General features: G+C 39.7%; 3 protein-coding genes across 6 annotated transcripts; all 3 read left to right on the top strand.

Annotated features, from left to right (window-relative positions):
* The first annotated feature begins 11,587 nt into the window (after positions 1-11,587).
* LOC132826474 (homeobox protein HMX3-A-like) lies at positions 11,588-13,558 on the top strand. Its single transcript, XM_060842432.1, has 2 exons — positions 11,588-12,217; positions 12,312-13,558. Exons 1-2 carry the CDS (start codon positions 11,923-11,925, stop codon positions 12,914-12,916), a joined length of 900 nt encoding a protein of 299 aa, XP_060698415.1. The 5' UTR covers positions 11,588-11,922; the 3' UTR covers positions 12,917-13,558.
* A 3,029-nt stretch (positions 13,559-16,587) lies between these two features.
* Positions 16,588-24,708, top strand: hmx2 (H6 family homeobox 2). Of its 4 annotated transcripts, none has more exons than XM_060842431.1 (4): positions 16,588-16,771; positions 17,812-17,975; positions 22,687-22,952; positions 24,000-24,708. In XM_060842431.1, exons 3-4 carry the CDS (start codon positions 22,688-22,690, stop codon positions 24,539-24,541), a joined length of 807 nt encoding a protein of 268 aa, XP_060698414.1. In that variant the 5' UTR covers positions 16,588-16,771; positions 17,812-17,975; position 22,687; the 3' UTR covers positions 24,542-24,708. The 4 variants fall into 4 exon arrangements, with proteins under 4 accessions (XP_060698414.1, XP_060698411.1, XP_060698413.1 ...); XM_060842428.1 differs by having other exon boundaries at positions 22,488-22,952; XM_060842430.1 differs by lacking the exon at positions 17,812-17,975.
* Positions 24,709-27,504: 2,796 nt separating this feature from the next.
* bub3 (BUB3 mitotic checkpoint protein) lies at positions 27,505-70,362 on the top strand. Its single transcript, XM_060842427.1, has 7 exons — positions 27,505-27,629; positions 40,319-40,513; positions 42,075-42,144; positions 44,840-44,991; positions 59,125-59,283; positions 62,226-62,403; positions 69,450-70,362. Exons 2-7 carry the CDS (start codon positions 40,319-40,321, stop codon positions 69,668-69,670), a joined length of 975 nt encoding a protein of 324 aa, XP_060698410.1. The 5' UTR covers positions 27,505-27,629; the 3' UTR covers positions 69,671-70,362.
* The last annotated feature ends 1,727 nt before the right edge of the window (positions 70,363-72,089 follow it).

Below are 72,089 nucleotides of genomic sequence, written 5' to 3'. Positions count from 1 at the left end.
GCTGGTTTAACTAACTAGTGATCACTTAGAAGCATCAAAATGTGGGAATAAACCTGAAGAAGAGAGGCAGATTAGGCCACACGGAACATGTTCCCCAGTTCTCATACAACCTCACTATCCCGACAATTCCAAAGAGTGGTAGGTTCCTTGACTGTACCATCTGAGAATCCTGCAGTTGCTGTGCAGACACTATTATGAGTTGGACAAGCCTAAAAATAAATAAAGTTCTCAACATTAAGGGCATCATCCATCTCTAATCCTGAGCGTGTCCAGCCTGGCAATGGAGACCCCGGATGAGAGAAACATCTTTCCTCTCTCAACCCTGTAGAGCCTAGTGACATTTCGCTATCACTTACATGGATATTCTATGTGGCTTCCATCATGTCATGGTCCTAGTGTTCTGGCTGACAGGCAAGATCACTGTCCCTGAAATCAGTCTTGTGATCCTTGACTGCAATCCTCAAATGATAGCTCAACTTCTAGCTGAACTTTGAGAACAACTTGAAGCATACACATTGCTGATGATGTTAGACAATGAAAGTTATCTTAATGGAATGTCAGCATCATCTTCAGATTGACATAAGTACTCCCCTCCTCTCAGTTCAGCCAATCATGTCAGCACCGAGTGGTGAAATGAGACTACAATGGTGCAAGTTTATATATATATTTAGAGAAGAGTAGACCACATGCATGTAATGTATATCTGTACCTCCTCAAATCATTATTGATACCAATCAGTATGCCAAGGTGCTGCCTGACATCCCCAATGAGGTGGAGGCAGCCTGCCCATTTCTATGCCGAGGAGTCTGTGATGTGTTTGACAGTCATTCTTTGGCTGCTCAAAGCCCTGAGGGCCTGGCCTGCTCAGAGTCTCCTTCTGGGTGCAGATGACCACTCCTCAGCCTAATCTGCTGTAGGTAATTGGGTCATTGGCAAAGGTATATAGTGACTCAGGGTACCTATAGAGTGTTTGGCTGACAACCTTCCACATTATGAATGCCTATTGGCACCACTCTGTCTCCATAAGATAAAGGAGCACCTGATATTAGGTAATGGTGCCTCATTTTCTTCTTGCCTAACCTTTGACACTGTGTACCCATGGTTACCGTGATAGAGTGTTAAGTACAAGTACATGGATGGTAGCCACTGTCTGTCCTACTAGATTTAGGTCTCAAAGGCAGCTGCCACCCTCTCCATTGAAGCAGCAAAATGCTCACTTGTTCAACCCCTTATCAATATGGACTCCTCCATCTTTTGCTCTAGTCCACTGGGGTCTCTGATTTCACTGCCTGATGTTCCTCTGTCTGTCTGTGTGTTCAGCAAAACACTAATGGTTGAGTACAGAAGCACAGGGCTCAGCAGGCAGAAATCAGTTCTGAGGCTGTGCCAACATGCATTTACGCACTACTCCTCCAGGTTGAGAATTTGTTCCAGGCCATTCATTTCTGTTACTGACATTATTCTGCAATTCCTTTTTTTTAAGTTCATCTTTTCCAAATACTTTCTAATTGTCAGTATTTTAAAGGAAATAGGTTTACATTCTTTCAAATTAGTTCACAGATGTGGTCTACTCTCACACATATAACTCAGACTCAGCTTCAACAGTCCTTAGGCAATTGTTATAATGAAAGTTGGTTTAAAAAACTACAGTTCATTAGAAGAGTATTCTGCTGTCCTTACCCAATTACAATAATGTCTCTTTTAAAACATAGCAATGAATTTCATTTCAAAATTAAATATTAATTCATACCAGTGCATCTGCAAGTAAATCTTGGTATGTTTTTAAAATCCTTCTTATTTCTATGATGGTCTGTTCATACGGTACAAAGATCATGCCTTTCTATTAAAAAAAATTAGACTTTTGCAAACATTAAAAATTACAGTACATCTGTATTAATAATGAAAGAAACTGCAATGCAATAGGTGGTGACTCAAATGTTTCCTACATTTTCCATTGATACCAATTTGCCATTTTTCCTTCACTTGTTTTGGATGCTCACAGATACCACAGCGTCTCCCAGACAGATTTTTTTTCAGTATTCCTTGAGTCTAGATCTACTGAGGTGACTCCACTGGGAGATAGACATTCACTTTCCACACTTGGCCTGAGCACCATGAACCATTTTCTTTGGACATGTAACCTTTCCTGATTTCCACCTTATCGCAGTGCTCCCCTTGTGTTCTTGTTCCCCACCCTCACTCTTCCTCTTGATTAAGACTCTAACTTTTCCAACTTCTGATGAAAGGTCACGGACCTGAAATGTGTTTCTTTCTCCCCAGATGCAGCCAAACCTGCTGAGCTCTTCCTGTGTTACTGTTGAAATGCCTTTCCCGGACCCCTCCATGGAAGAATAGCCACTAGCTCTTTGGGCGAGGAGCTAAAAGACCGGTGACCTCATAACATACCCATCATCATTGCCTTTGGGAAGAGAAATAAGAGGCGAAAACTAAATTGCAGGATAAAGTTGTCAAAAATTTACACCAGTTTTTTTGTGTTCATTTCATTTTTCTTTTGGTTAAACAATGGTCGCTGATGGATTCACTTGGCAAACATCTGGAAGGAGTCACTGAGTGGACAGCGTGAACGAATTGATTTAGTGTCAATGGATAATCATGAACCCAGCAGGGTCTCAGCGTCCACTGTTCGTATTCACTTATCTTACTCACCTTTTTAAGACTGGGACCCATCCGTCAGCCAGTTCCTCGCCACCAACGTTCAGCAAAACAAAAGCACCATTAAAGGCAACAATAAACGAACAGATAATGACAATTCTGGACGACAGCTCGATCGAGGAGGCAATAACCGTGACACCTCATAAGGCAGGTTTGAAGCGTAAAACATAGGAGCAGGAGTAGGACGTTCGGCCCTTCATTATACTGTGTACCTTCCAGAGAAATCTGGCATATTAAACTAGTGCGGATGACAGTACTGGCTCTTGAAGTTCTCCAAAATAATTTCATGCGTGAGATAAAATCATGTAAATTAGATGCAACCCGAAGCAGAGAATTGTAGCGCCATCAACCGGTGCCGGTGCATCGTGTGTATCTTTTCCGAAGTAGTAAGGAATTCCGGGCTTTTCTCCCCTTTTCAGTGCAAATTCTGAAAACAGAAATCACTTTTCTTCTTTGTCTATCGGTCGAGTGATTTGTGGAATTCAGGTTCACAGAGACTGATGAAGTTTCCAATGGATCGTGGGCATTTGCTGCGGGCGGTGAACTAATTGATTGGAATGTAGGCAAATGTAATTGAAGGAAACACGTTGACCGATTGTTGCACGGTTGTATCCTTTCTTGACGCCCTGTCCCTTGAAGAATTCGAGGCAAAATATATTGCAAGAATATCAGTTTTCACAACCGTCAGACTGGTGTTGACACAGGCTTTTTTTCCCAGCAGTAGGAAATGTGCTTATCATTTCGATAATAATCGATAATTATTTACTTTTGCAATGAAGATTTTTGAGGAAGCAGTAAGATCAGGGGCTACACGTAAAATGTTTTACTGTCATTTCACGGCTTAATAAACAGATGCAGGATTAAAGAGGAAACATCAGCGATGCATTTTACACCAAACCGGTTACAGCCTATTCTCCCCCAACACTTAACATGAGACAACGAACAAATACTTATTATTGATTTTAATATTGAACAGGCAAATTTCTGAAATTAATAACACGCTGTGTGTGCTTAGCATTTAAATGGGAATAGCTGGAGAGAGACTGTAGTTCTATAATTAAATTGAGTAAATGTTCTATTTAACTTTAGTTAAATATTTTATACTTTTTAAATGATGTGCTTTATGCAATAAATCATATATAACCGTGTTGTATGAAATCACCTAGACCACCTAATTTAAATGGGAAATATCTGGACTAAAGCAATGTTGAGGATTCCTTGCCCAGAATTATGTGTAACTGGAATCTCCCTTCGTAATATTGAATGGCAATCAGCAGTTTCTAGTGATTGGCCTAATTCTGTCAACAGTACGCGTTATAGTAGACGGTTTTGCATTGCTCCTTACCACAATAATGAGTCACACTTCAGAGTCACACACAGACTCAGCCAGCTCTACACTGCACCTTTTTGGACAGCTGAATTTATTCTGTAAAGTCAGGTTTGTACACCTCCAGTTTCAATAGAATCAGAAATTCACTGCTTTCCAAATGGTATTTTCCCCTCTAAATCCTTTTAAAGATTAATCAATCAGGGTCTTTGGCATCAGGTCATTGGGTACAGGACTAACCTTTCGATTTGCAGAATTGAGGCCTGGCGGGGTCTGGTTGATTTCTCCTTAAGAGAAAGCTGGCAAGTAAGATATTAATGGCTTGTATTAAGTGTATGGTGAATGTCTATGTAACTGTTCCCTTCATTTTTGGTCAATATATTGGATAGATCGAGCAATGAATGCACATGCTGCGGTAGAGAGAAACACTGCATTACTCTATTTTAGACAACATCTTTTCTTGAATGTTTTCGTCACTTGCCTTTCCTCGTCTTGTCAATCCGGAATATACACTTCAGGCAACTTTAAAACAACGAACGTCAAACGAGCCAAACTGTTGTGTACAAATGTAACCGAAGAGGAGCAAAAAAAACAGTCCCAACATGAAATGTTGGCTCGCTTTCCAGATTTCAGATTAGATTCCCTTCAGTGTGGAAACAGGCCCTTCGGCCCAACCAGTCCCCACACCGACCCTCTGAAGGGTAACCCACCCCAGACCCATTTCCCTCTGACTAATGCACCTAATACTATCGGCAGTTTGGCTTTTGAGTTGTTTCTACAGCAAATCAAGCCAGAAATCAAACGCACTGAGTTGGCTGGCGCAAAAAAAAATGGTAATCATTATCATAAAATCTGCTTCCTCTGCACAAATGCTGCCAGACCTGTTGAATTTCTCCAGCAATTTCGGTTTTTGTCACAGCGTCTGCGTCCCTTTACGGTTGTTGGGCGGAGCGATCTGTTGGGGTATCAACGCCAAATGAACAAATCTCATGTTATCACTCTGACAAAATCTGAATTGTTTGCCTGTGGTCTTAATAATGAACGGCGACTCCAATATTAGATGCTACTGAGCTGCCGAACTTTGGTTTGGATAAATTATTTAGAATCGTGGCGAGGTTAGCATTTTCTCTGTTACTCATTCCCCCATTGTGTCATGATTCAAAGCTTTCACTTGGAGCATTCATCATGACCGAGCGCGATAATGCAATAATATTTAATAATTCACACAACCTCAAAATTGTTTTGGTCGCATATTGCCTTTTGCCAATAAAGGTACTATGACATTGATATTGACAGCATTCCTGAAGTGTTCCTAATTATGGTAATACATATTGCATAAAGTTGGAGTCATTCACATTTAACTGTGCAAGTGCCGACACGTTATTGTTGACTATCCATGTCATTCCAATTTTGCCTTTTCTTTCAAGACCTTGGTGCGCAAGTTGTGTGCGTGTTTTTTTAAATGTTTAAATTGCCAGGCAATCCAGGAGAGATCAATATTTGTGTTCCTGATGTTTTCATGCAACACTATGCAACGGATTTAATAACATTACAGCCTTTAAAATGTTAAATAGTCTTGGCAAAGTCCTAAAACGCCACTGTCACAATTATAGAGAAACAAGGACTGGCTTGGAAAGACATTGTTGAGTTCCTGGTTCCTGGTATGCCTGATCTGCAAAGAAAATATTCAATTTGGTAATGTTCAGACCTTGAACCTAAATCATAATAACTTCTGCATTTTAATGCAATGTGTAAGACAGCAAATCATATGGTGTGCATAATTTAAAACCAACTACTAATGTGCCTAGTGGTTGAGTAAATACAGGATGGAACCAGATTGTATCAAAATCAGAACCAACTGTAAAATGTCCGCGGCCAGATTGGATTGCTGTGTGTTTCTAACTGTCTCTGTTTCTCTGCTCAGATCCGCAGTGTTTTCTCCTCATTTCTGACACCAGCTGGAGTTTGATTTCTAACAACCTGTTCAAGCAGTCAGTAAAAGCACAAGTAAACTGAAGATTTTCCTCCTCTGTCTCTCCAGTGGGTTTTTAATCCGGACATGTGTAAACAAATAATTCTGCATTTATCAGGTTTGCAAATATGTTTGTTTAGAAAAATGGGACGTTAAGTTTTAAAAGCCTTCTGAACAGATTCGGGCTTGATTGACCCCCTCCCCCCTCCACAACCCCCACCTCCACCCCCAAATCAAACCATTTCATTTGCACTGTATCTGAAAAGACACTTCTTTCGCAGGTTGATAAATGATACATTCACGTTTTGGGATTTGTCTAGAGTCCTATCTACCTTTCATAACCATTATGTTAAAAACAGGTTATAGGGTTCTGAACTTAAAATCTGAAGAGCCTTCTCTTTTTTTGTAAGTAATTTCCTGACACCTGCTTTAAAACAATCTGGAGTAGCTAACATTTCATTAGAGGAATTATAAAGAAGGGTTTCTAATTTCACTCCCTCTTTTCATCCTGAGCGTTTGTAACGATTCACAAGTTTAGCAATACGGGTATCTCCTTTTCGTTCATTGTTAGTGCTGAGCTGAAAACAGGACTTCAATTTCCATCGAGATCGCTTTGAATCGATATCGTCAATTCGCATACACGTTGTTAAGAATCCATTAGAATTATGTGCTCCATGCAAATCAGTCCCAAATTCACACTGCTCCGGCTCGTCTAGAGTCTTGGAATTAACCCTGACTAGATTAAGAACTAGATTTATATAAAGAAAACAAGTCCAACACAGTGATCCCTCGGAAATGGCAAATCCAGTATAATAAATTCAGCTTTTGCAGATTTACACAAAGTTTTCTGTCGGTTACTGCCAGGCGTGTTTTTTATTATTTTAGTTCCCGAAAATGAAAGAATTTACACCAGGTTTTGCTGTTCCAAATAGAATAGCAAAATGCATGCCGTTGACCTGTAAAGTGCTTGCAGTATAGTGATACAGATCATATTTATCAACAGGGGGTGCTGTACAGGCAGCGATCAGCGCAGAACCCTGTGTTAATTGTGAATCGTTTATACACTCCCATCTGCCGTATTTCTTCGTCAAAAGTGACGGCACTTGTTCCTGAACACAACCCTTGTGAATGGCTTCATCAACCAGATGAGGAAAGTTAAGGGTTTAACATTCATAACATAACTTTAAACTCCGAGAACCAATGGTATACTTCCCTGCCAGGCTGGTCTGTTTCCAGCCACAGTAAGTAAGTTATCCCCAGTCATGAAAGAACGATTATGCCAAACGGGCAGAGTTTCGCCGAGATAACCCTGCTCACACGACACCGAAGAAAAATAGGATTGTGAGGTGTGGTTTCCAACTCTCACTGCTCTTACTGCAGCAGACAAAAGGTTAATTGCCCTTGGCTTACTTCTGTTTCTATCTACTGACATGATTGTCATCTCTTTAAAAAGAAACTGAAAAGTAAGAGGGAAAAAAGAATCATTCTCTAAAACGATATAAGTCTTCCACATTCAGGGCCAACACCTAAAGTATCAAGCAGCTCGTTTATCTCTTGTTTCAAGACTTCATATTACAAAGGAGCTCCCTGATGATAAGTATCTGCTGTCAGAGAGATTGACTGCCCTGATGGACATGTTCGCGGTTTCTGATGTCTCCTCCTTAGGGGTTGTTTTAAGACCTCGAAAGGTGTACCTCTCTGATCTATCTTCCCATAACCTGAAGGGAAATGATTAGCAACAACAAAAAAAATCAGTCTGTAACACAATAGAGGGACGAAGGTGATCTCCAAGCAGCATCAGAGAGAACAATGCATTCCTTTAGTGAAAGTCATGTAATTAATAAGCTGGGACGTGTAAAAAGAAACACATTGTCCAATTTAGATGTCTAATAGTTTGTTCTAACCGCTAATTGCCGCACTCAAAAAGAAGTCGAATCAAAGTTTGTTAGTGGTGCTTTTAAGCATTGTTGTCTAATTTAGGGATTGAGTACTGTTGTAATATGTGCATAACATTTAATAATAAATATTCCGTTCATTTAGTTTGATACTGTTCACGATGTTATACCTAACCCTCAAACGTTCGTCCAAGTTCTTGGAGAAGTCCCTGTATGATTTGTTTAACTTTTTGGTTGCAGTACACGTGTGATTGCAGAATTTTGGTCTACATGCGAACTTATTGTGGCTTCGTCAGCAACACTTACAAACCATTATTTTCAAATAGAAGACTTTAGTGTGATTTTGGGAACTTTGTGTTATCCTTATATTAAATACTACTTCAGTAAATGAGGAAGGGAATGAATTCCGAAAAACAATATATAGCGGAAGAAAAGTACAGAGAGTTCCTACATTGAACGTTAAAATAAATCCAGGAGTGTGGGTGATTCTAGGTATCATACATAAACATTTACCTATCCCTTGAGAGCAACCTTTTCTCTCAAACATCAATCTATAATAATATATACATGCATCTTCAAAGGTACTGTTTACATCGCTGTTAATCTGTTTATCAATGCCAAACTGACAAAGAGAGACTTTCTGTTGTAATTATTATGTTTGAAAGTGTAAAATAGTTATTGTATACTCGACTTGTACCATCTGATATCGCAGCACTGTTCCAAATAACTGGTAAAACAATTCACTAATAAGAGATTTAAAGTAATAAAAGACATGATGAACAATGGGGACATGAAATCTAAGAAAGCGAGGCCTAGATGATGTGGGTGAATATGATAAGAATAGGATTTTAAAACGATCTTGAGCATTTCAAATGTATTAAAGTTGCTGGACCCACTTAAAGCCTTAAACTACACTCGCCTGTTGGTTTGCAAAATCTGGTAATTGTTAAAGAAATTATAGCATTCGTTACACATAAGGGCATTCCGATTTTAGTTTCATTATTACTGGTTATTCCACATAATTGTATCAATTACCCTAACCCTGCCGCGCATTGTTGTTAATGTAATTAATGGTGTTGCATCCTATCCAGTTCCTATCAACATGAATATTAATTCAACTATAATATAAAGAGACGATGAAAAAGTTCCCAAAGGATAACAAAGGCTAAATCTGTCACACGGCGGATTCGAAAGAATATCTGCGCACGTTGTCCGCATGTGCCTACACAAACTGAGATTCATGTTTTGATGTCAAACCTTTCTGGGAGTGGTGTCACTGGCCGGGGTTTGAATGAGGAACTGCGGTGTTGGCATCAATCAGAAGAAACCCCAAACATATTCACGTTTCATTTGAAAGAAGTCACAATCCCATTTCGAACATTATTTGGTTCATTGTTCTCCAACTTCATCTATTGCATGTCCCGTTTGATGGCCCATTTTAGATTTGTTTGAAACAGTTAGAAAACATGTCTTGTTTTCCATTTGAGTGTCTATGGATATTACAGTGTGTATGATCATTCAGTAGGTGCTTTTAACTAACTAACTGGTTTGCCACCCCTCATCTCCACCTTCCCCTCCCCTCACCCCGCCACACCGCCTTGCAAATAATCTTCCAAACAATCGTGCTCAGTCTCCTTGACTATATTTCAGTTCGCAGGCAAATATGTAACATTGTAGAACAAAGGAGCTTTATAGCGTTGGCGTAATGAGGTTCGAACTTTAGAAGTAAGTCCAGTCCCTTTTATAATGAGTATAAACACGACAATCCTTCTGTGCGTGCAGGTGATTCTCTTTTTGAAAGACAAATTAATTGCAAATGCAAATCATGAATTACTCTGCAGCCCGTGGGGAAATGTATTGTAGTTGTAATTATCTTTGCAACAGCTACCTTTACTGCCCTGCATAATCGTTAACATGTATTTTTATATATAAAGTGATGCACCCATGATTCATTTTCCCCATAGATTTGACTAAATGTTTTCTGGGTGTCAAGGCGCGTAGAATTGCTTAATTTGCGTCTATCAGAATGGACAATAATGTAATTGTAATAGGTGCTGAAAGATAAAACGTTGTCGAGTTGTAGATGCCAGTAATTAAACATAAGAGTCAACGGCAAATACCTGGTATACTAGCCTGGTCGTTTATAGTACGATGCAGCCTAGTAACCAGTGGAATGGCACTAAGGTGTGCACATTATCATTCAGCCGAATGAAACGAAATGTATCATTGGGTAAACAGCTAAGGCCGCAGGTTGCAAATTATATACAGGGAATGATGATGGGTATTTCAATTTCAACGCACACCCATCCAAATGTGTTGGCATGTTTCTCAGTGCTATAACTTATCTGAATTATAGATAAGAGCTGGGCTGTAGTAATCATTGTCTATTATGCGCTGTCGGGCCAAACTGCAAATTGACGACATATATCCGCTTACAGTTCTGGAACATTATGTAAATACCTAAGTCATACAAACACTGTGCTGTATTCACGGTTAATGTAAAGGAAACGCATTTGTAATATGAAAATATAGATAAACTAAAATAAAACCTTAATTAAAGCTTTCAAAGCAAATACAACCGAATTCCCATGCAACACCCAGTTATGTCGTTAACCAAACTGAGCTGGCGCGCTGTGTAGAATAAAAGATCTGTCGTGAGATTTGCAGCGGTATAAATTAGAATAATAATAATCAAAACAGGCAGTCCTCGGTTGACATTTACCCAAACCAAGTGCTATATCTAAGTGGTAGCTTAATATAAAATTGTTCTCGTTTACTGACAAAATATGTCACCTTCTTCAGCTCTCCTGATAAATTAGCGCTGTAACATTTTTGTATGTGTTTCCATTGGGTTATAAGCTTTGCCAAAAAATAATACATGAAAAATATTAGAGTCCTTTCTGCGTGTATTTTAGGAAGCATATGTGCACAAGCAGTTCGAGACTTTGGTGTGTGTGTGTGTGTGTGTGTGTGGTGGGGGGTGGGGGGTGGAACTGGGGGTTAAAGTCAGGCAAACAGTGAAAATGGTTTGTCTCTATTAAATGAACTCATGAGAAATACAGTGTAACATTAAAGTGACATATGCGAAATCCTGCTTAAATCTGAGGTCATAGCATATCGGTTCTACTTATAAATCTTCATATACAAATTGGGCTTGCTTCCATAATAAAATTATTGCTATTTCTTGCAGTGCTACACTTCATAAAATCGCGTTTTAATGTGCCATATATCCCTGGCATATAACACTTTATCACGAAAACCTCACAAACTGAACGTCTCTGTTCAAAGCCGCATGGAATACTGCCTACATCTCTTTTCGAATCTGGCTGCTTCAAAGGCGGAGTAGCTTTATTTGCTGTTATTACACCATCCAGCCAAGATAGAACCTGGACTTTAAATAAAGACAAAGCCTGGAAAGTAACCGATTCATAGAAACCAGGCTGTTTTGCTTTCCCGTTGTAAAATGCACTGCCACAATGGGCACAAACCAAGGCTTGAGGCGCTCAAAGTGACAGAGGAGGAAAAGCCTGGGCACTTTAAACAAATTTCCCCTCCAGATGGAAATGAAGCAGCGTTTTGTGCCAATGGACAGGAGTAAGTCATTTGCCTACTGCTCGTCTAGTGGTGGTTTACAGGACGAGTTTCTTTTGTGGTATTAGTCTCGTCCTCATTTGCTGCCTAATTGGACTATATAAAGCCAATAACAGGCGAGCTCTTATAGCCTTAAGCGAAGCGCAAAGTATAGGGAGGTGGACTCATTACATGCCATTCTTTTTTTTTCCTTCGGTAATCCTATTTGCCATTGTGCGTGCCCAATCGCCGTATACTTTCTGCATTTAACTTGTATGACATTTTTATTTCATCATTATCATCTGGCGCCAGATTGAGGCTGAATGCCTCCGACTCTGTTGCAAATTGCTGTGGAGTTCCACTGTCCCCACATGCAAAAGTTTGGTGCGTTTTGCTGAACTCACGGGATTCTGAACAACGCGGTTCGCTTTCTTGCCCGAGCCTCCGCACGGTGCCTGCAAGTGTCTGCCCGGAGTCAGGCGGCCATGCCTGAGACAGCAGCGCAGGAGAGTCCCATCGCGCCTAAAGAGTCCTCCTTCTCCATCAAAAACCTGCTGAACTGTGATCGAAAGCCGTCAAAGCCTAAGACTTTGCTGTCGACCGTGAAAGGGGTGGTCGAGGGCGCGACTTTCTCCTTACCTCACTGCAGGGAGCCCGGCTTCCCCAGGTTTGAACTCCCAGCTCAGAGGTTTGCGCTGCCGGCGCACTATCTCGAGAGGTCCCCCGCCTGGTGGTATCCCTGTACACTCACATCAGGGGTGCATCTCCCACGGACTGAAGGTAAGTGATCTTTAAGCACCTTTCTGATGCCCCAGCTTCCTAATCGCCTTTGGTCTGCAGCGTGTCTAACCCCAGTGCTTTTCTATCCTGCTAGTTGTCGAGAAGAGCAGCGGATGTGCCCGAGACTCCTCCCCGGACAGGGACTCTCCCGAGCCGGTCCTCAAAATCGAGCCGGACCGTAAAGAAAAGGAAGACGCCAAAAGCCTGGAAGAGATCGTATTGGAGGAATCGAGCGACGCTGAGGAACAAAAGAAGGAAGATAACAACAGTGAGGACTGGAAAAAGAGGGCGGAAAGTCCCGAGAGAAAGCCCTGTAGGAAGAAGAAAACTCGCACGGTGTTCTCCAGGAGTCAGGTTTTCCAACTGGAGTCGACCTTCGACATGAAGCGTTACCTGAGCAGCTCAGAAAGAGCAGGGCTCGCCGCCTCTCTCCACCTGACTGAGACCCAGGTGAAGATCTGGTTCCAGAACCGCCGCAATAAATGGAAAAGGCAGCTGGCTGCCGAACTCGAAGCAGCCAACATGAGCCACGCGGCTCAAAGGATAGTCCGGGTGCCTATCTTATACCATGAGAACTCGGCTTCGGAGTCTGGGAGCCCTGGTAACGCACCAGTCACCCAGCCATTACTAACATTCCCACATCCAGCCTACTACTCACATCCTGTAGTCACATCTGTACCCCTCCTGCGGCCAGTCTGATTTTATTTTAATATTTATCTTGTTATTACCTTTTTTGTAAGATTAGACCTAATAGTTTTGAAGCAACGAACCACAAGAAGACCAGCTGTAAATGTCTACATTGCTCACATCCTCCAGCTTCAGCTGTACCCCTTTAAAGGCTACTCTGGGTTTATCAATTTATCCTCGTTTTATTTGACCAATTCCGTTTTGTAAGATTAAGCCATGTAGTTTTGAGACGATCTGCTGTAAATGTCTTTTTTTGTAAGTACTTAAAAGGAGTGGTGAAAATGTTGTTCCTTATTATGGTTTCACGTATCTGTGCAATATTGTACAATAGAAGTTAAAGCACTGTTTTAGAGTTTAAAGAAAATCATTGCAAGTTGAAACCCAATATACATTGGTCTAAACTGGAAGAACGTGTGACGAGTAGCGACTCTGGACGCTATCAAGTTTCTAATGTCAAGGCGCTTTAACTGAAGGACAATCAAAAAAATATTTAAGGTTCTTTTTATTTATTTAATGAATGTATCGTGACAACGTATATTAATTTGCTTGGATTGTAAATTTATTGACAGAGGTCAAAAGATAAAAATTTCTAAATTTTTTCAAATAATACTGTTCTGTTTATTATTTCTGATTATTTCACCAGATGTAAGATACTGCGAGAATAATTGGTGTTCTGTATGTTTTAGACAAAAAAAGAAATAAAATACTTGCGTTTTTGATATTGTAATGGCGAATTTTGTTGAACAGACTTGTTGTGAACAAAAATAAAATGTAAGCAGTCTTTGTTACTCAAATGTGTAGTTTCATACAACCATTAACTCAAGAAACAGGGAAACTACTGTTTTGCTAATAAAGTATGAATAACAACACTTGCGGCCAAAAACGACACGATATTTGCAAATACCAAAACATCATCAGTTGAAAAGTGTAAAATCTCATGACGTCCATACTTGCGGGCACAATTACTTAGCGGGAAATCGAGCTGGATTGATATTTTGGATGATGTGTACCTAATCTGGGGATACGTTATTCTACCCGGCAAAAAGAAACCCTACCTCAGCTTTTATACAATTATTGAAGCATTCTTAGTCAACTATTATGTGATATAAGGTGTATTTCATTTCGTGTTCAATGTATTGAGGTTCTTGTTTATTTGGTGAGCCACATTTAGCAATACGATCTCGGCTGAAGTCTCCTTCAACGGCGATATAGCATTGAAACCTCAGACAGTGTTTAATTAAACTAACAAGTTAGGAAACTGCTGTGCAAACGATATAAACTTTATTTTTCAAAAGTCCCCTTAATTGACAGTGAAGAATATTGGAAGGATTAATTGATTCGCCAAGGGTTTGCTGCGCTGAGACTATTTACACTTACATGTATAAACTGTAGACATATTTCGCAGTAGCTGGCGGGGTCAGTTACAGAGCACCTCACCTGGTAAGTGGTTGTACACACAGGGATAGGGATCTATTTAATAATTAAATAATAAAGCTTTATGCTAAATGACAGTTCGTTATTATTAAATGAAGCTGCTACATGTACGAGGACTTTTATATGAGAGCTTTATTCTATTCAAATGCCATTGCTAGATCAAGTACAGACCAACTGCGTTTACTAAACCACTGAACGCATAGATATGTGCCGGTATACTGAAAATATATTTCAACCATTCCCATTTTTAGAGAAGGTCACAGTTAAAGTCCTTTACAGATGAACAACTCGAGGTTATTCCGTGTGCATTTTTATGGTTGACATCCAAGAAACCAGCAGCATCATGTTCTGATTTTCAGATAACATTGCTGTTGGTCTTTCGCGTGAAAGCTGTCAACAGAGCTGTCAGATGATTCACAAGTGCCAGGGCGCTAATAGGAAGCTCTGCGCCTTTGATTGTGTTTTAATTTGTTATGCATCGTGGCTGAAAATAAACATAACACAGAAGCCAAAATATGTCGCTCCTTGTGTGCAGTAATAACAAAAATTGGGTCTTGTATTGTTGGCGATACTAACTTTATGACAACAGTGTCAGCATGAACTTTTTAGGACGTTTATACAGCAAACACACAACCGTTTAATCAACAGAAAATAGCGACTGCAAATATGCAAAAGTACTTTTACTTTGTATTGAATGTCGTAAAAGTACCTAGCCCAACCTAATCTTAAACTCTGTCAAGAACTGGCCGATAAAAACAAGGTTATACTTAATATTTTGCCCGTTGACAGCATTTTAAAATTGATCAAGTTGTAGAGCATTTTCTAACAGACGCTCTTGTACGAGAAAGGCGTGGTACCCTGTTACAGATGTTGCTTTACTGATACAATAATGGTGTTCTACCGAATCATTGCCAACCTGTAGGAACCTGCTTCACGCCAATAATCAATTCAACTTCACAAAAAAAATAAAGGATTAAAACACGATGTTGGATTTTTTTTTGTCTTTGTGTGATTCGCTCCACGCTCCCTCTTTCATTAAATTCTGTATTTACACAGAACTACGATCTGTTTCTTAATTAAGACAATATTGTAATATAATGAAATACAATCACAGTTTTGATCATGCGATTATTTTAAATAGAGCTAAACCAATTAACTATAATTCCATATGGAAGATTTACGCTTGCAACAATCAAAATTACTCTCGCAATAATTTGGCAATTTTGTCTCTTCACTGTTACTAAGTTCTGTCTGCTCAGACACGTTTCAGTTTTCCAGGTTTTATTTACAACAGTAGATTGGAATTTCTTCAAATTATCAAAGTTCCGGTTAAAAAAATTGTCAATTTGTTTCCACTCTTGTTCTTATATCATTAGCACTACAATGTTACTGATCCAAAGAAAACATTTGACAAAAAGATGTAGACTTATTTCTTGTTAAGGTCTTTCTTTCATTCATCTTTTTGGCTTTTGTTATAGATAGCTTCCCATCAGAGTTATCTTAGCCACCAACGTTACTCCTCATCCATCCCCCTACATAAATAATTTTCTCACTCGACGCCTACATTAATCGGCAGACAGCTACTGTTGAGTGAAAATTGTATTGTAAAATACCTTCTGAAAATCACTTTCATAAACCTGCATCGATGAAATTATCTTGCTCAAACATGCAGCAAAGAAGCTTTTACACCATTATATAGTAATCCAAGAACCGTTTTCATATGAACACTTCCTTCCGTTATTCGGCAGAACTTTATTTCTAATAGAACATGAGTGTTTGAAGCTTGTTTAATGGTTGTGAGTAATTACTTAAGCAGGATTTACACAACCATCATTATAATAGAAAAAAATGTAAGTTATATATTTATGATAAATATGAACAACAGTTATGTTTTAAAGTCGTGTTTTCAAAACATTGGCTTGCATACAGAGAAAGGATCGCTTTTGTTACACAAAGTGGTTTGTCAGAAATCAGAGGCACAATATGTACAAAGGTTCATCATGAATGTGAACAGTCCCTGCATTGCACTTAAACGTCCCGGTCTCCAAATCTCTGCATTTGTTTAATCATTCCTGTTCATTTCAGTAAACATGGCTGCAGATATGCCGCTGTCATGTTTGTACCTTACACACACATGTATTTTTTTTTATTTGGTGCAAAATACAGGGAACTTTTGTATAGCCAACACTGCAATCATTCCAAACAGATATAACCTTTCCATCACTCCCCCAGAACAGGCTTCAGAACCACCGTGCAGACCATTTGTGCTGAGCTCAATTCAGCTTCGGCAGCCTGCGGCTATTTTACAGTTTAACAACTGCACTAATTTGCGTCGAACTGTCCAAAATATCTGTTTAACTGCGGCATTAATCTGTACCTGACTCTCAATTGTACTTAGTAACTTTCCGGGGGCAAATCGGTCGCATCTGATAGGTCAGTATGTTTGGTTGCAAACTTTATTTGTACGTAAAATGTGTTTATTTGATCAAAATGGGGACGAGTTGCAAACGTACCTCGGAGATAATCACGTTCCTGTATCGACTTGGACGATGCAAGCTCTGCGAGGGGCCATTAAAGAGCATTAATAGATTGGCATAGCATTATGCTTTAGTACGTATTGATCGCAAAATGTCTGTAAAATATTGTTTCAATGAGCTGCATTGTTCATCGTATGCTCTTGGAATCTTGTGACCTTGGGTTGTCAGCAACGAGGGGTAAAAAGGAGTCAAAATTAGCACATGATACCAGGATGCCTTCAAACTTGCTCTCTGAACACTCGCTATATTGTTAGACTCATCATATTGGTAACAAGCAAAGTCAGAATGCAGTTCAGCTGAATGTCTTCATTCGCTGGACGTATTTTTGTCTCTTGTAAAGGCATCTCTCAAATAGGTTGACTCAGTAATTAACCGGGATTCACACTCAATTTTTTAAGTGCTGCACAACAACATCATTAGATAGACAAAATAAATACCGGCCCCCAAGTATCTACTGCTCAGTTGGGAACTAGCACCTTGTTCTACCTGGAGTGAGACTTGAGCCCTATTGAGCAACACCCGGATCTATTATTTTTTTTAGAAACGCACTTTAAAGAATCCGTTGCACCTCCGAGTCCCATTCGCCTCAGTGATGGAGTGTAACCATCAGATTTTCATCAAAGTTCTATTAAGTGAAACATAGGTTGCAGGGCACCTCTGATTGAAACAGTTTAAATTTTAATTGTGTTTTTAATTTGACATATAGTTGCTGAAAAGAATGACACTACACGCTACGGGGCGGTCGATTTTCTTAATTCATCCCCGAGGAATTGATGAGTCTATCAGTCCAGTAGATTGGAAACCCATTAACGCTCTATGGTTTACGCGTCTTAGGTTGTTAATTGGAACTTGATGGATTGTAGCCCTTTGATAGGCTATGCTGATCTAATCTCGATGACTTCTGTTTTCCAATAAATTACACAATTCATTTTCCAGGCCCGATTACATAAATTGTACACCTCCAGGCTGCCGTGGAATAGGGAGGCTTTCTGCAGCCCGTTGTGAGATGTCATTTGTACCAGGAACAGCAAGCTTTTGAATGAAAATCGAAACATAATCAACGTTTATACTTAGAAAATTTATTGATATCATTTTCTTCGGTAATTTCCTTATTTTAAAGTTCGACGCGCCATACATCATAATACACACGTGTAAAAGGACTGTGTTTAATATTTATCGAAGCTTGATTCGCAGATCAAACTTGTTTATGACTTCATCTGTCACTGCAGGTGGAACCTTTGCAATATTCTAGGCGGTCAGGAGGCGATTTTCTAGCAGCATAAACCCACTGAAGATCTATTTTCATTAGCAACAATACGCGCCTGACATCCCCTATACTTTTTTGGGGGTGGGGAGGGAGGAATCAATTTTCTGTGCTCCTGCAATCTGTGCTTAAAGCTTAACAGGCGTGATACTTTCGCGGTGATTGCAGAACAGTTTCAGTTTAGGTAGGTTACCACTGGCCAGGGTACAAAAGAAAATATCAGGGAAAGAACATATCCAAAAGCTCTAAGGACGTAAAACCACAGAGGTGGGTTTAGGACGAACCCGTTTCAAAATAGGTGATTTGAAGCACTCTCTTTAAGCAGATGCGTGCATTTTAAGAGGCTTTTAAATAGTTAAGGTGCACAAAATGCGCCTATTTAATACGTCAATGTAGATTTCACGCTTTATCTTTATTACCTTCAAACTCCATTCAAACACGGGTTCCCAGCTTAGCTGTAGGCAATGTATCACATGATGAAATGTTTGCTTCTGTGCACATATGGCGACGGATTTGGATTTTAGTTGAGTAACTTGAAGGGAAACTAAATTACCAGGATTTATATATGGCGCAATTAGTTTTTAATACAACTTAAGAACAATACTGTTGCAACTCGAGTATGGTACAATGGTAACACTTGCAGCAAATGAATCTTTGTTATGCTCTGGAAAAGATGGAAACGTTGTTTTTGCGAAATGTGTTTAACATTACAAATCACACAGTCTAGAAGTTCCAAATAATTTCAAATCATTTGTACTAGTTTGTGTGATTTTCCAACGAGAGTTCTCGCAACCATGTTTAGGAACCTGGAGGATAATAACGCTCTGTTTGGAACTTTCTGCGGCAGCTACAGTTTCTGTTTGTAGTTTAAATCCTGGCTGCAGCCCCAAAGCCTGACTGAAAGCGGAATGAAGACTGATCATCCAGCGCCGTTTGCAAGGGCGCGCCACGTTAACGAGCTGACACAATGATTAAAGCTGACCATTTGTAATGTGTCGCGACCCCGTGAAAGCATGAAAAGGTTAATGTGGTAGAACGGTGCAGGGCTCTCACACCTGCCGCCCAGAGCAGGACAAGAGCTCAGCCCCTGTCAATCAATCAATTAACCATGCCCTTTCCGCAGTCAGCTTTCAGCAGCCAGCACAATAATCAAGTAAACAAAGTCGAACTCTAATAAGATCGATTGGAGATTAATATAGAAAGCTTCAATATTAGAAGCAAAGTATTAGCAAGATCCACGTTTACAAATAACACACGATATATGAAGAAGTGATTTTATTAGATACTGCTGTTTTGGAATTAGTCTAACGTAATAAAAACGCTCGATTTTGGAGCAAGGTCCAAATATCTATGACAATCAAAGCATATTTATATATCAAGACGCTTTTTGGCAGTTGTTAAGATTCAGTCGCCAAGGTCTGTAATTTATAAATAACATGAATCTAATTGTGATGAAAGTCAAGCTTGATGTCAAAGTTCTGCTTATCGGAAAAGTCAGATCAGTGATTTTTTTTATGCATTTGATCATTACAGCCCACTCAAAAGTTAGCTTCAATTAATCTCATGCTTACAAGACTCCACAGTGTAATGAGATAATCAATAGAAGGGATCATGCTAAGCTTTCGACAATCCAGCAACTTTATGGGCAAACTAGAACTGCCAGTCAAATCAGTAATGCGATACTTTGAGGGAGTTAATGTACCTAGAAAGAGATTTAAATCTAATCAGCAAATTTCTAGCTTGTGTTTATTATCAGGACGTTATTATTCAAAATCATGTCATGCTATAAACTCTGCCTGGTCAGTACGGTTAATGTATTATTCCAATTTTTCACATATCTGTACACTGGGAAATGCTCAGATTATGGGATAGGTGCATCTGACTTCGATCAACCGGCTAACCAGCGAGTTCCTTAATTAAACCCAGGATTCAATTAGACAGTCATAAATTAATCCACTTCTTAATGTACATCTACCTCAACTAATCTAGCTGGGGTGTTGGAAATTTTGTCATCGATCAAGGAACTGATTAATTTATTCACTAATCAACTGACTGTCCAATGTGCTCCATACACGTATGTTACTAGCGCTTGCATATCTGTTGGCATTTGAAAACCTCTACACTTTGTTCACTGTGTCTCTGACAACGGCTGCCAATGTTGCACGACTTTGCTGTTCCATAAGATCTATTGCAAAGTGTCAGTAACATATACAGTGACAGTGATTACAAATCGCGGTTAAGACTTATTATAACGTGGATGTTTTTAAAATGTGCTTTCTATGCTTGGTCTTGAGTACTTATGCGCAATCCGTATTATTTGATAAATTGTTAAGTACACATTAGATGCAAGTCCACAAATATCCAGCTGCACATCTCTATTTATTTAGTTCAACGTCTGGAATTTTATTTCGACAACTAGACATGCAGCTCTTCAAATGCTTTTATGGAATTCAACTTCCGGAAACTTTATTCCAGTTAGTTTGCTTCTATCCCTGACCTCAGGAATGGAACATGAAATGGCCAAAACACTATAATCTCCGTGGCGAATTAACGATCGATCCAAGCATAAAGGAGGGTTCGTTTAACATAAATTATTCAATCCCGTCCATTCCAATAGGAAAGGCAAGTAACTGTATCTGGCCACTGGCAATCGCAGTCCAATTGAATACTAACGATGAGTTTTAAAATACTAGCATCAATTCCGTTTACTAAGTTGTTTATCTTCTTTTTCCTCCTGTAATATCAATAATTTGTTGAATGTCTGTTGCAATCTCGTATTGCATCTTGCCCGTCGTCGCCATGCTGCCTGACGCCACGAAATGTGCATCCAATCTAATTGTTGTACCTGGTTCCTGACCCTCTAACCACACTGAATGTTAGTTTTCAGCCAGTTTATAAACTACAAAATCAACTATTCATAAATTCAACCGTGCGTTAACGCAACTCTCATGCCAAATCCACCATAAAAGGAAAATAAGCATCCTTCAGTTCTCCAGTCTTAGAGTGCAATATTAGATGGCTCTTGTTTCCAGCTCCAAACCACTGGACAGACCGGGAAACAAATTTACAATAATCGCTTTAGTTAGCAGTCAGACTTTGGTAACGTTTAAATGGCTCCACCTCAACCAAACTTGCCCACCATTTCCCCATTCAATAGTACTGCCCTAATGTTATGTTCAGTTATTTCGCAAAAGTTGATCGTCGCTAAATGACCAAGCTTATTCAGCCTTCGGTTAAGGACCATATAAGATGACAGTAGGTTCCATTCACATCTTTAGCAATCAGAAATCATCATCAACCAAAATCAATCAATGTTTGTTCCTGATTTAAGACTATTGGCCACCCATTCTATCTTCCACAGACTGGTAGCCTGATTTGATCCATAATGTCAGTAAGTGACGGTCTCGATATGCAACCACAGCACAATTGCAACCTTAGACATGAAATCAGACTACGGTAATTCAAATCCCGAATATATTTTGCTATTTGCTGAATTTGTCACCATTTTCCACTATAATATTAATGGCTTCAAATGAGATTACGATCCTCCTCTCCCCCTACATTAAACGTGACGTGAAAACTCAACTGCAGTCTTATTTGGATTTTTAAGAAATAATTGTTTCGTGGTTTGCACATTGCACCATATCCCAACTTGATTTGTATTTGCTTTGAACACTATGTTACAACCTACTTCACTCATAGTCTAGTAACTGCTCACACTACCGCATTGTAAATAAAAGCGGAAATGCTTGCACCGAGCCAGATCTAATCTGATTCAATGGAGTGAAGGCGTGTTCACCATTTTGGTATTTTCTGGATCTTTCAAAAAGAAAAACAACGAGAATTTTGCGAGTTAATTTCCCATGCGAAATGTATTTACCCTGAAATTCGCCAATAACATTTCATGATTGTGAAAATTCGGCTTCATCGCGACTAGGCAGCCCACACCCACTACCTACCTAACCATTGCCCCAGAACCTTAAGTACAAGTCACTTACTAACTGAAACCACCAATCTTTTTAAGCCTGCAACTGTGAGTAGCCCCAGTTCTGATTTTCAAGGAGTAATATATAGTTTTCTCTGAGGCGAGGATCTGGCCAGTCACATTGACCTGTACTGCAGCCTTTAGGTCAGTAAAACTTTAAACACATCAGAGTCACCACGTGCGCCTATTGGGGCAGTATCTATTGTCACACAGGATTGCATCATCTTTCTTCAAAGCAAGAATGTTTTTACCATCTCAAAAACATCAACAATCAATCAAATTCTTGGCTTAACCTAATCATCCCTCAGCTTGTGTAAAGTTCAAAAATTTCCGGGACTGACTGCTGTTTTTGATTGGCTGCAGCAACTCAAACCTACATGCAAATCAGCCAACGCCACTGCCTCGGCAGCAGATCAATACAGGTTTACGGGACGCCGAGAATGCATTCAGCCCGTGCATGCTCAGGGAAAACGACTGCAGAACAAAGCCACAACAATTTACGGCGCCTCACACTCCTACAAGCGATTGTAAGTAAGTTTCTTTCCTTTTTTTATGAACGCAGAATGAGCAACAAAGACGACATCACAAAGTGTTCCCCTGCCCCGATCTCCAGCTTTACGATACAGTCCATACTTGGGACCTCGTCGGAGGAAGAACGCACAGGTTGCAATGACAATGCAAAGGTAAATGCGAGGAAGCGCTGTTTGTCCGACTCCTCGGACGAAGAGTTAACCGAGGAAGGATACAAAGACCTCGCCTGCTTCTGTTCTGACTCTGGCCCCACAGAGCCCTGTCGCAGACACCAGACTATCAGCTACACTTGTGTGAGTAAGTGAAGCAAGAATCTTTATATTTACGGTGCATCATTACCTTCAACTTCTTTCGGCGAATAGTTTTGAAAAAAAAATAATTTTGTTTGAGAGATACAATGCCTTTGCCCCTTGAATTTGATTTTGTTTATAGCGCTCTTTTATATAGTTTCCTATATGGTATATGCTTGTCTCTTGCACGATTATCGCTAACGTCCAAGCAGGCACCAGTACTATCGGCCACGTCAACAGTGACTCTTCATTAAAAAGTGAAAATGCTGGAAACTCTGGGCAGATCAGATACCATCAGCCGACTGTTTATATTTGGGATGGGATTTAGTCGGCAAAGCTGCATTTTGCAAACGTAAAGGGATTTCACATTTTACTGCGGACAGAAAACATTCACTCAATTTGTTTTCCGCACCTAAATTACACAAAATAACATGGTCATTCAGTAAATAAATTACAGGGAATGAAGTTTAACAGTTACATGGTGACTGGAACCCAGGTAAGAGACAACAGCACTTCTGTTTCTTCCATCATTGACAACATATTGACTCTGAATAATAACACATCTACACGACTATTTATTGAAATCAAATTTAACACAGTTTATTGCAATGGGAATTAGGCAATGCGCTTCGTGGTCATATTTAGCTGAGCGTTTACAAAGCCAGATTAACAGCGGCAATTTGCAAGATTGACAGTAAATATAGGTGGGACATGTTTGGGGTTCTTTGCTAATTCATTGCCGAGATAGCTAGAGAATTAGAAACGTGTTTTCTTATCACCAAGTGTTAAATAAAGTTCATTCTTTTTTGACACCTTGTATAATTTTCGTTATACTTAAAGGGAGTTCCTCATATGAAGATTCCAGGGAGTGACGCATGTCATAAGCTCCAGAATGAAGGAGAATTAAAAAAAAGTAAATTCTGTATCAGTCCATTATTCTGGCCGCATAGACAGTGCGAGTGAATTTTCTTTTCATTTAGAGGTATAGGTATAGTGAAAAGATGAGGATTACAAAGAATGTATCTGAGAAATGCTATTTGTTTTTGATTTTTAGGTAATACTAAAGGAGTTGGCACCGCTGGCCAGGAAAGTGCGGAGAGGAGGCAGCAGCAGTACCTGTCACAAGATGGTCAGGTTTACAAGGAAGAGAAAGAGAAAAATTGCATGCAGACATCAACAGACAGACAGAGAGAGGGAGACAGACAAGGGAATCCGACCAAGAAGAAAACTCGCACTGTTTTCTCTCGCAGCCAAGTCTACCAACTAGAATCCACTTTCGACATGAAGCGTTACCTTAGCAGCTCGGAAAGAGCCTGCCTCGCTACCAGCCTCCAGCTTACAGAGACCCAGGTCAAAACCTGGTTCCAGAACCGCAGGAACAAGTGGAAGCGACAGCTCTCAGCAGAACTCGAGGCAGCCAACATGGCCCACGCGTCAGCGCAGACTCTGGTCGGAATGCCTCTCGTTTTCAGAGACAATTCCCTTTTGAGGGTTCCAGTCCCCAGATCAATTGCATTCCCAGCTCCTTTGTACTACCCAGGCAACAACCTTACAGCTCTTCCCTTCTACAATCTCTACAACAAAATCGAATACTGACATTTTCTGCTCCACGTCTCTTTATAATTGTTTAACAATTAAATTGTATATTTATATAATATCCGTATCTGTTTAAAATATATCTTTCTTATATGCAGCCACTTGCATAATTATAAAGACAATGTGCTTCTCTATAAATTGTATTAAATATACCGTGTATATATGGATTATTTGCAGTATTTATTTGAAAATCAGACACTTAAAATTACAGACGGGCGCAATATGATAAAAACGTTAATACGAAGGTAACGATCAGAATATGAAAAACACACATGACGAAAAATGTACAGTACGGATTTTAAAAACATTTCTTCATGCCTAACAGAGAACCACACTATATACTTCCGATCTGATGGTATTGATGGACTTTGATTATAGAAATTTATTATGACATAATAGAATTTTTGGCAAGAGCAATGAATAGGTAACAATGACACTGGAGAAATAATATTCACGCGTTTTTTTTACACTGAGACTTGGTTCACTCACCAAAAAAGTCTGGCATAATGTTACTTACAACAGGAAATTCAGACAAATGTATATTCGTTGTCAAACACAATTAAGGATGCGGTATATTAATACATTGAAAATCTGAAACAGAGAAAACATATCTTCAATGTTATGTGCACTGTTGCGGGAAAGTTGTATTTCCAAAGCAATATGTTTTTGTCTTAGCTGAGCCTGAAAGTTCGTGAGAAGAAGATTATATCTCGGAGTTTTCACAAGCAGTACGTTCAAATCTTATAATTTGTATGACAAAATTAACACAAAAACCTGAAACATAACAGTAGTAATACAATAACACCGTCCAAACATGAATACTTCAGATATTTTTATATTCTTAAATTCAGTACCTTTGATATAAGGAATAAGTTTCGGTTCAGGATAGTACATTGGGTAAAGGTAAGATTAATTCAGGGTGTTCACAAAATGTTGAGAGGCGATTTTTTAATTTAAATAATTTATAAACACACCTTTTCACTCTATTAAACTCAGTTTTAAAAATGTTAACAAAAATGTTAAACATTATTCACTGCAACAGAATGACAATCTTAAATAATAGAAAAGAGCCAAGACTGAAGTTTTGAACTAACCATGGAGAATGAGGCTCGTGATTGACAATTACATTTATCATCGACAAATTAGCGTAGTGCGTCTCCTAACATTTAAATTTAATATATTTATTATAATAATTTCGACACATTAATACATTTCGGATGCAACAAATAATTAAGAAAATCTGGAGGAGAAACTTTCACTTGGTTTATGTGTATTTTTATTACGGTCATGCGCCACTTTGTGAAACATGCATTCACATTTCTCCTTGGCGAAAATAAGCATTTTACATTACTAAGACGTTTCTAAGATGAGTAATTATTATTTTCAAATATTGTTGAAATTGCTGATCAACGTACATGATTCGTAAATGAGATGCTTATACCCAGTTTGAAACTCCATATCTTTTTGCAAGAAGTTCTGTTGTCTATCAGCACAAAACAAATTACGATAATACTTATCGTTTGTCATTTAATTACCCGTTCTCAAGATTGCAATAATATGTTCTCCAAAGATCATTTGTGCTTCTATTGCTTTTTACCAAATTGAATATTCGCCTTCATTATGAAAAGGGCACTTTGGTTATATTTTTACTCAATTGAATTTTAATTGAAATAACAAGCGGTTCTTTTATTTGAAAGGTGCATATGGATTTTTTATGTTATTGTCATAAACATGTTGCATAACAAGGCAGTCAAGACAAGGTCTAACTTGCGCTTGAACTATAGGATAGAATATTAGACAGCGAATTTACAGTTTCGGAAAACAGAAAGCACCTGCTAATCTATCATTTTAATTGAAAAAAAACTTATTTTAAAAATAGTAACAGCTCATCAACATAATGCGTGACAGCAGGAAGATTATGATAGTTTCAAATTTTCCATTGTACAATATTACTCAATATAATGTACTTTGTACTTGCGTGTACGTGAATGAGTACACACCGAAAGTGAAGTCTTCGCTAGAATCAAACGCGACTTAAACACAGTATATTAGGACATCTTTGTATAGCATTGCAATCATTTAAACAAGAAAGTTCAAATAGAACTGATACAATCCTCAAACGTGACAAATTTAAACAATGCTTTGAAAGATAGAATGGGCGTGTTTCATCAAGAAAACCATTATGACCAATTGAAAACAATTCCAAAATCTTCAGTTGTATTAATTCGTTGGATCATTTTTGAGAAGGGCGCAATTACGTTTACAGCAATAACAATAGGTACTCCAAATACATTGGTTTGCAATATTAACAAAAACATTGAATTATAGAAAATGAAGTACATGTATTGAAAGTTAACCACATAAATTCAAACGTATATGTCTATCTTATGACGAGCGTCAATAATCTTTAAGACCATGCATTGATAATAAATGTAGATTAACTCAAAGTATTGATTATCTGGATAACACCCAGGAAGGTAACATTCATTTATTATGGTTGCATGCTATTTACTAGCGATACACTCGGTATAATCTCCATGCATACACGTTACAGTATTGCATTCCCATTAAAAAATTAAGGGTTACTTCCTTCGTGATTGAAAATAAAAAAAGCATGTAGTAAGTTACAAAATTTTAACATTGACATTAATATTGTGTGTTTATGAATACTATGTTTTCAAAGTATTTGAACTGTTGCATCTCTACAAAGTTGCTGCACAACGTCACAATGTTGTATGCTTTGCCCTAAAGAAATCAAACAATATATTTAAAAATTTATAGTTCCTTTATAGGACCTTTCCGTCGTTGATTTAAAAATGTCCTTGTGTTTCAATGTTCCTCGTTCAAGTTGAAGTTGGGATATTGCAACTTAAAGGAACTGACCTGGGCACAGGGGATCACGTGACCAGGCGCCCTACCATCACATCCGCTTGGCAAATAGGCGCCAAAACGGCCCGTGTTCAAACCGACCAATCAGGAGAAAGGATTGGGAGCGGCCAGGACGGGTACAGCGGGAGCGCCTTTTGGAACAATCCGAGTGAAGTCAACGGCGATTCGAGTTCAGGTTCAAAATAGAGAGGACGAGAAGGTAGGTAGCGGGGGATGGGAAGCGTGAAGTTGTAGGCCGGTTGTTCACATAGTGCGTGGCTGGCCCCGTCTCTCTCCATCACATCTCCGGCGTTGATTGAGCTGGAGGCCGGCGCTGAAACCACTAGGCCGGAGCTGCCACACGCATCTCCATTTTCGTGTCTGTTCGCCCTAGTTTTGTGGCATCGGGGCGAGTGAATGTAGTGTTACATCGATATCTTATTTCTGCCAAGTCAAAAGCCAGCGAAATGAAGGGGATCTTGGTTTTGGGAATTCAGTCTGAGATTGAGCGCCGGCATTCACATCAGGTTGACGTGGCGGCCATCTTGTTGATCGGCTATAATCCGATTCTAGTTTCCAAATATTGTGGCCTTTTGCAAACAATAACTCCTTCATTAGATTTTTTCACGCAATGTTTAAAATTCCTTCAACCAGTATTTGACGCTTGTGTGGCTAATTCCTTGGCTACTGCTTTGATAACTTACATAAATAGAAGAGAAATGTATAATTAACCTACGGCAGGTTGCCCATTGTTTCTGTTGTGCCACTGACAGCCAGAGATGCTAACTGCCCGTAATCAAAATGGTGTCAGTGATAGAAGAGCAACAAGGGGCACCAGTGTTTTGACCCGGGGACATGTCCTTTCTGGAAATAACATGCTGTTTTGTTTGTCAGCTGGACTGTCTACTGCAACATATTTGTAAGTGGCAAAACTTTTTTTAAACAAAGTTGAACTTTTTTGTTTCCCTATCGAAGAGGGAAATATACAATTTGCTACAATGGTGGAAACACAAGCTTTGGAGGGGTGTGTGAATGTGGAGAGGTGATGATGAGAGTTTATGAAGAAATTTGAATAGGGATGAGGGATTTATATTGGGTGTGTTGTCCCTTTAAAGACTTTGTAGATTAATAAGGGTGGGTGGTTTTTGAGTGGAGCTTGTGGGATGTACTGAGTATCAGTTTTGCATAGTATGGCGGGTGGGATGCTGTCTCAGAATGCATTGGAACAAGTGTTTTAACAATACATTATTATGGATGATAGAACAATTGGCATTTGGTAGGTTGATGATGAATAGGATATTGTGCTTATTACTTACTACAGCAATACCTGGCATATCTGCAGGAATTTAAAGTAGCTAGGCTATGGGAAATAGCAACTTTATGGTGTAGTGATCATTATGGGTAGGGAATCTTGTATAGAGTGTCATGATGTTTTGGTACCAACAAAACACACAAATGGGGGTAACTGGCTTCTTTAATGAGCAGCTTAAAGACAAAGTAGTCCAAAACCAAGCGTCTTGCTCATAAATTATTTTGTGTGAAAGTCTGTGATATGGTGGAGTGTAGGTAGAGTTATATAGTATGGAAACAGACCCTTTGGTTCATCCATGCTGACCAGATATCCTAAACTTATCTGGTCCTGTTTCCCAGCATTTGACCCGTATCCCAAAATCTTTCCTATTTATGTATCCATCCAACAGGTGCTTTTAAATGTTGTAATTTAAATAACCACTTCCTCTGGCATTTTGTTGCATACATACACCATCGTCTGTGTGAAAAGGTTCCCTTTTAAATCATTCCCTTCTGACCTTAAACCTATGCCCCCTAGTTTTAGACAGCCCTACCCTAGGTTGGGAGGGGGAGGAGAAGGGAGGGGGGAAGCAACCTCGGCTATTTGCCCTATCCATGCCCTTCATGATTTTATAAATCTCCATAAGGTCACCTCTCAGCCTCCCACGCTTCAGGGTAAAAAGCCAGACAATTCAGCCTTTCCCTATAGCTCAACCTTTCATTCCTTGTAAGTCTTTTCCGAGCCTTTTCAAATTTAACAATGCCTTTCCAGAATTGAGTGCAATACTTTAAAAGTGGGATAACCAGTGTCCAGTACAGCCACAACATGGCATCGCTCATATACTCAATGCACTGCCCTCCTCCTTCACCCTGTCTACCTACAACATCCTTTTCAAGGAACGGTGCACTTGCACCATTAGGTCTCTTTGTCTGGCAACACTACCCTAGTTCTGCAAGCTCTGGTTTGCCTTACCAAAATGCAACACCTCACATTTATCTAAATTAAACTTCTGCCACTACTTGGCCCATCTGATCAAGGTCCTGATGTAATACAAGATAACCTCCTTCACCTTCCATTACATCACCAGTTTTGGTGTCATTTGTAAACTTACTAACTATACTTCCTATATCTACATCTAAATCATCTATATTAATGATGAAAAGCTATGGGCCCAGTGCCGCTCCTTTTGGCACACCACTGGTCACAGGCCACCAGTCTGAAAAATAACCCTTAGCTTCGCCCTCTGTCTCAAGTCAATTTTGTATCTAATTGACCTGGCACCCATTGGATTCCATGTGGTCTAACCTTGTTAACCAGTCTACCATGCTGGACCTTGTCGAATGTCTTGCTGAAATTTGTGTGGGCAACATCTACTGCTCTGCCTTCATCAATCTTCTTTGTCACTTTTTCAAATGTTCAGTAAGAGTCAGAGATGTACAGTACGGAAACAGACGCTTCAGTTCAACTTGTCCATGCCGACCAGATATCCCAAACTAATTAGTCACATTTGCCAGCACTTGGCCCATATCCCTTTAAAGACTTGCAATTGATATATCCATCCAGATGGCTTTTAAATGTTGCAGTTGTACCGGCCTGTGGTAGCTCATTCCATACACACACCACCCTCTGTGTGAAAAAGTTTCACATTAAGTTGCTTTTATGTCTTTGCCCTCTCGCCCCAAATCTATGCCCTCTAGTTCTGGACTCCCCTACCCCAAGGAAAAGACCTTGTCTATTTATTGAATCCATGCCCCTCATAATTTTATAAACTTCTATGAGGTCCCTCCTTAGCCTTTGCTCCAGACTCTCCGGTCTATAGTTCATTGGCTTTTCCTTACTGCATTTCTTAGACAATGGCATTATGTTAGCCACCCTCCAGTCTTCCAGCACCTCATCCATGGTTATTAGTGACTCCTGAGATGTCTGGGAAGCAGATTGAAGCAAAGCTGTCTCCAATATCTCTCATGCTGCAGAAGCATGAGCAGCAGCTAGGAGACCTGGAGAAGAGGATGGATGAAGTGGAGCACAGGGTCACAGTGGTGGAAGTTGATACCAGCTCATCCAAGGATGAGATCCAAGCTCTGAAAATGCAGATCCGTAATTTGCGTGAGCAAGTGGATCATCTTGAAAACGGGCAGGAGAAAAAACATTCAGATCATTGGTCTGCATGGTGGTAAGGAAGGTGAGCGGCCTGCGGAATTCGTTGAGGATTGGCTTCTCAAATTCCTTGACTTGGAGGCTGGCATGAGAGGATTGAAGATAGAGAGGGCTCATCGCGTCGGAGATCGGATCTGGGTCAACGTCCTCGTCCTCTCCTGGTGCAGTTCCATCGTTACCGGGATAAGGAGAGAGTCATGGAGGCTTCCAGAATCCAGGAGTAGGATCCCACATCTTTGGACTGTGGGAGGAAACAGGAGCACTCAGAGGAAACTCACGCAGACACTGGGAGAATGTGCAAACTTCACACAGACAGTTGCCCGAGGCGGGTCTTTGGCGCTGTGAGGCATCAGTGATAACCACTGTGCCACCATGCTGCCCATTATGGTTAAGACTAAGGACGTTACAGTGGGTTCAAGGTACTGGCGAATGGATCCCTTTATCCTGATGGATAGTAAGTTTGTGGAGTATTTCTCTAGGGAATTTCGGGTGTTCCTAGACATCAACATAGGCTCGGTTGATAACTCATCCATCCTTTAGGAAACTGTCAAAGCCTATGCTATGGGGGTTAATTATTTCATATTCCACCAGTAGGAAGCATCAGAAGGGTGAGTAGCAACGTCTCCTTGAAGCCCGGTTGAAGGTAGCCGAGAAGGCCTACTTTGACAGACTCTCGTTGATCAAACTACAAAGGATAACGGCACTGGTCTGCACTAAATTCCGTGCTCACATAGACAGCAAAGAAGGAGCTGGCTTTTGCAAAGCAAAGGTTATACGAGCATGGTGACAAGCCAGGCAAATATGTAGCATACCTTGCCAGAAAGAGAAATGCCCCACAAACCATTACGACGATTAGGGAGAGGTCTGGGAGCCAAACGTGATTCTAAGGAGAGTAATGTTTTACCAATCTGAGGATTGGCCAAAATGGAATCCTTTTTTAGAGATCTGAAGCTCCTGGGTGTGACTCCCGAACAACAGTCCTTTCTCGATGCCCCATTATCAGAGCAAGAAGTGCAGGAAGCTGTGAGGCAGCTTCAGAATGGAAAGGCACCCGGTCCTGATGGACTTCCCAGTGAATTCTGTAAGGAATTTATAAGTATACTGTCAGGCCTGATGCAGATGATGTCCTAACTTTTTTTTGACACATCCAGCAGTTTCGGTGCCTTGCCTGATACAATACATTCACGCGTTTGGTGCTTTTTCAGGGTATAAGATTAATTTAGCTAAATCAGAGGCTATACCTATGGGTGGTCTTACGAAGGAGCTGGCTCCTGAGGGTGACAATAGATTCGCATTTAGATTGTCACGGGGTGGGATTTGTGTGTTTGGGCATATTCATTACTCCAGTTCTGGATTGGTTGTTTAAAGCCAATTTTGTTCAATTATTTGGAAAAATTAAACAAGATCTTCAAAGATGGGAGGCACTTCCAGTCTCGTGGTTGGGTTGGATAGTGCTCATTAAAATGAATATTCCCCCTCATTTGCTATGCCCTATACTGATGCTCCACTTGATTTTCAGTAAGCAAACACTCAGGAGGCTGACCGGCTAGTTCAGTTCCTTTATCTGGCATCGTAAGCGGCCCCTCATTAAATTAACCAAGCTGCAGTTGCCTCACAGATTGGGGAATGGACCTTCCAGATACTAAAAATTACCAATTAGCTCATTTTTGACCGACGTGAGTGATTGGGTTTGTGGCGATCCTCTTTCAATATGGCTAGATATCGAAGCCTCCCAGGCAAGGTGCCCCCTTACCAGTTTGCTGTTTTTGGACAAGACGAGGACAGTTAGGGAATATTGCCACAACCCACTAGTTGCCAATACTGTTAAAGCATGGAGGGCAATTCGGCAGAGGGAAGGCAAAATTGGCAAAACATCTTTGTTTACACCTTTAGTCGATATGCCGGGTTTTCAACCGTGTATGGTAGATACACGATTTAAACGTTGGGCAGCTAGGGGTGTCTCTTGCATGGGCGATTTATTTGAGGGAGACGTAATGATGTCCTTTGTTCAGTTAGTATGGAAGTACGAGTTATTTAATAGAGACCTCTTTCATTTGTTTTTCTAGTTTAGGGATTTTATTTAAAAAAAACACACACTTTTGATCCCTGCAAATCTGACATGGAGAGGGGGGTGCTAAGGGCTAAGAGTATACTCTCTGTCAGTACTTTATATCATCAATTGGGGGGTGCCACCTCATGAGTCTGATCCGCTCTGCAAGATGTGGAAAAGAGAGCTGGGTGTTGAAGTTTCCTCAGAAGCATGGGATGATATTTGGATGAATGCAAGGAAGATATCAATTTGCAATAGGACCCATGTTTTAAAGTTGAAGATTCTCCACAGGGTCTACTTGGCTCTAGACCATTTGTCAAAATTTAAACCAGGGGTATCTTCAGCATGTCCGTAGTGCAAGGTCTGCACGGGCACTCTTACCCATTGTCTTTGGTCTTGCAATATGCTTCAAACATATTGGAATGCTGTGATGGGCGCAATGGAGTGGAGTTTGGGTGTAAGGTGGAGAAGGACCCTATCTCTCTCTCTCTCTCTCTCTCTCCTTTTGGACCTACCCACTGTATTTTTTGTAGACGTGCATAAGAAAAATCTTTACAATATTCTCAAGTTCTGTGCAAGAAAGAATATCTTGTTCGGTTGGATATTCAAAAAAACCCCAGGCTTGTTGGGTTGGCGGGAGATTATTATGGAGCATGTTCCCCTGGATTTTCTCACAAATATGTTACACCACAAAACTGAGAATTTCTACAAGGCTTGGCAGCCCTTTTTTTTTTGCAATACCTGGACACAGATTTATCTGTCACACGATTAAGGGCTTTTATATAGCCATAATGATAGTGTTTCACAAGTTCATTATCCAGGGAGGATGAACTGTGAATGTATGAGTGTTTTGTTTGGCTAGGCTGAGTTATTATTATTTATTTGTTTGTTGTTAGTTATTTAGATAGCTAGTTTAGGTTTTTTTTAACTTTTTTGTACAGGAGGGTGGGTTGGGGATATTTTCGGGTTGATATTTGTACTGTTTTGAATTGCGTTGTTTTGTACTTATAATATTAAAATCTATGTTTTCTCAATAAAAATAGCTTATTAAAAAAGCTCTTTTTACAACATCATAAAATGACTGCAAATTATATATACTAATCCTAGTACTGCTTATGTAACTAAATTATGAAAGGGGCAAAGATCCCTGGCAAAAGGAGTCAATAATAGACATTATATGGAAAGAAATGCTGAATTGTAAAAACATAATAGTTCAGATGCGGATACCTGCCACACCTTGAAAAGGTCGGCAGACCTAAAATGCATACCGTTCCATGGCTGTGTGCATCAACAGGTGTGTGTCTCTTAAATAAACTGTAAGAGATTGTGGACGCTGGTCTGCCTTTCCCATTATTTTGGTTTACATCCCTTCATCTTTTCTTATCTTTCCCCCTATGTGTGTATGTATATATATATATATATGTTGGGGCGTTTGGTTAATGTTGATGGGGAGAGGTGGTTACCTTATTCTATTTTACTTCTGTTTTTAGGAGCGGGGTTGTTTTTCTTTCCCCTGTTATTTTGTGGTATTATATTTAAGTATTACATGTTGAGATTGTAATCTTATAGTTATATATGGTATTAATATTCCCAAATATATTTAGATGTGGGTGTGGGTGGGGGTGGGGTGTTCACTGTTAACTCTAGCTTTATATTATATTTGAATTCTCCTCATTTTATTGAGGAACACCTGGGTCAAGGATGGGGCACTGGTTGGAAGAGGGTAAGATGGACTGTGGGAGAGGAAGTGACGCTCCCTGGGAACAAGGGAGAAAATCTCCAATTCGGAATGTTTTATATTTTTTATACTTAGAAAGAGTTTTTTGTTATATTGTTTTGAGTGTATCAGAGAATCTTTACTTTTGTAAATCTTGTATGCTCCATGCTCGGGATGTTCTAGATAGGGTTTCCCCTCCTGAGGGATCTCGGATTTGTCCAGATGATTATGGCTGAACAGTTGGTTAAGTGGTGCACCTGGAATGTCAGGGGAAGTAATTCGCCAGTTAAAAGGAAGAAAATATTATCAAATCTTAAGAAGGAGAGAGTTGATATAGCTCTCCTACAGGAGACACACCTGTCGGATAAAGAACACTTAAAATTACGACAGGGCGGATTTGATCAGGCCTTTTTTTCCTCTTTTAATTCAAAAAGCAGGGGAGTCGTTATCCTTGTCCGGAAGAACTTCCCTTTGAAAATTCTAAATCAGATAAAAGACGAATCTGGACGATATATTTTGATTAAAGCCCTCATAAATGGAGAGGAATATGGGATCTTAAATGTATACTGCCCCCCGGCACACCCCTTTAAATTCATAACGGAAGCTTTTTCAAAACTGATGGCCTTTGGTGCCCGTCATACAATTATAGGGGGAGACTTTAATTGTATTATGGATCCGGAAATAGACAGGATTCCCAAGAGTGCCGCTGGAGTATCTCCCAGATCTAGACAACTGGCGGACCTGAATAAAGAATTAGGATTGGTAGATGTATGGAGATGTCTCCATCCACAGGGTAGAGATTTTTCTTTCTACTCTAATCCACATAAATATCACACAAGAATTGATATGTTTTTTGCCCCATCGATTTTTCTAAACTCTATAGCAACCTGTAAAATAGGTACTATAGCAATCTCTGACCATGCCGCTGTATACATGGAAACTAAGGTAAAGAACAATGGGACATCTGCTCGGCATTGGCGTATGGACCCCTTCCTGATAAAAGATAGCAAATTTTTAAAGTACTTCTCCCAAGAACTTAAAACGTTTTTAGAAATTAATACTGGTACGGCTAGCAATCCGTCAATGATGTGGGAGACCATCAAAGCTTATGCACGAGGTTTGATCATCTCCTATTCAGCGACCCAGAGGAAAATGAAGGGAGAGCAACAGCGTCTGCTCGAAGCTCGCCTAAAAGCAGCCGAAACAGCATACGCTGATAGACCTTCTATCACAAAATTGCAGAGGATTACAGCTCTTAGGACAGCTTTAAACACCGCGCTTACTCAAACGGCTAAAAGGGAAATATTATTTGTGAAACAAAGATTATATGAATATGGCGACAAACCGGGTAGATACTTAGCATTTCTTGCAAAGAAAAAGAAAGCCCTTCAAACTATTCCAACCATCAAGGAAAGTACAGGTACCCTGACTCATGATCATAAAAAGATCAATGCGACCTTTAAAGAATTTTATTCTGAACTATATAGATCGCAGGATTGTGAAGATAGGATTAGGAGGATGCAGTCATTTTTAAAAAAATTGACCTTCCCGGGCCTGACTCCGGAACAGGTGTCGGCCCTAAATACCCCTTTAACAGTCCAAGAAATACTTGAGGCAATTAGGCAACTTCAGAGCGGAAAAGCACCGGGCCCGGATGGTTTTCAAGCTGAATTCTATAAAGAATTTACAGGAATATTGGTTGACCCACTTATGGATATGTATAATTTTGCGCATAGTCAGGTCTGTCTCCCGCCCACGCTGAAAGAAGCAAATATTTCTCTTATCCTCAAAAAAGGAAAAGACCCAGAAGATTGTGCATCTTACAGACCAATATCCTTACTAAATGTAGACTTTAAAATTCTCTCAAAAATGTTAGCACTAAGACTAGAAAGGGTACTGCCATATATTATAAAGGAGGACCAGACGGGATTTATTAAGGGCTGCAGATCATCCAATAATATCAGAAGGGTCTTGAATATGATCCAAGCCTGTCATCAGGGAAAGATACCAGTAGTAGTAATTTCATTGGATGCGGAAAAGGCATTTGATAGGGTTGAATGGTCATATTTATTTTACACATTGGAAAGGTTTGGCGTTGGACAGGTGTTTACCAAATGGGTTTCAACATTGTATAATGACCCCAAAGCAGCTGTTATTACTAATGGGTTAAGATCGGGTGGCTTCAGTGTGGGTAGGGGCTGCCGTCAAGGATGTCCTCTCTCACCATTGTTGTTTACACTGATAATCGAACCATTAGCAGAAGCCATTCGGACTGATCCTAATATAACGGCCCCGAGGATTGGTACAGGTAAACACAAAATTACCCTCTATGCAGATGACGTTCTCTTATTCCTCAGTAATCCTTTAATGTCAGTGCCTCGTCTAATTCAAGTTATTAATACATTTAGTGCATTCTCAGGCTATAAAATTAATTTTTCAAAATCGGAAGCCATGCCAATGGGTGGTCTGGCTATGATACCCCACTTAATGGACGGATCCCCTTTTCCCTTCTGTTGGTCCCTGGAGGGCTTCTTATATTTAGGTATTTTTATCACGCCAGTATTTGATCAGCTGTATAGGGCTAATTTTGTACAATTAATGGAAAGGATAAGGCAGGACCTCCAGCGATGGAGAGACCTTCCGATTTCCTGGCTAGGGAGAATAGCATTAATTAAAATGAATGTTCTGCCCGGTCTCTTATATCCTATGAGAATGCTCCCGCTGATGCTGCCAAGGCTAGCCCTACGTAAATTATATGGCTGGTTGGGCTCCTTTATTTGGAACCATAGACGGCCCCTTATTAAGCTGAAGAAGCTACAGCTTCCACAGGCAAGGGGAGGACTGGACTTCCCAGACTTTAGGAAATATCAGTTAAGCTCCCTACTAAGTTACATAGCTGATTGGGTTTCATCTGATCCACAATCAATTTGGCTGGATATCGAAGCCTCCCAAGTAAAATACCCACTTATTAACCTTGTATTTTCAGATAAGAGGAAAATCATTACAGACCACTGTAAAAATCCCATAATATTAAACACAATTAAGGCCTGGAATATAATGCAGCAAAATGAGGGTAACTCACATAAAACATCCCCCCATGCACCAATAGTAGGCGCATGGGGATTCCAACCGGGGATTACAGATGCCACCTTTAAACTCTGGAGATCCAGGGGCATCTCATGCTTAGGGGACCTATTTAAAGATGGGATCCTGATGTCCTTTGAGCAGCTGCGTCTGAAATTCGGAATACCTAATGGGGATCTCTTTCGATACTTCCAAGTTCGAGATTATATACAGAGGAAGACTACATTAATAGATAGTCTTTAAAAATCAGACAGAGAACGTAATGTCTTACGACTAGCGGGGGCATCCTCCGTTAGTACTATATACCATTTGCTACATGATGGAGTCTCAGGAGACATGGATGACCTGCTTAAAACATGGGAGCAGGACTTGGGGCTAGAAATCTCTGAGGATATGTGGAATGACATTTGGGAAAATGCTAGAAGAATTGCTATCTGTAACAGAACTCAGGCTATCCAACTAAAGATACTTCATAGGGCCCATATAGCTCCGGCTCGACTGGCAAAATTTAAGGCAGGAGCATCTCCAATGTGTCCTAAATGCAAAATAGAGGTGGGTACTCTTGTACATTGTCTGTGGACTTGTCAGAAAATCCGCAGATACTGGACTAAAGTGGCAAATACCCTGACAGAAATTTTAGGAACGGAAATTAGGGTGGACCCTGTATCTCTCCTTTTGGGCTTTTCGAACCTCTCATCTCTGGATATGCATGGGAAGAGACTATTTTCTATTCTCTCTTTCTGTGCAAGGAAAAATATTTTGGTGAACTGGGTGGCTGAGGGCCCCCCTGGACTTTCAAATTGGCACAGATTAATTATGGAATATATCCCCCTTGACTTCCTCACAAATATGGTGCACCGAAAGACTGAATTATTTTATAAAATATGGCAGCCCTTTTTGAATTATATAAATGCAGATATTTCGGCTATCCTAACAAGGGCTTTTATTTAGTGAAGATTTCAGACCGGGCTGCTCCGGGGCCCCTTGGGAGAGGAATCCTGCGCGAATACGGGTTTTATTATATTTGATGTTTATACATTCCGAGCATGTAAGATACTTAGGTATACACTCTGGTTAGTTATAGGTTAGATTAGTAGAAAGTTGAGTTTTTTTTTCTTTCTTTTTTCGTTTCTTTTTTTTTCTTTTTTTGTTTTCTTTCTTTCTCTTTTCTTTGTTAAATTATGACTATTATATATGATTTAATTGTACATCAATGTTTGTATTTGAGAGTTTTGTTTATTTTTGTAAATTTGCAAAAATGTTAAATTTCAATAAAAATATCTACAAAAAAAAAACAGGTGTGTGTGCATTCACCCAGTTCCACAACTTCGATACAGCTGTCCTCTCTAGCCACCACCTGGTGTGGAAGAGTAAATGGAAGTAGAGGTGTAGGTTGAAACCTTGGAAGATACCTAATTGAAAGATTATGACTCTTAAGTTTACACTGAACTTCATCGAATTGGTATAGTTGGCCAGTTATGGAACAACCCAGGGGAACTGGAGAGTTAAATGGCAAGTAAATTGCAACTCGGGGTCATGTTTGCTGATGAACACACAGCCTATCTTTAAACATATAAATTGCTTTTAACCTTAAATATGTTTTTTTTAATCAGGAAAGTATCTACATGCTTTTAGGGCTATATATTCAATTACTACTATTTTAGTACTTAGTGCTTCATTATGATTTGCTTCTGTCACTCATGTTTTGTTACCAGTTTTAAATATTGTCACTGTGACAAAGCACAGGACAGGCACAATGAAATTTACTTCCAGAATAGATCTAAAATAGATATTAAAGTTTTATGTAGCTTGAAGAATAAAGTTGTATTTTATACACTTCTCTGAGTGGTTTACCTGAACAATCTGTTACAGACAGGATTCATCACTAAGAATTTTTAAGTGCAAAAGTTGGCCATTAGCTCAACAAGTCCACAGCTTTGCTGATGTTTGACATAAGGCAATTGATATTGCAGTTCTCTAGGGTACCCTGAGGTCCAAAGTTAATAGCGTTAACTTAGTCAAATGTCTATAAAACAACTGCGTTCGGCAGATACGAATAGTGCCTGTATTGTGCATTTTCACAAGATATTGACAATTTCATCTTTGATTTGATAATTTATTTTACATGGTTCAGCTTTTATTTTGACTTTTGTTCTGACACCATTTGGTTAGTATGTGAAGGAGACATTTTTTATAAAGCTCTAAATTAGAGTCACACAGCAAGCAAACAGTCCTTTTGGTCTGAATCATCTGTGCTGAGCGGTTTCCCAAACTAAACTAGTTCTATTTGCCTGCATTTGGCCATATTTCTGGAAGAAAGGTGACCCATTTTATTCTTCTGGTCATTCTTATTACTGAGGTTGCCTTTCCCATGATCAAGTCTTCCTCTTGAAGAGAAAGAAAGCTGTGTAGGCCTTGTTATTGAAAGCAATTGGAGAGAACACAAAGCTCTTGGTGTATTGCAAGTATTAAGTGATATTTACATTAAACCAGTTATGATCATTACTGAGGGTCGTAACAAATTAATCTTCTCCACTGTTTCTTTGATCTTGGTTTGAAGTTTAATAATCAGAACTAACATGACTGAAATATTATGTTGCTTATTTCCAGATGACTGGATCAAATGAATTCAAATTGAACCAGTGTCCTGAAGATGGTATCTCTGCCATTAAGTTCAGTCCGAACACCTCCCAGTTCCTATTGGTATCATCCTGGGATTGTACTGTCCGTTTGTATGATATCACATCAAATAACATGCGCCTCAAGTACCAGCATTCAGCAGCTGTCCTGGACTGCGCTTTTCATGTGAGAAGAGATTTATTTTGCTGCTGAGTTTTGCTAACCTAGAATGTTTGAAAAATGTTTTATCTGGTAGCAGTATGGATATCTACTTTGGATAACTGTATAATATTGCCAGTAAGAGTTCACTGTCAAATATCTCTGATATCAGCCTGAACCTAAGCTGTTTCTATTAATATACCATATTCCACAAAGCAACTTTGCATATCTTGAGTACTACAATTTAATTTATTGTTTTTGTATTAATCTTTAAACTGAAAGCTCCCAATTTGATAAACTTATTTTATTTCACTTGCTTTCTAATTTATTCTTGTTTCTCTCATTCCTGTTATTTGCCATTTATGTTTCTTTTGTGTGATTCCCTTTATCTTGTAACATTAGATTACTTTCTCCCCAGAATATTCATTATTCTTTCAGTATGAGGGTGTTCATTGTCATCTTTTTTGATTATTTTTAAACCCTTTAACCCAGGACTTGCCATATTATTTGTGACAGCTACACAATGTGTGTTTGCTCTCCTGATGAGAAGCTGTATGACATCCAGTGCATGTCTGTGTTTATAAAGTCACTGGAATTGTGTGCAATTTTTTTTTAGGGGGTCTGACTAATGCTGTGGAGAGCTTTTTAGTATAATTTCAGTATTCGTGGTCTGCATTTTTGCTAATATTTAAATACTTGGATCCAGTGCCAGCACTTAAGTATTGTCAGCTCTTATCCTGATCATCATATATTATAAACCAAAAATGTGCACTGAAAAATGACTAAAACAGCTGTGTAAACCATTTACATTTAGCAATATTAAATGTCATTTGCTCTTTGCAATAGAAAAGGTACTCTTGATCCTTCTTCGATTATTTTACTGCATTGTTTGTCTATTGATCTGCACATTTGTCAGCAGATTTGAAAAACCCGTGCTTTTTGATAATCCTAAGGGTTATGTACCTAGTTTACCTAAGGTAGAAAACGAGCATGACTGATTTTAGAGAACGTTTTAAAAAAAGAAGCCTGTACTGCCAAGTCTGCATCTCAACTCTTCTTGCTGCACCCTGCCCTTATTCTTCAATTTCTCTGTAAATAATTTCAAAGATTCACGACCCTTTCAATTAAGAAATTATTTACAGCTGAAATGATGAGTAATCAGGCCATTATTCTGAGACTCTGGCTTGGTGTCCTAAATCTTAGCCTCTAACGTGGGATAGATAATGTTGAATTTGCAAGCTATTTTATAGCTTGTTGGCAAACAGTGAAACACTGTTATACTTGGCATACCGTTTCAGTAAGTTATGTTTGTTGGTATTACTCACTTTATAAGTTGGAAAATTTTAATTTTGAAGGGTGAAATGCAGATTATGATCGCTTATGATTTTCATTTTGTCTAGAGGCAAAACGGTGTGTTTCTTTTAAACCTTTTTTAAAAGTGCTGGGAAATTTTTGAAAAAGAATAAGCATAAATGTTCTATTTGGTAAATGTGGGATCAATATTGGTTTCATTAGTGTACCAAATTATGTTGAGCACTAAGTGTTTAATTTTTCTCAATACCTTCATCCCCACTACCCCTGTAACTAGGATCCAACACATTCATGGAGTGGCGGGTTGGACCTCTCACTGAAAATGCGGGATTTAAATACAGACCAGGGTGAGAAATGCTTATAATAAATGCTGTTAAGGAGTTACATGATGTTCTTGAAAAGCTTTTTAAGCAAATTATGCTTTCATGTTGTGATTGGGATTATGGAGCCTTTTGCCTGAGTTGAATTTCTAGTAAAGCCTTTGACAAGGTTCCGCATGGTAGACTGATTTAGTAAAATTTGATCACGTGGGAATCAGGGATAACTTGCCGGTTGGATACAAAATTCTCTTGACAGTGAGATGTGGTGGGGGGTTGTTGTTTGAACTGAAGGCCCGTGACCAGCGATGTTCCAGAGGAATTGGAGTAGGGTTTACTTTTGTTTGTCATTGTATAAAAGATTTGGATGAGTATTTAGGAGGCATGCTTATTAAGTTTGCTGATGCTGCCAAAATTAATGGTATAATGGATAGTGAAGCAGGTTATCTAAGGTTACAAATACATCTTGATCAATTGGGCCAATGGGCTGAGGAGTGGCAGATGGATAAATGTAAGGTGTTGCATTTTGGTAAAATGAACAAGGGCAGGACTTGTACAGTTAATGATCAGACTCTGGCAACATTGTCGATCAGAGACTCCCAGGTAGACAGGATGGTTAGGAAGACATTATCGTTGATCATAGTGTTGATTATAGGAGTTGTGATGTCATGTTGAGGTTGCACTGGATATTTGAGAGGCCACTTCTGGTGTACTGTTTCCATTTCTGGTTGCCGTGCTACAGAAGGATATTATTAAATTGGAAAGGGTGCAGAAAGGATTTTCCAGAATGTTGCTGGGACTGGAGGGTTTGAATTTTAAAGAGAGGCTACATAGGGTAGGACTTTTTCACTGGAGCATAGAAGGTAGCAGTTTATAAAATCATGAGGGGCATAGATAAAGTGAAAAATAGTAAAGGTATTTTCCTTAAAGTCGGGGAGATCAAAACCACAAGGCATATTTTTAGGGTGCGAGGAGAAATATTTAAAAGGGACCTGTGAGGCAACCTTTAAAGTTCATGACTCCTATGTGGAATGAACTGCCAGAGGAAGTGGTAGATGCAGGTATAGTTACAACATTTAAAAGATGTTTGGACAGATGTATAAATAGGAAAAGTTTGGAGGGATATGGGCCAAACACAGGCAAATGTGACTAGGTTTGTTTGGGAAAACAGGGCGAGTTTGTCTGAAGGGTCTGTTTCTGTTACTGTGTGTCTGACTTCTGGTCAAAAAAGTTTGACAGCAAATTATAAATTAACAAAAAACTAAATGTATTTCCTGTTTGTTTCTTTTAATGCAGCCTAATGTTTTATTCTAATTTCTATTTGCCCTAAACAGTCCATGCTAGTGTTATCCTACTCACAGTAGGCCTAATCGTTTGCTCAATCTGTCCATTATAGCTTTATTTCTCTTTCCCTCAAACACCCATCTAACCTATTTCTAAATGTTGGCGTTGCCCCTGTTTTAGTAACTAACAGATCATGTATTGTGCAGTTTCTCAACCTTCTATAAAATTATTTTTCTTTTTTGTAATATGTCACATTTCTCCAGTTTTATTCCATTGTTCAGGATTCCGTAACCAGTGTGAAGACTGTTAATATTTCCATGTTCCAAATCCTTTTTCATTTTAAATGCCTCTGATGTTCCTTCTACTGTTTGATTTAGAATTCAGTAGCTACTGATTCCAATTTGCAGTTTAGAAGTATACATTGTTTGTGGGGATATATTTGATGAACTTGTGATGGACAATTTTTTGTACTGAAAGATTGAAGAAGATAATAGTACACATATCTAATTTCTAATTTTGTATTCTTGCGAGTTAAGATATAATGTTTTATTGTCTTAATGGGCAAGCTTTTTTAACATCTCCTGTGTTGATTGCAAAAACTGTTGAGTGATTAAAATGGGGGACATATTCCTATAATGCTGAGGGGGGAAAAGTAAAATTAAGGGATGGATCAACTTCTATTATATACGTGCAACACATGGCTTTGAGCAAAACCTAGTATGACAAAGATGGATTGCATTGCAAACACTTAGAAAGTTGGGTTTGTGGAGAAGAGTCATTACTTCAATTGATTTGAGGACTGTTTTGGAAGAGGGTAATCCCAGAGTAGCCCTTGGATTGATTTGAACCTCTTTCCACTCCTGCCCCTGGTTTGCACTGTAGACACTCCATATTATTGATGTCAGTGAAGTGGCCTAGGGACACAAGTTCATTCCTTTTCAAACAGATTTGATGATTCTCTGATTGACATCAGAGGAATACTTTATACAATAAACATATAGACTGGAGAGATTCCAGTTTTCAGTTTGTGGCCAAGTTTTTAACCTTGAAGTCCAAGTTTTTACATTATGTTCACTTTTTATAGTTCTGGCTAGCTGCTTTGTTCTACGTGATGATGTGACCTTTACGTCTTGGTGGTTTTCATTTGCTTAATTGGTGGCTGGATGAATTGTGGATGAAAATATGAATATTTTTAATATCCAGCAGCTCAAGATAGCAAAAGTATTTATGAAAAATCAGCATTTCCTGCATGTCATCTGGATACAATGGGTCCCAATGTAACCTGAGATGGAATACAAGGACAATCTATCTTTGACTTGCATGGCCTTTTGAAGGGTGTACCCCCAGATGTTGACACTGGCATTGTAACGACAATAAAGAAAGATAAATAACCAGCTCTTTTTGCTTTAAAATATACTCAAATTTGCCTTTTTTTTTGTAGAAACAATTGTGGGTTCACATGATGCTTCAATTCGTTGTGTTGAATACTGCCCAGAGGTGAATGTAATGGTTACGGGAAGTTGGGATCAAACTGTCAAGCTGTGGGATCCTAGGACACCTTGCAATGCTGGAACGTTTGCACAGCCTGAAAGGGTATGCATTAATTTTGTTTATGATGTAATGCTCAAATTGTTTGCAAATAAAGCACTATTCTGTATTTCTGTAAAGGTATTTGCATTATTCACAATGTTAGCTCTATCTTTGGAAGCATAAAGTAAGATTGGGTAATTATATACGATTGTAAATCACTATGTTGACTTGTATTCAAGTGAATACAGAAAATGAAAGGGTAATGTGATTGAACATGGTTAAATTGATGCCAGATAGTACTCTTTAATACAAATGATGGTGAAAATTCTGAAGCTCTTCCCAGAAAACTGAGCTTGGGTCAATTGAAAATTTCTTAAAACCGAGGATTGCACATTTGTATGGCAAGGTATAAAGAAAAACGTAACTGTGTGATCGAACCAACCTGCTTTAAAATAATGCTTTATGATGTAAGACACTTGATAAAGAAGGGAGTTGTACCTAAAGCATTAAATAAAGGGGCTCCACTCCAGCCTTAAGCACAGTCATTGCCATTTTAAAATCTGTCATGTACTTTCCTTAGTTTGCAGATACGTAGTTGTATTATTTTCCCATTTCCAGGGAAACATTTTTAAATGCAGTCTGGTATTGTGAAAAATAGGTTGACATTCTTACAGTGGACTAAATATTATTGCCAATATGGGGGTGCATTTCCATGGTTTTTTATTTTGACCAAGTAATTGTAGGTAAGGTTTGAATCTAGTAGTTTATAATGTTTGCATGGTAACATAGGTAAATTTTGTGGAGTCAACTGCTCACCTAAAGCACCCTATTCTTACTGTATTATCTACCACATTCACTACTAAGTGACCATGAAGTCACCCTATTATTCTTAACCTAATTTTTAGTAAGATCTTAGTTTGAAGAAAATAGCTTGTGGTGAATGAGAGTATGATTTATTGCATGTTAGCTTCCAAGAGCTAGTGATGAATCTGTGACAGAATGGAGTGGAACAGACAGGCATTGTCAATGGAGCTGTTTATTGGTTCACTGGGGCTCATTATGGCATCAGGTTTTTTATCTGAGTGAGTAATACTTCTCCTGATGAATGTGTGCACTGAGTAGACTGGCAGAATCTGCATGACCCATCAGCTCTACAGTTTGATTTATGAATGCATAGGAGTTGGGAAGATCACACTTGCAGTGCAGAAAGTACTTGACAACCAGTATTTCTAAAGAAGCAGATGTATTATCTATTGCTTAAACCATTGATCCAAATTACAGGCTTGAATTCAACATTATGATTTTATAGTTGCATGTATGAATATATAAAAGATTGTTAGTTGTGGGTGTTTCCTATGGGAATGTAAGTATGAGAAATAGCTGTACTACGTAAGTATAGTCAAATATTCCAAACAGAGTGCACATGTATGATTTAAAAGATGCATGCATTACTGAAAATAGTTGATCTGGTTTATGAAACTGTGCTATGACTATTGTATAATTGCCTTTTACTGTATCATAAATATAATAAGCAAATTGTGGTTTGGGGTTGTGGGGGGTGAAAAAAGTTGACACTTTTAAAAAAGAATGGGCCTCAAGCTAAACATGTTTAGGAACACAGAATCTGAAATGCAGCTAAAGATAAAGGGACATGGTCAATTGTCAGATATTTATGAATCTATTAATTGTGCACTTGGAATGAGAAAACTGAGAATGCTATCTTGACAGAATTCTTGCAGAATTTCAGAACAAAGTATATGATTAAATTTACTTTCAATATATCCGGTAGTCTTAATGACTACAGATCTGCCAGTGTTTGTTTCAGTTTCTGTCACTTGACAATGTGCATTGTACTAAAGGCTAACTCCTCTTGCATTCCTTTATATTCAATAAGGCCAGAGGATAGCATCCCAAACGTAAAAGTCCTGCTGGCAGTATTCACTTGACAAATAGGTAGTCACACCCACTTGGTCCAGAACAGCAGAGTAAGATTGATCAGAAATTAAGATAAACGACGTTGTCATTTAGTATTTTCTGCAGAAACTCAGTTGCAGTCTGGGTCTTATGTTTAGTTGGACCAATTCTTTAATCTGTTCAGTGTCTTCCATTCTCTCCCTTTTTAGGCAGACAAATGCTCTGAACTTGCAGGGTTTTTGATGGACTGTGATCCCAGTTTCAAGGTTTAGTGCAGATTAATGTGACAATCCTGAGCTTGCAGTTTGTCGTTCACTTTTCTGCAGGAAGTGCTGTGGTCCTGCTGTCCCATCCATACTAGCCACCAGACAAAACCCTTCTTCGTTCAGTGAAGCATCTGAATTTTTATTGGTGATTGTAAAAACTGCTGCTGAACAACAAATTTGATCATGAAAATAATTTTATGTTTGGCGAATGTTGCATGTTTTCAGATCTAAATAATTGAAATTTAAATTTTGTTCATAGTGTTTCAGCTTCCACCTTTCTTCACCATTTGTTTGTCTCAGTCTTTATTGTGCATTCTAACTAATTTTTAAAAATTGGTATGTGCTTTTGATTTCATAGTTTACTGTTTGATCACTCCTCTGTGAGTTGCTGTTTGCATAGCTTGATGGCATTACTTGAACTTAACTCTGTATTCCTGTTAAACAATACTGCAATTAATCAAGAGATGTGAAAGTTCTAGCCACAGAATTTTAAGGTATCTCTCCAAGGCTTTCTTTGCAGCTGGTTTGGAGCACCATTGCTTTGTTGATCACAAAATCCCTTGGTTACTGTCTTTGGGTGAGGTTTTTATGAAATATCTGATTGAAATGATCAGTGTATTATGTGCAGTCTTAACATTCACTTTTTTACCCTTTTCAGGATATGCCTATCTACTCTTAAAGCTTGAACAGTTCACTCCTGTTTGCTTATTGCTTTATTTGTTGGCCTGTACAGATTGTGGATGTTTGGAAAGGGCAGTCTCTAATGTTTTTGTCTCCTAAGTGAACACATTTTAAAATCTGACCAAATTAGAATTCTTTGATCTCAAAGATTCTTCCCTGCTCCCAAAGATGAAAAGATAGCTTATTCCTGTTAAGTTTGTTTAAATCACAGGTTACAAGCATGAACAATTTGGGATTCATAATCCAATAAGATGTCACAGGCTGCCCTTTTCTAAATTTCAGGCTGCACAATTCAAACAGAAGCAAGCAATGAATAAGAATTAAGTGCAAGTTGAAAGCAGTTGACTGGGTTTTAAGACCACACTGCCAAGGCTGAATGACTACAATTTTCACACCACAATCTAGATAATTAATGGGGATCAATATGCTCACGGTACGTGAAGTTAAATGATTGGGAGAAGAAGAACTGAAGGTAGATAAAGAGGATGCTGTGCTGTAGTTTTTGTTTTGGCTAAATGCTCAGTCAGTTGTTTGCGTAATTCTTGGATGTCAGGAGTGGCTAAACTTAGCTGCAGGACTACTCTGAAGAGACCCCCCCCCCTCCACACATGATCACAATAAATCCAATTGGTCCTTTGGTAAAATCAGTTCTGAGCATCTCATGACGGAAACAAAGATGAACTATTTATTTCTGACTAAGAAGGGAACTCAGTCTAGCAAGTTCGTTGTCTACTGCGCTTTCTACACCTCTTGCTGATGCATTTCTCTGAATCCATACTTTCATTCTCTCCTTATCGCAACATAATTTGTGAGATTCTTGACATGATTTTTCTTCCTATAGCCACAAGGGTACATTCGAAGAGTTTGATGATTATTTGACTCCTGTTTCTATTATGCATACTGTCCTTGCTGATATCTGCAAGATGTTCAATTTCTCATAATCCTGCATTCTTCTGTTGCAATTCTGTCACCTGATTGTTCGTTCTGTGTTTAAATTTGTATGCTATTTCTGCATCAGAGTTTTGATTTCAGATGTGACATTGAAGTAGGGCCCTGTCTGTCCATTGAGTAGATGCAAAATATATAATGACTTTTGTCACCGAGGAGTTATCACGGTATACTGCCAATATTTATCTAACAAACAGCATCTCAAAAAAAACTCTGTCATTAATGTTTGTAGAAGTTGTCTGTGCACAAATTAGCTAATGTGGTTCCTGTACAACAGCAGTGTTTTCACTTCTGAAGTATTTGGCTTGAAAATACTTTTGAGGAATTATGGTGTCTATCATAATCACTTAAGTTCAGATCTGTCCTTCAATCATTACCATTCTGTCATTGTTGTTGAAATAGTCAGGTGTCTTTTGCCTGCTCCGAGATCAATTTCTCTTAAGGGTGCCATTCCCCAGCTTTTATGAAGATGATATTTTTGATTGTGGAAGGAATTGCTATACGTAAAAGCAAGTTGCCAGCACTTGTCTATATTGTTGTTTTGTTCAAGCAAGCTGGAGAGTTTTTTATTTGCAGACAAACTGACACTGGATCTTTGACTGGCAACAAGCAGCTGATTGATTTGAGGAGTGGTGTCCAGATGGAGATGACAATTTGCCTCCTGCCTAGCAGCAATTACATAGTTGGCTCCCAAGTAGCTGAACAGTTTGTGGATGTGAATGAGGTGGCCAGAAAGTGAGGTGCTTTTTCTCTTCGGTGAAAGATACATAAAACCTGAAGAAAGTCAGTTTAATTTTCCTCGGCAGTTGCTGTAAGTGTGGCCTTTGACCCATTTTATATTTTAGAGATGTTATAATTCGCAATTGAGTCACTTCTCCTCCTGAAAGGAAGTGAAAGTAATCGAAGAAGACATATCTGAGGAGCAGCAGGTACTCTCATCCCAAAAGGATCATCTTAGTGAACCCTGTAGAGAAGGACCATTTGAACTGCCTTCCAGTTTTTACCTCCCACCAGTAAGCCCAAAATATTTTGTTTCTGATTTAACAGGTGTAGGATAGCATGCCAGGAGCAGGTGTATGAATAGGAAAGGTTTAGAGGGATATGGGCCAAGTGCTGGTAAACGGGACTAGATTAATTTTGGATATTTGAACGACATTGGATCGAAGGGTCTGTTTCTGTGCTGTGCATCTCTACGATTCTGTTTGTTGCCCATCCCTAGTTGCAGTTGAACTGAGGACTCGCTAGGCCATTTTGAGGCAATTGGATCATAGAATTATTTGAATCAACCATGTTGGTGTATGTCTGGAATCACATGTAGGCCTGACCATACAAGGATGATAGATTTCCTTCCCTAAAATTACATTAATGAATGACAGTTGCCATTAAGCAAGTTTTTAATCCAAGATTTTATTGAATTCAGACTTAACCATCTGCCATGGAGGGTGTGAAATCCTTGTGCCTAGAATAGTACAGTGTGAGGCAAGGAAGTCCCAGTTCTTGCATGGTATTTTGTAAATGACATTAGTTTTGCTTGCCTGTATAGGGTCTTTCAAGTTCATTAGCTGTTGTTCAAGTCTGTTGGTGGGTTTTGGGCTACTGTGATGCCAAAGAGTCTGAGTAGTCTAGCGGTCATTTCAGATGACGTAGGGGAGAGTGACTCGTGTTTCTGGAGGTGTTTTGTCTGCTTATTTGGGTTTATTGCTGAGAAATCAGCGGACTGTGTTCATTGGGTACCCAGTCTTTTTGAATGCACTGTGTAGGTGCTTTTCCTCTGCTCTGCATAGTTCCTCTGTGCTATAGTGTGTGGTGGCTCATTGAAATAATGTTCTGATGCAGCTTAGTTTGTGGATGTTGGCATGATTGCTTCTGTAGTTCAATATTTGTTCCATATGTGGTTTTCTTGTAGACGCCAGTTTGAAGTTTCCCGTTGGCTGTTCGCTCTAGTGTGACATCTATGTAAGGCAGTTTGTTGTTGTTTTCCTCCTCTTTAGTGAATTTTATGCCAGTAAAGGTATTATTGATGGTCTTGAAGGTTTTCTCACTTAGCGGACCTAAAGTTTGGGTTGGATGGTTGGCTTTTGTTCGAACTGTTTGTTCGAGTCTCTGCATTACTGTTTGTAAGAACCCTGGAGATCCCATAGGAATTCCGTTGGTTTGTCTATAGGTCTTGTTGTTGAAGGTGAAGTGGGTGGTAAGACACAGGTCCACTAGCTTGACAATACTGTCATTGCTGATGAAGTTGATGGTATTTGGTGTATGTGTCTTTGGGTCTCCTAATAGTGTAGTCAGTGTTTCCTTGGCCAGGTTGATGTTGATTGACGTGAACAGGGCTGTTACATCAAAGGAGAAAGTGAGGACTGTAGATGCTGGAGATCAGAGCTGAAAATGTGTTGCTGGAAAAGTGCAGCAGGTCAGGCAACATCCAAGGAGCAGGAGAATCGACGTTTCGGGCATGATCCCTTCTTCAGAAAGTCTTCACACTTTCCTCATTCCTGAAGAAGGGCTCATGCCCGAAACGTCGATTCTCCTGCTCCTTGGATGTTGCCTGACTTGCTGCACTTTTCCAGCAACACATTTTCAGCTCTGTTACATCAAAGGAGACCATTATTTCATTCTCTCTATCTTATTGTCTTTGGTCTTCAGGAATTCTTGGGTGGAGTGGATGGAATGGCGTGAGTCTTCTACTAAGGGTTTAATCTTTGATGTAGCTCCTTGGCCAATTTGTAAGTTGATGTTCCAGATGGCGAAACACTACATTGGAAAAATAAGCAGAAAGCTAGCCACCAGGATACATGAATGTCAACTAGCCACAAAACAACATGACCGTCTCTCACTAGTATCCTTACATATAGATAAGGAAGGACGCCACTTCGACTGGGACAAAACATATATCGTAGGACAAGCCAAACAGAGACACGCACGAGAATTCCCAGATGCGTGGTGTTCCAACCAGAACTCTATCAACAAACACATTGACTTGAACCCCATTTACCACCCCCTGAGACAGGAAATGACATCACCACAGGAAATGACACCACACAACCCAAAGAAACCCAAAAATATAAATAGAAAGCAGGAAACATCACTGCTTTGTCCGGAGGCTCACTGAAGATGTTACCTAGTATGGTGGCGAAATGTCTGAAAATGAACCTTCCAGCTCAGCAAGCAAACCAGCATCCAGAACCTCAACCTGAGCTACAAATTTTCTCAAATAACACACTGACAATAGAATATCCTTGATAGAATAGAATATATTTTAATATTATTCACTGGCTCTGCATGAAGTTAGTGTTAACCATGAGGAGGACAGAAGGTCACTAAGAGTGTGCCATCATCCGCAAACACCGTTGAGTACCACTTGTTATTCTTCAGATACTGAATCAGTCTGTGCAATTGCAGCATGACCAGAACAACAACCAGGCTTGGCCCTGTAGGTGGCAAGTAGCATTGCCTAGCATTTGTATGGTATGAATGCTTAATAGGGAGCCCAATATTGCCTCTTGGTCCTCAATGACTTTAATGTTGTTGAATACCTATGTCAAATTCTGGGGTTTACTATTGACCGGAAGCTGAACTGGGCGAGACATATGTATGTGTAGCTACAAGAATTTACTAAAGGTGTGCAACAAGGATTGGTGCTTGGTCCACTGCTTTTTATAATTTAGAAAATGATTTGTATGTGAATATGGGAGGTATGGTAGTAAGTTTGAAGATGACCCCAAAGTTGATGGTGTAGTGGACAGTGAAGAAGGTTTCATCACAGTGTAACAGGACCTCAATCGGATGGACCAATGAGTCAAGGAGTAATAGGTGAAGTTTAATTGAAATATGAGGTGTTGTATTTTGGTAAGGCAAATCAGGCCAGGCTAGGGCTCTGGTGAGTGTTGCAGACAAAGGGACCTAGGGGTGCAGGAGACAGGGTAATGAAGAAGGCACTTAATGCACTGACCAATCAAATCGAGTGTAGAGTTATAGGAGTTGAGAGGTCATGGTGCAGCTGTGCAGGGCATTGGTTAGGCCCCTTTTTAGAATACTGAGTTCAGTTCTGTTCTCCCTGCTATAGCAAGGATGTTGTGAAACTTGAAAAAGGTTCAGAAAAGATTTGCGAGGACATTGCTGAAGTTGTAAGGTTTATATAGGGAGAGACTGAATAGGCTGGGACCTCTTGAGTGTCAGAGGCGGAGGAGTGACCTTTTATAGGGGTTTATAAAATCATGAAGGGCATGGAAAGGGTGAATTTAAAGATCTTTTTTCCCATGGTAGAGGAATTCAAAATAGAGGGCATAGCTTTAATGTGAGAGGGCAACTTTTTCACGGAGAGTGGTGCATGTATGGAACAAGCTGCTAGAAGAGTTGGTGTAAGTATGTACACTTAGAGCATTTAAAAGGTGCCTGGATGGGTGCATGAATAAGAAGGATTTATTAGAGTAATATTGGCAAAATCCTGGCTAGATCCATTTAGGATATCGGTTGGCATGGATGAGGTGCACCGAATGGTCTGTTTCCATGATGTAAAGTTTTATGACTGACAGATTAGAGGCTCTGAATTCACTATTTCTCATCCTGTCTTCACAGTGCCAGTCCCTTGTCCACAAGTTACGTATCTGGCATGTGATGGAGTGTTCTTCAGTTGCCCAGATAGGTGCAGCTGCAATACACTTAAGTTTGATACCATTGAGGATAAAGCAGTTCACTTGATTAGCACTTCAGCTAGCCCCTATAACATTTGCTCATCCTACTACTGATGGACTGCAGGATCCTTCGTTACTTTACATATCCATGCCCTCGACTGTCAAGAAAGATGAGGACAGCAGATGCATGGGACCACCATCACCTGCAAGTTCGTCACAAAGTCATACATCATCCTGATTTGGAGCCCTGTCACTGGGTCAAAATCTTGGCACTCAGTTCTGAATAGCACCTCCACCCCAAGAATTGCAGTAGTTTGATTTGGTAGCTCACCACTTTGTCCAGGATAATTAGGGATGGGCAATAAATGCTGATTGTAGTCACTGATGTCCAAGTTCCCTTTAACAAATAATAAGATGATTATCATTTGGGAATTTGGCGTTTTAAAATGGTGACATATAGTTTGGTTTTAGTTCTTGAATGTAAATTATCTGAGAGTAGAAAGTTGTTTGGAATGGTAACCTAAATACATCCTTTTGCAAGAAAGCATGCTTCAGTTAAGTGCCTAATAGGATACTTGTGCGTTATTGATGAAATCTTTATACTAGTAAAAAATGAGGTCTGCAGATGCTGGAGATCACAGCTGAAAATGTGTTGCTGGTCAAAGCACAGCAGGCCAGGCAGCATCTCAGGAATAGAGAATTCGACGTTTCGAGCATAAGCCCTTCATCAGGAATCTTTATACTGCTGAGTTTAGGACAGATGGAGAGTACAGACTGGAGCCACGCTAGTTTAATTTGATTTCAGTTTGGAGAATTAGAACTTAGTTTTGGAGCACAGCATCTGCTGAGCAAAAGAATTCAGATTTTGGTTCAGAAGAGCCTTTTCATCTTAATTTTAGTTTGTGAAGTTCAAGCTATATTTGTGTAGAAACTTTCAACTTAGTGGAACTGAAGGCAAGCAGAACGGGAAGGCTGTTGTAAACTGCAATATAAGAAGAATAAGGCTGGAGGGGGAAGATGATTCGACAGCTGAGTGGTATTTCTGTTGGATTAAATATCTGTAGGGATGTCGATAGGAAAGAGGTTGAAACTTTATTTGCTGTTTATTTAAAATCTTTCAACACTGTCGTTTTTGTTTTGTGCAGTAGACTTATGTTCTTTATATTAAAAACCTTAAGCAGCTCCATGTGAACATATTCTGTGACTAACTACAGAAAGTAAATGTTTGATCGATAAAGTTACATAGAACATAGAAAAATACAGTGCAGTACAGGCCCTTTGGCCCTCGATGTTGCGCCGACCGAAGTCTACCTAGCCCAATAACCTCCATATGCTTATCCAATGCCTGCTTAAATGACCATAAAGAGGGAGAGTCCACCACTGCTACTGGCAGGGCATTCCATGAACTCGCAACCCGCTGAGTAAAGAATCTACCCCTAACATCTGTCCTATACCTACCACCCCTTAATTTAAAGCTGTGTCCCCTAGTAACAGCTGACTCCATTAGCGGAAAAAGGTTCTCACTGTCAACCCTATCTAAACCCCTAATCATCTTGTACACCTCTACCAAATCTCCCCTAAACCTTCTTTTCTCCAATGAGAACAACCCCAAGTGCCTCAGCCTTTCCTCATACGATCTTCCTACCATGCCAGGCAACATCCTGGTAAACCTCCTCTGCACTCGTTCCAATGCCTCCACATCCTTCCTATAGTATGGCGACCAAAACTGCACACAATACTCCAGATGAGGCCGCACCAGAGTCTAAAACAACTGCAACATGACCTCAGGACTCTGGAACTCAATTCCTCTATCAATAAAGCTCAGTGCACCATATGCCTTCTTCACAGCACTATTTACCTGGGTGGCAACTTTCAGAGATCTGTGTACATGGACACCAAGATCCCTCTGTTCATCCACACTACCAAGTAGCCTACCATTAGCCTAGTAATCCATCATCTTGTTACTACTACCAGAGTGAATGACTTCACACTTAGCTACATTGAACTCCATTTGCCACCTTTCTGCCCAGCTCTGCAACTTATCTATATCCCGCTGTAACCTGCCACATCCTTCTTCGCTGTCCACAACTCCACCGACTTTCGTGTCATCCGCAAACTTGTTCACCCAGCCTTCAAGCCCCTCCTCTAGGTCATTTATTAAAATGACAAACAGCAATGGTCCCAAAACAGATCCTTGCGGAACACCGCTAGTAACTGCACTCCAAGATGAACCTATATCATCATCTACTACCCTCTGTCTCCTTCCAGCCAGCCAATTCCTAATCCAAACCTCTAATGCACCCTCAATGCCATACCTCCGTAGTTTTTGCATTAGCCTGCCATGGGGTACCTTATCGAACGCCTTGCTAAAATCCATATACACCACATCTACAGCTTTACCCTCGTCCACTTCCTTGGTCACCTTCTCAAAGAACTCAATAAGGTTTGTGAGGCACGACCTGCCCTTCACAAAACCATGCTGACTATCCTTGGTCACATTATTCCTATCCAGATGTTCATAAATCCTATCCCTTACAATTCTCTCTAAGACTTTGCCCACAACAGAAGTGAGACTCACTGGCCTATAGTTACTAGGGCTATCCCTACTCCCCTTCTTGAACAAGGGGACTACATTCGCTATCCTCCAGTCTTCTGGCACTATTCCCGTAGACAACGACGACATAAAAATCAAGGCCAATGGCTCCGCTATCTCCTCCCTAGCTTCCCAGAGGATCCTAGGATAAATGCCATCAGGCCCAGGGGACTTATCTATTTTCATCCTTTCCAGTATTCCCTAGACCTCTTCCCTACATACCTCAAGGCCATCCATTCTAATCACTTGTGACTCAATATTCACATCAGCAACAGTGTCCTGTTCCTGAGTGAATACTGACGAAAAGTATTGATTTAGTGTCTCTCCAATCTCCTCCGCCTCCACGCACAACTTCCCACTACTATCCTTGACTGGACCGATACCTACCCTAGTCATCCTTTTATTCCTGACAACTAAGGACTTTTCATGTCCCCTTCTTGCTGCTCTTAGCTCTCTCTTTAGATCCTTCCTGGCTACCTTATAACTCTCAATTGCCCCAACTGAACCTTTAAGCCTCATCTTTACATAGGCCGCCCTCTTCCCTTTCACAAGGGATTCCAATTCCTTATTAAACCACGGCTCCCTCACGAGACCCTTTACTCCCTGCCTGACTGGTACATACTTATCAAGGACACCCATTAGCTGTTCCTTGAACAATCTCCACATATCATTTGTGTTCTTCCCTTGAAGCCTATTTTTCCAATCCACGCATCCTAAGTCATGCCTCACTGCATCATAATTTCCCTGCCCCCAGCTATATCTCTTGCCCTGCAGTGCACACTTATCCCTCTCCATCACTAAAGTAAAAGTCACCGAGTTGTGGTCACTGTCCCTGAAGTGCTCACCTACCTCCAAGTCTAACACCTGGCCTGGTTCATTACCTAGAACCAAATCCAGTATAGCCTCACCTCTTGTTGGCCTGTCTACATATTGTGTCATGAAACCCTCCTGCACACATTGGACAAACACCGACCCATCTAACGAACTCGAGCTATAGCTTTCCCAGTCAATATCTGGAAAGTTAAAGTCCCCCATAACAACCACCCTGCTACTTTCACTCTTCTCCTGAATCATCCTCGCAATACTTTCCTCTACTTCTCTTGGACTATTAGGAGGCCTGTAGAAAACTCCTAATAGGGTGACCTCACCTTTCCTATTTCTAACCTCAGCCCAAACTACCTCAGATGGCAAGTCTTCCTCCATCGTCCTTTCCACCGCTGTAATACTATCCTTGACAAGCAATGCCACACCTCCCCCTCTTTTACCCCCATCTCTGACCCTACTAAAACATTTAAACCCTGGAACCTGCAACAGCCATTCCTGTCCCTGTTCTACCCACGTCTCTGTAATGGCCACAACATCGAAGTCCCAGGTACCAACCCACGCTGCAAGTTCACCTACCTTATTTCTTACACTTCTGGCATTGAAGTATACACACTTCAAGCCACCTTCCTGTTTACAGGCACCCTCCTTCGAGATGGATGCCATGTTCCTAACCTCCCTACACTCAAGGTCCTGTACCTAAAGCTACAGTCCAGGTTCCCATGCCCCTGCAGAGTTAGTTTAAACCCTCCCAAAGAGCACTAGCAAACCTCCCCCCAAGGATACTGGTGCCCCTCAGGTTCAGGTGTAGACCATCCTGTTTATAGAGGTCCCACCTTCCCCAGAAAGAACCCCAGTTATCCAGAAACCGGAATCCCTCCCTCCTGCACCATCCCTGTAGCCACGCATTTAACTGTTCTCTCTCCCTATTCCTCGACACTCTATTACGTGGCACGGGTAACAAACCAGAGACAACAACTCTGTTCGTTCTAGTTCTGAGCTTCCAACCTAGCTCCCTGAAAGCCCTGCCTAACATCCTCACCCCTCTTCCTACCTATGTTGTTGGTGCCAACGTGGACCACGATCTGGGGCTGCTCCCCCTTCCCCTTAAGGACCCGGAAAACACGATCAGAGACATCACGTACCCTTGCACCTGGGAGGCAACATACCAGTCGTGAGTCTCTGTCGCCCCCGCAAAACCGCCTATCTGTGCCCCTCACTATTGAGTCCCCAATTACTATCGCTCTACCTTTCTCCACCCTTCCCTTCTGAGCAACGGGGACAGGCTCCGTGCCAGAGGCCTGAACCTCGTTGCTTACCCCTGGTAAGTCATCCCCCCCACAAGTATCCAAAATGGTATACTTGTTCTTGAGGGGAATGACCGCAGGGGGCCCTGCACTGGCTGCTTCCTCCCACTCCCCCTCACTGTCACCCATCTCTCTATAACTTTCGGAGTAACTACTTCCCTAAAGCTCTGATCTATGACCACCTCTGTCTCCCGAATGATCCGCAGTTCATCCAACTCCAGCTCCAGTTCCCTAACACGGTCTTAGAGGAGCTGGAGATGGGTACACTTGCAAGTGTAATCAGCAGGGACGCTAATGGCTTCACCTCATACATGTTGCAAGAGGAACATTGCACTGCCTTCGCTGCCATCCCTCTAAAAAGTAAACTTTTAAAAACTAGATCTAAAGAAACAAACAAGCAAAATGCAGCACTTACCTGCTTACCACAACGGGTCTTATTATTAGGTTAGAGGAAGAGGACGGGTGGGAGGCTGTACCCCTGTAGTGCCTCGGTTTCCTCGCCTGCGCGCTTTTATAAGAAAAAAAAACCTTCCCAGGTAAGCTAGCACGACACCAGCTTCCGGGTCCGCTAGGCGCTTAAAAAAAACTTTAAATTTTAGCCGTTAAAAAAACAATAACTGGACTATACCGCGACTTAAAAAAAACACCACCAGACAGCCGTTACCTGCTCCGCCGAGAGAGTGAGCAAGTTAGTTTCCAATCTGGCTAGTCATCTTGCCATCGGCTGAGATCATAATGATTGGGATGCACATGTATTTGTCACTATATAATTTTCAAAACTATTCGAAGAATCTGTTGGATAATGCACTGACTGTAATGAGTCAGTACAGTCACTTCTGCTTTTAATGAAATATGGGTACCTCTATATAGTGTCCTAAATGCAAATTGCCTTAAGATGTTTGCCATCGTTAATTGAAAAGTGGGCAGTCCACTTAATTGTTATTTCCTTTTGATAGATTAGGACTTAGAGTTGCATAGATATTTTCTTTAATGTGAGCAGTTATAATATAAGGTATTACTCTTTTTCTCCTTAGGTGTACACACTTTCTGTTTCAGGAGATCGCCTAATTGTGGGTACTGCTAGTCGCCGTGTGCTGGTGTGGGACCTGAGGAACATGGGATATGTACAGCAAAGGAGAGAGTCCAGTTTGAAGTATCAGACACGCTGCATCAGAGCATTTCCAAATAAACAGGTACTTAATGTATTATTCATCTTAAACAACATTATAATTGGCTCAAACATAGTTGATTCGTACACTCTGCAGAGTTAAAGTCGTCGTAGGGCTGTTCTCAGATCAGAGAGACACAACTGGTGGTGATTTAACCTGAGGGTCGTCACACCTCAGGCCAGGGAGAGGTTGAGAAGACTTTCAGGATAGCGTTCAATAGCTCAGGAATTGAACCCGTACTGTTGGCATCACTCTGCAGCATAAACCAGTTGTCCACTGAAGTGAGCTAATTATCTTTACATTGTATGTCAATGTATAGAATGTAGGAGCTCCCATTATCTTGGAGAAGGGTGAAAGATAATTTGATGCATTTAGAATTATTACACCTGATAAATTGAATACTTTGAAGTATCTTGAGAAGTGCAAAAACTAGGCTGAAGGAAATCATGCAAGCTCCAAGAGACTTTTCCACCGTACGTTGCAATTGAATGAACTAATTCCTTGTCTTCTAACTGGCAATGTTCTCTTCTGTCTGAAACTTTCAAATTCATATGATTGTGAGAAGCTCAGTTATCACAAAATATGGAAGTTGTTGTAGATGGCTGATTCTAAAATAAAAATGTAAATGTGTCTTGGCAATTATAGTTGGTTCTGCTATAATTTGGTAATTCTGTTCTCATGCCATGCTGTGTCATAAGAAATGTTTGTAGTAGCAATACCATTTAAACTAATGGGGCCGGAATTGCATTATAACCAATATACACTTTAAAAGTTTGCGCTATAGAAATAATGTCCCCAATTCGTCAATCGTGTTATAGCAAATTTGCTGGCCCATATCCCTCCAAACCTTTCCTATGCATGTGTCTATCCAAATGTTGTTCTTCACTTTTTCCACAGCCTCCCTATTCTTAAGATATGGGGGTCAAAACAGATTAGTGATTTCAGTTGCAAATATATAAAAATCTTTATCCTTCTCTCTGCAGATGTTATCTGACCTGTTGAATATTTCCAGCATATTTAACTTTATCTGAACTTTCCAGAATCTCCATTATTTTGTTATTTTTTTACAATAATCCTATGTGGTCTCTGGTATATATTCAACAGTCTTAAAAATACAACCTCGAGTCCTGGATGTTGTGACCAGTGGAGAAGCATTGATGTTTGCTGATTTCACAGAGATAGGAACTTAACCTACTTTGTTAGCTGCAGTTAGAACCACCTCCTATTGCTGCAGCAGGGCATTGCACCAGGAGGAGCAAACTTTGTGTTAATATAACACTGATGAAATCTTGTTGCTGGGGAATTGGAGACAAACCCTTGAGACCAATTTTCAGCTCATTGACAGATGAGCTTATTTTAAACCAGTAATGACACTTTTTTAATTTAAAAAAAATCTGACTTTTAAATACTTTAATACTTTTAAGGTTATAAACATAAGAATACTGTGTGTGTGTGTGTGTGTGTGTGTGTGTGTAAGTGAGGGACAGGGACAGACACGAGCATGTGAAAGTTCTGTGACAGTTAAAAGTTCATGTGTTAAAATACTGTGCAAGTTATTGGTGAGTGGCTAAAATTCATGCGCTCCTTATGTCTGAGTTTCTTCCTGTTAGAAGATCTGGGCCATTGTGCATCTTGTGAGCTGTAAACTCTTGTTGTCATGTTTCTTGAACAAGTTCCTTTGTAAGATGCAGTTTTCCACCTTCTTGTGAGGTACTGCAATTGTCCACCTTATTATATTTTGTTTTACTAGCAGAGAAAAAAAAGTTCAATGATATCTTATTAAAGTTTTGGTCAATGTAAGCAATGTTGTCTGCTTATAGTATTTGTGACGTACTCATCATAGAAAATACAATGTGTTTTGACTTGTATTTAAAAGAAATATTTGATCAGTGTTTCCCTTGGATACATTATAGGCTGGGAAGGTCTATAGATTTTCTCATGCTATGTTAGGATACGTGAGGCAGAAGACTTAGTTGCACAAATGGCAACCAGTCTGACGACAATTTTTTGCATTGACATTTCCTTTGCAACTACTTCCATGGGTTCATAGGAAAAAAAACTGAGTTAGTTTTTGATTAGAAATGTTACAAAAGATGGACATAGCAGTTTAACAATGCTGTGAAATTGTTTCAAATTGCTGCAAAGTAGCTATAGTTGCCCACTGTAGTTTGGTTAAATGCCAGTTTAATGTCTGAAATCATTGATGATTTCTACTAGGTATTGAATCATGATTTTGACCTGGCATCAGTGTAAGAGATCCTGTCAGTAAAAAGCAAGTCGTACCAAATGATTCAATGTACTTGTATCTTTTAAAAATATTATATGATCTCGTGTGAGAAGCAAGCTACAACAGAATATGAAGGTCAGTGGGTTCATGCAAGAATGCATGTGGAAGGTATTGTTGATGTGCAAGACATAGATGGTGATTCTACTTTGGCCTATTAGTTGAATGCTTTGGGTCTTCATCTCAACTCTACCCACTTTCACTTTACAGGTACCATACCAATTATAGTTGAAAAGTGTGGTGCTGGAAAAACACAGGCCAGGCAGCATCCGAGGAGCAGGAGAATCGATGTTTCGGGCATAAGGCCTCCTTCAGGAATGAGCCCTTCATTCCTGAAGAAGGGCTTATGCCTGAAACATCGGTTCTCCTGCTGCTCGGATGCTGCCTGGCCTGCTGTGTTTTTCCAGCACCACACTTTTCATCTCTGGTCTCCAGCATCTACAGTCCTCACTTTCTCCTAGGTACCAATTTTATGTTCAATATTACTGTGTATTTACAGTACGTTTTGAGCAGTGGCAAATGAGAGCTAAATTATGTATTGATTTCTCCTGTCTTGCATCAAATGAAGAAGTATTAGGGTATTGTGAGGATTGACAGCTGTTGATTTATGCAGAAAGATTTTTTTTCATCTGGTTTTGGAATTTCTGGAGTTTTCATGGGATCAAATTTTTCTGCTTTTTAGGGTTACGTTCTGAGTTCAATTGAGGGACGTGTTGCAGTGGAGTATCTTGATCCAAACCCAGAAGTGCAGAAGAAAAAATATGCTTTTAAATGTCACCGATTAAAAGAAAACAACCTTGAACAAATTTATCCAGTCAATGCAATTTCCTTTCACAGTGTTCATAACACATTTGCTACAGGTAAGATGTAATACAAACATGAATTAACTAGATTTCTGAAAAGTAATGTTTTGATCTAGTTACATTTTCTGTTACTTCAGGTTCAAATTAATGTATGTTTATAATCAGTAACTGGTTTACGTGTACAGAAACATGAATTCAAGTAAGCTGGATCACTTTGAACATATTTTCATCAGATATAGTTTTGTTTATACAAAACATTGTTTAAAAAACTTTTTCGTTTGTTTTTCTTGAGTTTGAAATTCCTCCTCTATTATATGAATTTGATTCCCAATTCAGTTCATGATATTTTAGATTTTTGTCTGCTTCTTGCTTTATTAAATCAGAATTGGTTAGATTTGTATGACCAAAGTAAAACTTCAGTACCAGGTTACTTTTATATGCTACCTTTCAACTATTCTTGGCACAGTTAACGTTTTCCTTGGATTCTTCACTTGGTTACCCACATGCACCAGCACCTGTCATTTTTAACTTTGGAGATATTAAAGTGCAGTTGACTCATCTAATGTATATGCTGTCGTTACTTTCCAATACCAGCTTACAATTTAATACCTTGTTAATACCTTTTACATTGTTTAGATTGTTATCTCACTTTTTAGACTAGAAACCATCTAAACATCAAATCATAGACAGAGAACACAGGGGGCTAACACCTATCACCATTGTTTTTTAAAAAAGTTTTGTGATTTACACAAAATCACTGTATTCTAACAGATGAAAGGCTTAACAGACAATCAATTTTTCAATGTATAATTTCAGTTACATCACACTGCAAACTTTTGCTATAAATTCTGTAACGATCGAGCCCTCCACTATCACCTGATGAAGGAGCGTCGCTCTGAAAGCTAGTGTGCTTCCAATTAAACCTGTTGGACTATAACTTGGTGTTAGCTTTGTACACCCCAGCCCAACACCGGCATCTCCAAATCATGACTTCTATTGGAGAAATTCACCAAGGCTTCTCCAACAGCACCTTCGAAACCTATGACTTCTACAACCTAGAAAGACCAATGCAGCAGATCAGAGAACACTTACCTGCATGTTGCTCAAAGCGGCACAACATCCAGACTTGTAACTACTCCACTTCCTGTACCGTCACCCTTGGAATTTGTTTTCCAGTGAACTGCACAAAGTCATCTGCAGCATCAAGTTAGAGATGGGCAACCGGTGCCTTGCCTGTAATGTCCACATTCCATGAAAGAATAAAATAATTTATTTGCAGATAATTTAAGCAAAGCCATTTAAAAATTGATGTGAATTTTTAAATCGACAGAACAAGAGAATGAAATGGCTGTGATAAAAACCGATTAAAAGATTTTAGTTCATGGATTGGAGCCTTGGAGTGGCACTTATTTCTGCAGCTTGGTATTAGAGTCAAATTTACTCTGGAAATTTAAACAATAGGATCATTTCGTGGAAAATGCATCTCCTAACTATGATTAATCAATGCTTCTCATCAAGCTATGTTTCTTTTTCTTTTAAAAGCTTTACAAAAATAGCCCTAATTTTTCTTTGTGTTCAAGAATATTCTGGCATTTTTAATTATTTTAGTTAATTTTAAAAGATGGCTGAATCTTTATTAATATTGTTATACATGTAACCTTCACTTGTAAAGGCAGGTTTTTTTGTCTGCTGGAAGCTGAAGTGGTCTTACAAACTGCTGTGGCCAAAGAAATCCAATTTTAGTAAAACTGTGCCCTGACCTTAAATTTACCTGGACCATCTCTGACACCTCCCTCCCCTTCCTGGACCTCTCCATCTCCATTAATGACGACCAACTTGACACTGACATTTTTTACAAACCCACCGACTTCCACAGCTACCCGGATTACACCTCTTCCCACCCTACCTCTTACAAAAATGCCATCCTGTATTTCCAATTCCTCCGCCTCTGCCATATCTGCTCCCAGGAGGATCAGTTCCACCACAGAACACACTGGATGGCCGCAATTTCCCTTCCCACGTGGTTAAAGATGCCCTCCAACGCATATCGTCCATATCTCGCACCTCAGACCCCTCCCCTCCAACCGTAACAAGGACAGAATGCCCCTGGTGCTCACCTTCCACCCTACCAACCTTCGCATAAACCAAATCATCCGCCGACATTTTTGCCACCTCCAAAAAGACCCCACCACCAAGGATATATTTCCCTCCCCACCCCTTTTCCGCCTTCCACAAAGACCGTTCCCTCTGTGACTACCTGGTCAGGTCCATGCCACCCTACAACCTACCCTCCCATCCTGGCACCTTCCCCTGCCACTGCAGGAATTGCAAAACCTGTGCCCACACCACCTCCCTCACCTCCATCCAAGGTCCTAAAGGAGCCTTCCACATCCATCAAAGTTTTACCTTCACATCCACCAATATAATTTATTATATCCGTTGCTCCCGATGCGGTCTCCTCTATATTGGAGAGACTGGATGCCTCCTAGCAGAGCGCTTTAGGGAATATCTCCAGGACACCCGCATCAATCAACCACACCGCTCTGTGGCCCAACATTTCAACTCCCCCTCCCACTCTGCCAAGGACATGGAGGTCCTGCGCCTCCTTCACCACCGCTCCCTCACCACCAGACACCTGGAGGAAGAACGCCCTTATCTTCTGCCTCAGAACACTTCAAACCCAGGGCATCAATGTGGACTTCAACAGTTTCCTCATTTCCCCTTCCCCCACCGCACCCTAGTTCCAAACTTCTAGCTCAGCACTGTCCCCATGACTTGTCCTACCTGCCTATCTTCTTTTCCACCTATCCACTCCACCCTCCTCCCTGACCTATCACCTTCATTCTCTCCCCCACTCACCTATTGTACTCTATGCTACTTTCTCCATCCCTACCCTCCTCTAGCTTCTCTCTCCACCCTTCAGGCTCTCTGCCTTTGTTCCTGATGAAGGGCTTTTGCCCGAAACATCGATTTTACTGCTCCTCGGATGCTGCTTGAACTGCTGTGCTCTTCCAGCACCACTAATCCAGAATCTGGTTTCCAGCATCTGCAGTCATTGTTTTTACCCTGTATTAGATTCAGTACAATACTAGCAGAGGGAAAGTCAAACACAGACATAGTAGGAGGGAGTTAGCATTAAACTGGAAGAAATTTTTGGCACGCATCAATGTAGCGATAGCCATTGAATCAATGGAGGGGATGCAGGTACAAAGTTTATATCAGCAACAAATTGCCATAACCCATATCCCTTAGCTAAACAAAGTCGCAATCACCAATATGTTTATCCTTAAACCTATGTTGACTCTTTACCCTCACTGCATTTTAACACCTCCCTCTCAGTGTCAACATTGACTCCCATAATTGCAGATTCTTTGTTTTTGAGCTTTTTGAATATATTCTCCCCTTCTTTTGCCTATATTGTTAGTTGTTCAGCTCTTTGTTGTTTCAAAACACACTCTTTGAACCTCCTGTTTGCTCCTCACCATTTTTAAAGGTATTTTCAGTTTTACGCTCTTTCTTCTTTTGGATGGTGTCCTTTCACTTAGTTATCTTCATTTATAAAGTGTCTTAATGAATGGCCAACATTTTGAACATGGTATTTTGATCATTTGCATATGGATGTTGACCATGTGCTTCTGAATTATCATTGAGTATGATGTACACAGGTTTGAACAGGAAGTTGAAGGAGAAGCTGTAAGTAATAGGTGAGTATGTGGTTATGAAGACAAAACTATTGGAGTTGCTATTATGTCATTGTTCAAGCCACTAATAGAAAGAAGAATGAATTATGAAAATAAACTGCTGAGGTGAAATTTTAGCGAAGTTGAAGGAGAATGAAGAAACTGAGCCTCTTAGTCATAGTATAATTTTTCACATTACCCAATGCAGTAGAAGTTAGATAGGAGGTTTTCAGAAAGTAAAGCTGGGTAAAGCATGTTATTAAAATTTGGAAAGTAGGCAACAGTGGGAGTTTTTGTTTTGAAAGCGGTTGGAGGTGTTGAGCTCGCTGATGAGCAACTTTGCCACTCCTTCAGAATTGCCCAGACGTCTTTGAAATACAAAATTGTAATCTCTTCAGAATTCTCATTGAGAGTAAAAATCAAGAGAAAACATAGGAATATTAAAACAACTTTTTTTTTCAATTATTGGAGTTGATCAAAGTGGCCAAAGGCTTTTTTGGTCAGATTGAATATTAATCTAAATGGGTAACAGTTTGCTCCCGTACCAGTTGAAGTGGGAAAACTATTGAGGATAAACTAATGGTTAGAGTCTGAGCTTAAAAGTATAAACTCAGCAAATCTAGGCACTGCATGTGAAAGTAATATTCTAGTCCTATTTAACTTAGTCATCCAGTGTATTGGCCTAGATTGTTGGTGTTAAAGAAGAACTGGGAAGAGATAAAGAAACAGAGCCTCTGTTAGCAATCTGATTTCTATGAAATATTATATTTAGTGACATTAATGTTTGTTTTGGTACCATAGAATTTGTTCAGCGTTTGAAGTTTCTGCTAGATTGCAGTAAACCAAGTCAACGTATCTGCAATCCATCCAACCCAAATGACGTCCAACGCAAATTAGTTTTCACAATCTTGTTAGCTTGAAAAGACAGTCCTGATGATTGTGACCATTAAATTAATTGCTAACCTTTACAGTTTTTGTTTGTTAATTGTGCTGATTTGTAGACCTTGGAGAAGATTCTAAAATTGAGCTTGTTACAATGATTTGTTTCCAAGCTAGGATGTTGAGTAGCTTGAATGGGAGCCTGCAGGTGGTTGTCTCTGCTCCCCTTTTTCTTCAAGATGGACAAGGTTAGAAGGTGCTGTCTAAGAGCCCTTGGTGAATTTCTGCAGTAAATCTTGAGTGGCAGTGGTGATGAGAGTAAATGTTGGCGAATTTAGTACCAATTGGACAGGCTAATTTGTCTTGGATGGTGTCAAGTTTCTCCAGTGTTGGAGCTGCACATCTTCAGGCAGGTATTCTATTGCACTCCTGATTTGTACATTGCAGGTGATGAGCAGGCTTTGGAGAGTCTGCAGGCGAGTTATTTGGGATGCATGATTCCTGGTCTTAGACCTGTGACGTAGCCAAAGCATTTATAGGCTAGTTAGTTCAGTTTCTGGTTAATGGTCACCCAGGATTTTAGTGTGGGTTTCAGTGATAGTAATACTGTTGAATGTCGAGGAGAATGTCAAGATTGTCTCAGTGGATGTGATCATTGCCTAGCCCTTGTGTAGCATGAAGGTAACTTGCTACTTGTCAGCCCAAAGCTGGATATTGTCCAGGTCTTGCTACAATTGAACACTGTCTGCTTCAGTGACTGGGGAGTCAGCACTAGTTGCACATATCCACTTCTGTCAGTTATGATGATGGGAAAGGCCAGTGAAGGAGCTAAAGATGATTGGGTCAAGGATATTTCCTTGAGAATCTCCTGAGATGATTGAACTTAAGAAACCATGGCCATCTTCCTTTGTGTTAGGAATTGGCTGAAGACTGCCTTCTGTTGCAGGATATCTGAAAGAGGCTGAGATAGATCATCCACTTAGCAGTTCCCACTGAACTCATGAGAACAGGTCTAAGGATATTTTGATAGTAATTTTTATTTTAATTTGCTAAGGTACTGACTCGATCAAACATCAAGGAAATTGTTCGGTGCAGATAAAGTAGTTGCAATTATTTATAATCTGATTTATGGCAAATGACTTGAGGTATTCTGATTCAGAATTGTTATTTTGTATTGTCCATTTTCAGCTGAATTACTAAAAGTGTACTGATTTACTATTCCTAAATTTATTGAGAAATATTTTTGAAACAAAGTTTGAAAAAAAAGTTCTAAAATGTTGTGGGCGGCACGGTGGCACAGTGGTAAGCACTGCTGCCTCACAGCGCCTGAGACCCGGGTTCAATTCCCGACTCAGGCGACTGACTGTGTGGAGTTTGCACATTCTCCCCGTGTCCGCGTGGGTTTCCTCCTGGTGCTCCGGTTTCCTCCGACAGTCCAAAGATGTGCGGGTCAGGTGAATTGGCCATGCTAAATTGCCTGTAGTGTTAGGTAAGGGGTAAGTGTGGGGGTATGGGTGGGTTGCACTTCGGCGGGTTGGTGTGGACTTGTTGGGCCGAAGGGCCTGTTTCCACACTGTAAGTAATCTAGTCTGATTTTAAAAATGCTGTTATATTTGCACGTTTTTATACTGGCGTGAATGCACAAAGTTTTAAGTGGAAATTTTTTATAAAAAAACGCTTTTTGGACACTAGGGCAGTTTTCACCTGGGTTGATCCCAAAGTGTAAACTGCCTGTGTTTCTTTGCTTGAGCTGAAAACACGCCTGTCTGAATATGTAGACAAATATTTCACTCATCTTGAAAACTAATCACCTGAGATATGTACAGAAGACCCTTGACTTCAGAAAAACTTTGTTTTACATTTTAAGAGTAGTTTAAATTTGGGAGGAGAGAGAGAGAGAGAGAGATGAAAATGCGAACGATAAATGCAACATGCAATTTTGTTGCCATTCTATTTTCCTGGATTGGGCATTAGAAAACATCATCATTCTGAGCTTCCTTTGGGCTGTTGTTTGCATTGTCGCAGCCAGTGTGATGAAAGATGTTCTGATACTGATGGGATTAAGTTTTTGTTAATTCTTAAACTTATAACCTATTATGATAAAATAATAGCATGTTTAGAAGTTTGACTAATGTATGGTTTTGAAGTGGTGGTATTGTCGCACACTTGCTGCACTCAAATCTTTGAAAAGATTTGCATTATAACAATATTACTTGGTCAGAAATTGAAACAAGATTGTCAATTATGTCAAAAAATATTGAGCATTTGAAATGTGCTGAATTGAAGGATTGATTTGAAATAATAAATATTTGTGAATCTAGCTCTCCTTTCCTTGTACGTTGCTGTATTAACATTTTGAAATATCATTTGTCTGAAGCATTTGCATGTAAATAAAAATTGAATGGTTTTCAAATTCAGGATAATGTTAATTTTTAAACAATAAGTACATTAACATATTACTTGGGTAAAGGTTCAAACTAAGCCAACAAGTCCTAATTATATTAAACAAGTGGAATTGAACTATTTTTGGTGTTTACATTTTAGGGGGCTCTGATGGATTTGTGAATATCTGGGACCCCTTCAACAAGAAAAGATTGTGCCAGTTCCACCGCTACCCAACTAGTATTGCATCGCTTGCTTTCAGCAATGATGGCTCTGCAATTGCTATAGCATCATCATACATGTATGAGAAAGGTGAAATTGAGCACCCTGAAGACAGTATCTATATTCGACAAGTGACAGACGCGGAAACAAAGCCCAAGTGAGTTTTTCTGCAACTGGGTTTTATCCTTCCTATCGTTTATCCAAACATTTATTAATTTTCCTAATTTCATGAAAAAATATTGATGTTGAGTAGATAGCACAGCTTTGAGCAGAGCTAGTATTGATTTTATCTTGTTCTCCCAAGCTTTCAATATCCGTTGTATGATAGACGTCACATTGATAAAAATGTGCCTACTTGTTTTCTGAGGCCGCATGTCAAATAGTGTCATTGTCTTTTCTATATAATGGAGCTTGGATCACTGGTCCTTTGCATTAGCAATATATTTTCTCCAAATGGAATCTCTTAAATTTAAGACAATAACTGATAAAGGGAAGTTGGAAATTCATTTAGAGACTACCTGTGCAAGTTTTGACTTGGCATAATTTTGCTTCCTATATCAAATTGTCTCTGTTCTGCTAAATATTTAATTAACTTAGAAATACAGAATTCTTAGTGTTAACGAACAGTTCTTATTCAGATGGGAAGCCAACTGAACTTGCGTGTTGGCAAAGGATAGCACATCAGCAGAGGATTTTTTAAAGTTACCATTTTGTAAATAACTAATTTCTAGTCATTTCAATAAATTTGCAATTTGTTTTCTATTGAAGTTGAATTGTAATCATTGTTTAATACATTTATGTTCTGAAAATGTTACATGTTTTGTTTTAAATTTAATAAAGGCAGTAATCAAAATGGTGATCTTGGTTTTTTTTTGTCTATGGTAAGTTCTCTCATTCCATCACTCGGAATTTTGAATATAGAGCAGATTCCAGGTTCAATTTCTAGCTTGTGCAGATCTCAGTTGGAATATGCACTTGGGGAGATAAATGGGGGTCCTTTATTTGACTGCAGTATTATCCTGGAAAGTGCTCAAGATGGAGTTTATGATTCTATCACTTGAATTTGTTTTCTGTATTCTTGTGAAGAATGACTAATTTAGAGAAGCGTCCAGTACAGACATCACAGCACTGTTGAATTAACAATAGCAAATGCATTGCCACCATCTTCTGTACTGCACTGGTTATTCCACTCTTTGGAGATGTAGAGCTTCAGACACAACTGCATGTGTGTCTGCAACCTAATCACGAGTATCTTTGTTTCATTTTGCTCGTAAGCAATAACTTCAGCAACTGCAATGACTAGCTCACCTGATATTTACACAGACAAGGAATGCCATCTTTTGTTGAGACAGCTATTGAATTCCCAATCGTCTTGTTTAGGGTTTTAAAATGTATAATGTGAAATTTGCTGCTGTGATGAGAAATAATTGTCAAGTCCTTAGAAGTATCTTTTGACAAGTATACCTGCATTGTGTGGTTGATGTACATTGTTGCTTGATACTGATTCTTGCTGAAAACCAATTTCACCATCTTGTGTAACTGAAGAAGAACGATACTTATTCATCCCACTGTTCATACCAAAATCTCTTCTGACTTTTCTTTGAACTTGCTTCCAAGAGAGGTGCCTTCATGAAAGGGTTCTGCCTTGGGACCCTGCAACCCCACGAGATTAATATGGATTTCATCTGTTTCCTCAACCCCCTCTCACCTCTCACCTTCTCCCTCACCTTCATCTACCTCTGTTACCTTTCCCCCAGCCCCAACCCTCTCCTCCTATTTATCTCTCAGCTTCCCCCTGTCCACAAATCTCATTCCTGACGAAGGACTTATGCCTGAAACATAGATTCTCTTGCTTCTCGGTTGCTGCCCAACCTGCTGTGCTTTTCCAGCATCACACTCTCAACTCTGATCTCCAGCATGTGCTTTCTCCCAATGCTGTCTACCTTTTTGGAATGAATGGGGAGTATTTTTAATCTTCCAATCAGGAACTACTGTATATCTGTAAACTTTGCATTCGCTTCATTTGCAAATTAAACCTGATGGGTTTCCGCATGTTTATTGCCAAGGACCTGCTTAGTCAATTATTTAACATGTGGAAAAAACATGTTCAAGATTATGAATTCCATGTTGAAACTTAGGTTGCTTCGATAGAGTGTTCTGACCTACAAAAACAATGAATGCCAGCCTGTTACTAATTACGTAGGTCTATCTTCAATAGGTGGAAGTAGCAGAGCCCAAGCAAAGATGTAAATAACTAGAAAAATGTCAAGAACTCATACCTAAGTAACAACATTGCAGCTTTATAGTTTTAACTAATAAGATCTATCTGTTCAGTTGTGATTTGAAGAAGATTATTATATATTTCATCATCCATAGGTTTGGGTTCTTATAAAGCTATTTTGCATTTTTAAAGCAGCTAATGCTAATTTTAATCCTATGTTTTCTCTTCATCCATTTCCAGAAAACTACTATAAATGAGGATTGGCATGGTCCCTTCAAGATGCAAAAACATGCTAAACTTTAACTTTTTTCTTAAATAAGACTACTCTGGGTTTATTAGAGAAAGTGCTGAGAGCTTGC

Source organism: Hemiscyllium ocellatum, chromosome 22, assembly GCF_020745735.1.
Source record: "Hemiscyllium ocellatum isolate sHemOce1 chromosome 22, sHemOce1.pat.X.cur, whole genome shotgun sequence".
In the NCBI taxonomy this organism is placed as follows: Eukaryota; Metazoa; Chordata; class Chondrichthyes; order Orectolobiformes; family Hemiscylliidae; genus Hemiscyllium; species Hemiscyllium ocellatum.
Note: the sequence above shows the minus strand (reverse complement) of the source record. Positions and strands in the feature narration are given on the sequence as shown.

Excerpts from the sequence above, each read along its gene's own strand:
- LOC132826474 (XM_060842432.1), top strand. The coding sequence starts at position 11,923 with ATGCCTGAGACAGCAGCGCAGGAGAGTCCCATCGCGCCTAAAGAGTCC. Across the intron at positions 12,218-12,311 it reads GCATCTCCCACGGACTGAAG|TTGTCGAGAAGAGCAGCGGA; the intron begins GTAAGTGATCTT and ends CTATCCTGCTAG.
- hmx2 (XM_060842429.1), top strand. The coding sequence starts at position 22,502 with ATGCAAATCAGCCAACGCCACTGCCTCGGCAGCAGATCAATACAGGTT. Across the intron at positions 22,953-23,999 it reads TATCAGCTACACTTGTGTGA|GTAATACTAAAGGAGTTGGC; the intron begins GTAAGTGAAGCA and ends TTTGATTTTTAG.
- bub3 (XM_060842427.1), top strand. The coding sequence starts at position 40,319 with ATGACTGGATCAAATGAATTCAAATTGAACCAGTGTCCTGAAGATGGT. Across the intron at positions 42,145-44,839 it reads GGATTTAAATACAGACCAGG|AAACAATTGTGGGTTCACAT; the intron begins GTGAGAAATGCT and ends TTTTTTTTGTAG. Across the intron at positions 59,284-62,225 it reads GAGCATTTCCAAATAAACAG|GGTTACGTTCTGAGTTCAAT; the intron begins GTACTTAATGTA and ends TCTGCTTTTTAG.